This window comes from Diabrotica virgifera, chromosome 5 (genome assembly GCF_917563875.1).
Source record: "Diabrotica virgifera virgifera chromosome 5, PGI_DIABVI_V3a".
Classification (NCBI taxonomy): Eukaryota; Metazoa; Arthropoda; class Insecta; order Coleoptera; family Chrysomelidae; genus Diabrotica; species Diabrotica virgifera.
In genome coordinates, this window is record NC_065447.1 from 15,681,299 (window position 1) to 15,753,387 (window position 72,089).

The 72,089-nt window shown below is 32.3% G+C and overlaps 3 protein-coding genes across 4 annotated transcripts; 1 reads left to right on the plus strand and 2 right to left on the minus strand.

Annotated features, from left to right (window-relative positions):
- The first annotated feature begins 5,238 nt into the window (after positions 1-5,238).
- Positions 5,239-11,917, plus strand: LOC114326899 (uncharacterized). Its single transcript, XM_050651192.1, has 2 exons — positions 5,239-6,255; positions 11,903-11,917. Exons 1-2 carry the CDS (start codon positions 5,239-5,241, stop codon positions 11,915-11,917), a joined length of 1,032 nt encoding a protein of 343 aa, XP_050507149.1.
- LOC126885647 (zinc finger protein 271-like) lies at positions 11,447-41,543 on the minus strand. The gene is made up of 2 exons (XM_050652303.1): positions 40,938-41,543; positions 11,447-14,808 (listed from the first exon to the last, which is right to left on the minus strand). The coding sequence occupies exons 1-2, from the start codon at positions 41,161-41,163 to the stop codon at positions 13,070-13,072; spliced, it is 1,965 nt and encodes a 654-aa protein (XP_050508260.1). The 5' UTR covers positions 41,164-41,543; the 3' UTR covers positions 11,447-13,069.
- A 2,894-nt stretch (positions 41,544-44,437) lies between these two features.
- Positions 44,438-60,316, minus strand: LOC114333017 (gastrula zinc finger protein XlCGF57.1-like). 2 transcript variants are annotated; one of them, XR_007698413.1, is made up of 3 exons: positions 59,984-60,316; positions 47,348-49,085; positions 44,438-47,268 (listed from the first exon to the last, which is right to left on the minus strand). XR_007698413.1 is itself a non-coding variant. In XM_028282835.2 (2 exons), exons 1-2 carry the CDS (start codon positions 60,207-60,209, stop codon positions 47,611-47,613), a joined length of 1,701 nt encoding a protein of 566 aa, XP_028138636.2. In that variant the 5' UTR covers positions 60,210-60,316; the 3' UTR covers positions 44,438-47,610. The 2 variants fall into 2 exon arrangements, 1 of the variants encoding a protein (XP_028138636.2); XM_028282835.2 differs by having other exon boundaries at positions 44,438-49,085.
- Between the last annotated feature and the right edge of the window lie 11,773 nt (positions 60,317-72,089).

Here is a 72,089-nt window from a genome sequence, read left to right on the forward strand (position 1 = left end):
AGTTTAATTGGAACGTACACAAACATTTGGGGGGTTTAAAGGAACAAAAGCCCCATAAAATTTTTATGTAAACATATTAAAAAACAAGCCGGGTCTTGATAAAAAATGGCTTATCGAAAAAATAATAAGAGACAAAAAAGTTTTAAAAACGTCGTGTTCAACTAATGGTACCACAATAATGAATTAATTGGAACGTACACAAAAGTTTGGGGGGTTCAAGGGAACAAAACCCCCATAAAATTTTTATGGGGTGGACAAATTTCACTATAATTTTGTTTTAAGATATTCCTGTCATAAGAATACCACATGTCCATTTTCAATAAAAAATCTCTAATATTTTTCGATATATTGAAAAAAATCGATTTTCATTTTGTTATTTCAAAGGGCTGTAACTTTTTTTATGAGCACATTTGTACTAAGGTAAGATAGGTTCAATCGAACTATTTTTGACCCCAGAATGTGTGGTATAATTTATGACCAATCTTTTCGTGACACCCTGTATAATTATATTATGTTACATATTACAAAAGTAGCCTTCCACCTGATTTAAAAAGTTTTTGAACATCTGTCATACACTGATACTGCTTCTGAGATTGAATTTTCACCTGTCACAGAAACTCAGAACAGTAAAATCTAATTTACCTATATAATACTACACGAACATCCATAATTTGTTCTTCTTTAATGCTGTTTCTGGTCTAGTCCAGTTTTGACTTCTTGTATGTTGTTTAAAATCATAGGGTCAAATGACTTAAAAGAAATTATTCAGGTGTGCAATCACACACTTGTAATAGCCTAATAAAATAAAAAAAAGTCAAAATGTAAATTCGTACAGGTTAAAACAAATTTTATATCAAAGTTTAGGTGTGTACAAAAGATATTTTCAAGAAAGTATCCAAATCATACAAGGGGATCATTGTTTAAAAAATTAAAAAGGGGTAATTTTTGCAAAAAATATACTTTTTAAACTGCTGAGGTAATTCACTTATTAATGAAGGTCTATGGGATTTTTTTCTGCAAAGTTGAAGGGTAAATCTTTCACATAAGACTTATTAAAGTAAATTTGACCCCCTATTTATTTAAATAATTGTACATAAAACTTTAAAAGCAAATTTGCAAAAAATTATTTTTAGCGTTTTAAATAAGCACTGTAAAATATCTTAATTTACAGACTAAGTTGCGCTATGTTATCAGTATTAAGCAAAAAAAATTGGTCCAAAAATATTAAATATTTTTTGAGATATTGAATTTGTTTATTAAATGTTACTATATTTTAAATTGCAAAAAGGCGGTTGTTGCCAAAGAAATATTCACCTGCTTAAGATGTCATTATTTTTATTTTTATGTATATTTTCGATAAATGTATTGATTAATTCAAATTTCAATTAAACTCCCCCCTAAAATGGCATTTGAAAATTATTCAAATTTGTTTATAATTTGTTTTTTTAATAACGTCGCGGGGATTAAGTATTTTGAAATGTAGTTTCGATAATTAAGTTCCTGGGAATTTTTTACTAATTAACAAAAATTTTTTGTCGTTTTTTCTTCTTCTTTTTTTTTTCTTGGAGTTACATTACTACGGACCCTTTTATCGAATCTCTGAGTTGTAGATTCTAGACCAAAAATATTAAGATTTAACTAAAATCTCTTAAACAAAATGTGGCTACTTACTGAGTTACAGGGTGTTTTATTTAAAAATTTAAAAATTATTGTTACCAAGTACTTTAAAACTATTTGACGTATCCTTATCATACTTGGCAGAAAGTGTGGCTATTATACACCCTACTAAATTGTGATTAATAAACGTTTCTAGCTAGTGCCAGAGGCGTACGACAGGGGATAGTGAATGATTGACCCTTCCCAAATTCTACGCCACTGAGTGAATTACTATTTTAGCGAAATTTTTCGATTCTCCAATACTTTGTATGTCTTCTTCTTCTTCTTGTAATAGGACTATGTCCTGTTTCTTCTGTTACAGTCTTTGCTGCGATCCGGAGCTCCAACTCTCGTACCATCGTTTTTTGGGTCTTCCTATGGGTCGTTTAGTGTTGGGCTTCTGTGTTTTCGCCCAATGCGCCATACGTTCAGGGTCCATCCGATCTACGTGGTCTCTCCACATGCGTCGTCGCACTCTTGTCCATCTCACTACGTCTTGAACGCCTAGCTCTCTCAATGTGTCTTCGTTTCGTATTCTATCTCTGAGTGTGATACCTCTTATGGATCTTAGGGTTTTCATTTCTGTTGTTCTCATTATTTGTTTGGTCTTTGTTGTCTCGGCCCTTGTCTCAGCTGCGTATGTCAGTACGGGTCTAACACATGTCTTATAAATGCGGACTTTGCTTTCAGTGCTCATATATTTATTCCGCCAGATTATATCCCTCAGGAAACCAGATATTCTCTACTTTGTATGTAAATAACTTTATTGGTACTGATAAAGCCATCAGTTTGAGAGATATTGGAAGTTTAAAATGAATGAATCAAAATAACTATGCCGTTTCATTTTTAACGTCCAATATCTCGAAAACTAATGACTTAATCGTTACCAGTAAAGAGTATATTATTTACATAGAAAGTATTGGAGAATCGAAAAATTTCGCTAAAATAGTAATTCCCTCAGTGGCGTAGAATTTGGGAAGGGTCAACCATTAACTATCCCCTGTCGTACGCCTCTGGTAGTAGCTAGAAACTTTTATTTATCACAATTTAGTAGACTATATAGTACATACACTTTCTGCCAAGTATGATAAGGATACGTCAAATAGTTTGAAAGTAATTGGTAAAAATAATTTTTAAATTTTTAAATAAAACACCCTGTAACTCAGTAAGTAGCCACATTTTATTTAAGTGATTTTAGACCAATCTTAATATTTTTATGTCTAGAATCTACAACTTAAAGATTCGACATTCTTAATGAAACTTAACCCTAAAAGGGCCCGTAATAATATAACTCCAAGAAAAAAAAAGAAGAGGAAAAAAAGACAAAAAAATTTGTTAATTAGTGAAAAATTCCCAGGAACCCAATTATCGAAACGGTATTTCAAAATATTTAATCCCCGCGACGTTATTAAAAAAAAAAACAAATTATAAACAAATTTGAATAATTTTCAAATACCATTTTAGGGGGAAGTTTAATTGAAATTTGAATTTATCAATACATTTATCAAAAATATACATAATAATAAAAATAATAAGATTTAATAAAGGTGAATATTTCTTTGGCAACAACCGCGTTTTTGCAATAGAAAATAGAGTAACATTTAATAAACAAATTCAATATCTCAAAAAATATTAAATATTTTCGGACCAATTTTTTTTTTGCTTAATACTGATAACATAATTCAACTTAGTCTGTAAAATAGGATATTTTATAGTGCTTATTTAAAACGCTAAAAATAATTTTTTGAAAATTTGTTTTTAAAGATTTATATACAATTATTTAAATAAATAGGGGGTCAAATTTAATTTAGTAAGACTTATCTGAAAGACTTACCCTTCAACTTTGCAGAAAAAAATCCCATAGATCTTCATTAGTAATTGAATGACCTCAGCAGCTAAAAAAATAATTTTTTTGCAAAAATGACCCCTTTTTAATTATTTAAACAATGATCCCCTTGTATGATTTGGATACTTTCTTGAAAATATCTTTTGTACCCACCTAAACTATGATATAAAATTTGTTTCAACCTGTACGAATTTACATTTTGATTTACATGTAGTGTAATTTTATTTTACTAGACTATAAGGTTTTTCTTCAATGTGTGTTCTCAAATATCTTTTCAAATCACTAGCAGTACTACACTGTTTTAACCAGGCAGTGGTCGCTATATGAGAGTTTTTCTCACGGTTTCAGAAAAATGAGCACCACTTTTTTTCTCTATATTCTGTTTCACGGGTTAGTTGTAGATGGCCACTGAACATATAATTTTCAATGTTAAATATTGGCGGCATCAACAGTCACATTGTATATAAAGATAATAATAATAAAACAGAAGAACGTCGTGTCTTTTTAAAGAATTGGCTTTATCGTTGATGAAACCTCATATTATAAATCGTTCGACAATTCCAAACTTAACTTTAAGCCTTCGGAATTCTACTGCAAGAATTGCCAAAATAACATTACCGAACTCATCACAACATGAACCAACGGATATTCAGTTTTGTTCATTTTGTCCTCGTCGCAAAAATAGAAAAGTAAAAAAAATGTAATTCTTGTCATCAACAAATTTGTCCAGAGTATTCTTGTTATACTTGTGTTAAGTGCGGGGCCGTAAATTATGAAGATACTGAGATTGATTAATATTGGTTTAATTATGATCATTTCTTTTGTATCGTATCATATTATGTTCTTATTATTTAATAAAAAAAAGTTTAAAATCTGTTTTAAAATTTTTATTTTGTAAAGAAAGGTAAAAGTTGAATATGTGAGAGAAAATCTCACGCGCGACCACTCGCGTACAAACGTACAGTTACGATCACTGAATAGTTTACACCTTAAGTTTTATATTGTAATGCTCTACAATTGCAGTGTTGTACGGATTTGATACATGTCGAAGTCAAAAAATTTCAAAAAGTCAATGCTTGTCAAAAATTTCGCTAGTGTTGAAAAATAAAATAAAATTAAATAAAACGATATCAAACCTCTCCAAAATGGTTAGAATGCATTTGAGTGATATGCAAAAAACAAGAGCAAATGCCAAACTCAAAGAATGTTGTTCACTAAGGACAGTTGCTGCAGATTTGTACGTACGTGAGCCATATGTGCACATGAAAAATCAAAGAAAGATGGGATAATTATCACTCTATAGCAAGGTTGGGCGGTTCAAGAAAGCAGAAGATCTCCACAGATCAACAGGATGTGTTGTTAGTAGATTATTTGAGAGAATCTCCTTTTTGCCAGAGCTCAAAAAGATAACGAAGAGACAGCGTTTTCGGGCAGTATTTGCACTGCACGTAGAAGAATAACACAAATTTTTGTTTATTATTTAACATTGTTGATCATTATTTAATATAAAATAGATTTAAAATAAAATGGATATTTTAAAACCCTACTTCCATATTTTCGTTACCTATTAGAACCATGTAGTATAATTTAGTATTCTTTTGTCATTGTTTATTTTATTGATTAATTGTTTTGTCATTCAAATTAATTCTACTGTCAAGTTTTATGTGAATAAAAGCCTAATTTTGTAAAAGGCATTTTTACTACAATTTTATTCACATAAATATACCAAATATACAATGGAGAAGTACTTTAGACCTGATAAACTAGAGGCTGATCCAAACTCCCAAACTGCCGCCAAAGAATTTAAACACTGGTACGAAACATTTAAGAATTTTTTGGAAAGCAATAAATCTACAGAAAAATCGCTAGAAGATAAAGACAAGTACATGCTTTTAATCAATTTTGTCTCACATTCAGTATATGATTACATAAGCGAAGCAAAAACATACATTTCTGCTATCAAAATTTTGGAAGAATTGTATATTAAACCTACAAATGAGATTTACGCAAGACATATTCTAGCTACAAGAAAACAACAAATAAACGAATCTATAGATCAGTATGCTCAACAGTTAAAGCTTTTGGCTAAAAATTGTAATTTTAAAGCAGTTTCTTCAGAAGAAAATAAAAATGACTATATTCGTGATGCTTTTATTAATGGTCTCGTTCAATCTAATATACGTCAAAGATTACTAGAGTTTAGTTCTTTATCTTTGGACGAAGCATTATCTAAATCTAGATCTTTAGAAGATTCTCAAAAACAATCTGATACATATCATGCAGCATTAAATAATATAGCATCTTGTAGTCATCCAAATTCAGAACAAACTACTTTAGCTTCTGTTCAAACAAAACCTGGTCAGACTTGTTATTTTTGTGGACATCCAAGACATCCTCGATCTGTATGTCCAGCAAGGGCTGCGATTTGCCAAAACTGTCATAGAATTGGACATTGGTTTAAAATGTGCATGCAATCAAAGAAAAGTCAAACGAGATCAACTTATGCATCTACAATGGTAATCGCTTCTTCAATGGAAACACCTCAATCGCTTTCAAAATGTATAGCCAAAGTAACAGTTAACCAAATTGATGCCAACGCTTTAATAGACACTGGAAGCTCAGATACTTTTTTAGATCATGAATTCGCTATTGAAAATAAGCTTAAAATTTTTCCAATACAAGGGGTTAAAGTTTCTATGGCATCTATGTCATTCTCAGCTAATATTCAAGGCTATTGTTTAATAAACATTCAGGTTGATAAAGAAAAATATGATCAAACAAAAGTTTTAGTTTTATCCAATCTTTGTACAGATGTGATTTTGGGTCAAGATATTATGAAACAACATGAAAGCTTAGAAGTTAAATTTGGAGGACCAAGAAGACCTCTTAAGATATGCTGTCTTACTGAAGCTAAAATTAAGCCACCTTCGTTGTTTGCCAATTTAACAGAAAATTGTCACCCTATTGCTACTAAATCTCGCAGACATTCACAGGAAGATGAAGAATTTATTAAACAAGAAATAAAACGTCTCCTTAAAGAAGAAATTATTGAAGAAAGTAAATCACCTTGGAGGGCCCAAGTGTTGGTAACTAAAAACGAAAATCATAAACGTCGGATGGTAGTTGATTACTCTCAAACAATAAATAGATTCACATTACTTGATGCTTATCCGTTGCCGAATATTGATTCACTGGTGTCTAAGATAGCAAAATATAAAATTTTTAGCTCAATTGATTTAAAATACGCATATCATCAAATACCAATTTACGAATCTGACAAACCATTTACAGCTTTCGAGGCAAGTGGAGGCCTTTACCAATTCCGTCGTATTCCTTTTGGAGTTACCAATGGAGTATCATGTTTTCAGAGAGCCATTGATTCTATCATAAAAAAAGAAAATCTACAAGGTGTTTACGCTTATTTAGATGATGTAACAGTTGGTGGTGAGGATCAAGATAGACATGATTTAAATTTACAGAATTTTTTAAATGCTGTTAAAAAATATGGGTTAACTTTAAATCAAAATAAATGTCACTACAATCAAAAAATTATAAATATTTTGGGATATACAATAGAAAACTCTACAATGAAACCTGATCCAGACAGATTGAAGCCTCTACTAAATTTACCAGTTCCGAATGATTCTAAAAGTCTTCAGAGGGCACTTGGAATGTTTTCACATTACTCAAAATGGGTTAATAATTTTTCAGCAAAAATTAGAGGTCTTATAGATTGCAAGAAATTTCCATTAGGTCCTGACTTGGTATTTGCTTTTGAGGAGTTGAGAACTGATATAGCTAATGCACTTCTATGGACAATTGATGAAAATGAAATTCTCATTGTTGAAACTGATGCTTCTGAATTTGCTATTGCTGCCACTCTGAGTCAATCTGGAAGACCCGTTGCTTTTTTCTCACGTACCCTTACAGATTCTGAACGAAAACATTCTGCAATTGAAAAAGAAGCATATGCTTGCGTTGAAGCATTGAAAAAATGGAGACACTATCTTTTAGGAAGACAATTCAAACTAATCACAGATCAGAAATCAGTTTCGTTCATGTTTAATACAAACCATACAAGTAAAATCAAAAATGAAAAAATTTTGCGTTGGCGTTTGGAGCTTTCTTGTTTTAAATATGATATTATCTATCGTCCAGGAAAGGCTAATGATGCAGCTGATGCACTATCAAGAATATGCAATAATATAAATAATACAAGCAAGTTATATCAATTACATTCAGATTTATCGCATCCTGGGATTACTCGTATGCACCATTTTGTAAAAATTCGAAATTTACCTTATTCTTTAGATGAAATTAAACACGTAATTACCTCTTGTCCAATCTGTGCAGAAATTAAACCCAGATTTTATAAGAAAGAAGATGATACACATTTAATTAAATCAACAGCTCCGTTCGAAAGATTGAATATTGACTTTAAAGGTCCAATACCCGGTTCTTCTAGAAATTCTTATATGCTTACAATCATTGATGAATTTTCAAGATTTCCATGGGCTTTTCCATGCTCAGATACATCCAGTCAGACAGTAATTGAATGTTTGAATCAAATGTTTTGTTTATATGGAATGCCGGCATATATACATTCTGACAGGGGAACTAGCTTTACTTCTCAAGAATTTATTAATTATCTACACTCTAAAGGAATATCTTCAAGTAGAACAACACCATATAACCCTGGAGGAAATGGTCAAGTCGAGAGATACAATGGAATTATATGGAAAGCAGTGAATCTAGCATTGAAAACCAAAAATTTAGACATCACTAAATGGGAGACTGTTCTACCAGATGCTCTGCACTCTATAAGAAGTTTACTGTGTACAGCAACCAATTGTACACCTCATGAACGTTTGTTTACATATCAGCGAAGATCAACTAGCGGAACTTCTATTCCATCATGGCTTAAAGATTCAGACAAAGTATTACTAAGAAAATTTGTACAAAAAAGTAAGTTTGATCCTTTAGTTGAAGAGGTTGATCTTTTAGAAGCCAATTCAGATTACGCCTTAATACAGTATCCAAACGGAAAGAAAAGTACAGTTTCAACGAAGCATTTAGCTCCTAGAGGTGACCTGAAATTATTGAATCAAGATAATGATGAAGATGAAAATGAAAGTCCAAATAATACACTAGAGAATTCCACTACTGAATCAATACCAGAGGACATAGAAAATTTATCTATTCAAGAACCCAATCAAGTACCTGATGATAATCATGAACCAAGATTGGAAAATTCAGATTTTCATAATCATGAACCAAGATTGGAAAATTCAGATTTTCAATCTAGCCGTAAATCAGCTAGAACTAAAAATAAACCACGATATTTGCAAGATTTTGTTCAAAAATAGGGCCGGGTGAATGTAGTATAATTTAGTATTCTTTTGTCATTGTTTATTTTATTGATTAATTGTTTTGTCATTCAAATTAATTCTACTGTCAAGTTTTATGTGAATAAAAGCCTAATTTTGTAAAAGGCATTTTTACTACAAACCATAATCCATTTTATTCAAAAAAACTTCTTTCCATACTATCCATTTTGTTAAATTTTGTAAAATATATTTATATTATTTTGATTTTTGAAGATATTCTTCTTTAGCGGCGAATCGATTGAGGGTAAAATTTGATTGATCCGCGCGCATGCGCACACCGACAGTATGGTATTAGTCGTTATACGGGCTCTGATTGGGTGTTGAAATTTTGAAATGATTTGGCAATAATTGTTCAATATGGAGGTTATCGGTAAACAAAAATATTGTATAATATTAGTTTTTATTGATGTGTGGACAGAAATAAAATCAAATTTATAATTATAGTGACTTTTTAAATAGTTCTGAAAAGCCGCAGGTACGTAATTCTAAATGTTTCAGTTGGAAATACCTAATAGTTTCAATACCTATCTATTTGGAAAATGTAAACAAAATAATGTAGTTGCCTATTAGTAGGCAAAGCTTTAATTTACATAATCTGATTACGAACAAACTTTCTACAAATCTTCATCTCATATATCGTTTTCTTACTCTATATATATTTTGTTGTATTTTATTTCGACAAAAATCAAACTAATAATTTTATTAAATTCATATAAAGGGCCTAGCCGGGTAAGATGGTGAAAAGTGCCCCCAACCCAATCTAAATTTCATATAGGCCACTTTATAGCACATATAGAGGAATTCACTTTCTGAAATTTTTAGCCCCCTAGGTGGTCACGTGACCCCCCTAGAGCCTAATTAGGCTTTTTATGTTTTTATTTTTTATCTCAGCCGCATTAAGAGCTAGCCAAAAAGTTTATTTAAAAAAGTTATAAGTTTCAAAAAGATCTATATGAAAAAATTTTTTTTATTTTTTTGGCGGGAAATTCGAATTTTTAGAACAATTTTAAACTTTTAAATAAATCTGAAAAAAAAACTAAGACACTCGTTTTTACGAAAATTAGTTATAATGTGTATTTTTACACAATCTTTCACCCTCAATTTTTTCAGATTTTTAAAATTGGTGAAACGTACCTTTAAAAATAAAAAACCGCATTTTTTCGGTTTTTTTTTCGTTTTTTTGATACAATTTTATACATATTTTTCAAAAAATTTAACACCGTCACTAGAATAGGTAAAAAACTGAAAAATAATTAGGATTTGCTTCATAAAAATTTTTTGTAACGCCATCCATTTTCAAGATACAGGGCGTTGAAGAAAACAAAATTTTACATATTTTTTACGATTTTGCCGAAACTACTGGCAACATTGTAATAAAACTTGGCGGGTTTTAAGAGGTAGTTATTGTGCATGTTTTGACATACAACTAAGGATTTAATATTCATCATTGGCGCGCATAGGGGTAATGGTCTGAACTTTTCAAAGAAAAAAAGATAGTACGCCACTGACATATTTCAAATTAACAATCATTTTTGAATTCCTCGTTCAATTTGCAATAAAGAATCTATCTTCTCATTTTTTCATACGACGCGCTGTATTGCTGCAAAAAATAAAATATCTTAACGCTTCCAAAGTATTCGAATTAATTTTGATAATGGATGTATGAGTTTATTATGTATGTAGATGTAGATGTAGAAACTACTAGAAGTTCGAATACTTTGTAAGGGTTAAGATCTTTTATTTTTTGAATAAAAATGGCGCGTCGTATGAAAAAATAAGAAGATACATTTTTTGTCACAAATTGAACGAGAAATTAAAAAACGATTGTTAATTTGAAATATGTCAGTGGCGTACTATCTTTATTCTTTAAAAAGTTCAGACCATTACCCCTATGCGAGCCAATGATGAATATCAAATCATTAATTGTATGTCAAAATATGCACAATAACCAGCTCTTAAATCCCGCCAAGTTTTATTACAATGTTGCCAGTAGTTTCAGCAAAATCGTAAAAAATGTGTAAAATTTTATTTTCTTCAACGCCCTGTATTTTGAAAATGGATGGCTTTACAAAAAATTTTTATTAAGCAAACCCCAATTATTTTTCAGTTTTTTACCTATTCTAGTGATAGTGTTACCTTTTTTGAAAAATATGTATAAAATTGTTTCAAAATACGAAAAAAAAACTGAAAAAATGCGGTTTTTTATTTTTAAAGGTACGTTTCACCAATTTTAAAAATCTGAAAAAATTGAGAGTGAAAGATTGTGCAAAAATACACATTATAATTAATTTTCGTAAAAACGAGTGTCTTAGTTTTTTTTTCAGAGTCATTTAAAAGTTTAAAATTGTTCTAAAAATTCGAATTTCCCGCCAAAAATTAAAAAAAAAAAATTTTTCTTATAGATCTTTTTGGAACTTACAACTTTTTTTAATAAAGTTTTTGGCTAGCTCTTGATGCGCCTGAGATAAAAAATAAAAACATAAAAAGCCTAATTAGGCTCTAGGGGGGTCACGTGACCACCTAGGGGGCTAAAAATTTCAGAAATTGAGTTCCTCTATATGTGCTAAAAATTGGCCTATATGGAATTTAAATCGAGCTGGGGGCACTTTTCACCATCTTACCCGGCTAGGCCCTTTATGGTGTAAACGTTTAGTTTGTGTATATTCCCACATGACGTATAAGCGAATGTGGTGCAGTTTGAAATGCCGTCAACTTTCGTACGGCGCGGTAGACGTGAAGTGGGTTCAAGCCCCAAGCAAGTTATTATTTTTTTATTTTTTTTTATAGATTTTATGATTGTAAGTATATTATTATATAATTTTTGAAGATATTCTTCTTTTTTGAAAGTGGTAGATAAGAAAGTTAGTTTGATTTTTAAATAAAATAAGTACAAATAACCTTTTAAGTATATTTACTTCGTTTAAATTACCTATTATATAATAGAAGAATATCTTATTACGTGCGTACAAAGTACACACACATTCTTTTTTTAATTTTAATGAACCTATTGTAGATACACCACTGTTAACGTCACTGTGACGTAAAGGTGGGTTTAAACGAGGTAAAAATTAAAAAGTTGGCTCCTAGATACGTAAGCCTGTAAACTATTCAACAGTGGCGGCTCGTGATTTTTTCAATAGGGGAGGCTATACCTAACTGTAAATTATCTAGATAAATTTGCACTAGCAAAAAAAATCCGCCAAAAAAATCCAAAAAAATCTAATTTAAGGCCCCATTTTTTTGACCATTTTTTAATTACATTTTATAATATCATCATAATTCATAATTATTTCATAATATCATATCATTTTAAAAATAGTATAATTGTAAAAGTGTATTACCAAAGTTTGTGTCGTTTATTTGTTAACAATTCTATCTCTGTAAGTAGATATGCATATCAAAATAAATACAGATTTGAAGTTTTGCAGTCCATACAGATTGAAGGCTTCCATTGTTTAAGATACTCAACTGAATTTTTTTAATTCTCAAAGCGGCTTACTCTGCGAATGCAAAAACACGGTAAATTACCGATATTTTGCTTTGCATTACAGATATCGGAAAAAGTTATTTAAACAAGTTGTTCCTAATATTATTCTAATCCCACATACCAAACTTCATCACAAAATTCGCACTTTTAGTTTTTTCATTATTTGTAGTCAGGATCCTAAAATCCGCAGAGGCTGCTGGCCGAAAAATCTCACTTGCCCGATCTGCGGGCAGCGTGTGCGTTAAGCGTTGTGCAGCTCTAAGGAGACCGGGTCTCCTTAAACCATCCTTAAACGCTGCTGGGCTACGCGGAGCATTAGCAAGTGAGATTTTCCGGCCAGCAGCCTCCTCTGTGATTTTAGGATCCCGACTACAAATAATGAAAAAACTAAAAACGCGAATTTTGTGCTGAAATTTGGTATGTGTGGTTAGAATATTATTTGGAACAACTTGTTCAAATAACTTTTTGCGATATCTCTAACGCGAAGCAAAATAGCAAAGTAAACAAAACAGCGTAGCGTGTGCAAAAAATGTATGGGGAGGCTAAGCCTCCCTTGCCTCCTCTCACCAGCCGCCACTGCTATTCAATCATCGTAACTGCACCTAGCGACTAATGCCAGGTTAAGTATCTACTCTCAAATGTATTTTCAGCTTACTTGCTTCACTAAATTGCTTAAAACAAATCTCACACTTGTTAAGGTTTTTCTCCAGTGTGCACTCTCAAATGTGTTTTCAAACTACCTGCAGTAGTAAATTGCTTAAAACAAATATCACACTTGTAAGGTTTTTCCCCCGTGTGCACTCTCAAATGTTTTTTCAAACTACCTAATTCAGTAAATTCCTTAAAACAAATCTCACACTTGTAAGGTTTTTCCCCAGCGTGCACTCTCAAATGTTTTGTCAAAGCACTTGCAGTACTAAACTGTTTTACACAAATTTCACACTTGTGTGGTTTTTCTCCGTTGTGAACTGTCATGTGAGAGGTTAATTGAGATTTTTGAGCAAACCGATTACAGCAAATCTCACACTGATAAGGTTTTTCCCCCGTGTGCACTCTCAAATGTTTTTTCAAACTACCTAATTCAGTAAATTCCTTAAAACAAATATCACACTTGTAAGGTTTTTCCCCAGTGTGCACTCTCAAATGTTTTGTCAAAGCACTTGCAGTACTAAACTGTTTTAAACAAATTTCACACTTGTGTGGTCTTTCTCCGTTGTGAACTGTCATGTGAGTAGTTAATTGAGATTTTTGAGCAAACCGATTACAGCAAATCTCACACTGATAAGGTTTTTCTCCAGTGTGCACTGTAGAATGTCTTTTCAAAGCACCTGGAGTACTAAATTGCTTAAAACAAATCTCACACTTGGAAGGGTTTTCCCCAGTGTGCACTCTCAAATGATGTTTGAAATTACCTGCTGTAATAAATTGTTTAAAACAAATATTACACTTATAAGGTATTTCTCCCGTGTGGACTCTTAAATGTTGTTCAAAAGAACCTTTGTGATAAAACTGCTTAAAACAAATCTCACACTTATAAGGTTTTCCCCCAGTGTGCACTCTCAAATGTACTTTCAAATCACTTGTAATACTAAATTGTTTTAAACAAATCTCACACTTGTGAGGTTTTTCCCCAGTGTGCACTCTCAAATGTATTTTCAAACTATTTGCTTCACTAAATTGCTTAAAACAAAACTCACACTTGTGAGGTTTTTCCCCGGTGTGCACTCTCAAATGTCTTTTCAAATTGGCGGCTTCACTAAATTGCTTAAAACAAATCTCACACTTGTTAAGTTTTTCTCCTGTATGTGTTCTCAAATGTCTTTTCAAATCATTAGCAGAACCTAACGGTTTTAAACAAATTTCACACTTGTAAGGTTTTTCCCCAGTGTGCACTCTCAAATGTTTTTTCAAAGTACTTGAGTTACTAAATTGCTTAAAACAAATCTCACACTTGTGAGGTTTTTCTCCAGTGTGCACTCTCAAATGTACTTCCAAATTACTTGCTGAAACAAATTGTTTAAAACAAATCTCACATTTGGAAAGATTTTCCCCAGTGTGTACTCTAAAATGTCTTTTTAAATGACTTGATCCACTATATTGCTTAAAACAAATCTCACACTTGTGACGTTTTTCCCCAGTGTGCACTCTCAAATGTACTTTCAAATGACTTGCTTGAACAAATTGCTTAAAACAAATCTCACACTTGTAAGGTTTTTCCCCAGTGTGCACTTTCAAATGTCTTGTCAAATTACTAGCAGAACTACACTGTCTTAAACAAATTTCACATTTAAAAGGTCTTTTTCCAGTCACAACTTTTATAGTTTTATTTAATGTTGTTCCTTCGGTGTGTAGGCTCACATCTTTTCCTTTGTAAGATGAACCTTCAATGGGTTTTTCCATAATTTCCACTTTGGTTTCATCTTGAAGACAACCTAAAATATTAACCAACTATAATGTAATTGTTTGAGTAAAACGGAAAATGAATACAATAATCAAATTAACATGTTCGCTACCAAAGGGGTACTTACGTTTCTTCCTTATAGACCATGCTATTTAAATTGCTGGTATGTGCAATACGGCCCCCAGCTCAAGGGTAAAGCACTGGTCTATGAGAAAAATCAATGTGGCCCATATATTAGTCGTTTGGTAGTGAACGAGTTACGGCATAATAAAATTTAGTCTTGTTTTATAATTATTATTTAGAAACATAAGAAACATTTCGTCACCTTAGTACATACTACAACTAGGTAACTAAAAAAAGCATTCTTTATAAAACCAGCTTTAAAATTGTGTGTGTGTGTGTGTGTTTATGTTTTATTGGCACTGGTTTAAGCAACCAACTGGCCAGTCAATGTGTTTTGAATTCTCTCTTTTACAAAATATATCCTTAGTATCTAAATTTAAAACTATTACTACTACTAAGTTTTTTTCACTCTGTTTTTTTTATTTTTCAACGAAAACATTTCGTTTATAAATTCGCAAAAGTGTGTGTGTTATTGCCTTTAGAGTTGCACAAGTTTGACTTGAATGTTTGAACTTGACTTGAGTTTGACTTAATTTCAAGTCAAACTCAAGTCAATCCTTCTGACAAATATTTCAAGTCAAGTCAAACTGGTCAATCGTACAGGTTTGAAAATTCAAACTGTTTGTCAAACTAGTTTGAAAGAGTTTGAAGAATAATTTATTTAGTAGATATACTTTTTTGTCGAGATTGACATGTTAGTTGCCAATTAAGATAAGAAAATTAATAATACAATGCGTGCCACATAAAAGTAACTTAATACGGGAAGCGATTATAATCAAAATAGGGTCGTAAATTTAAATTTCTTGAAAATGATTCCTGAATGCTTAAACTGCTTGCTGGCAAGTTTCGTTTTATCCATATAACTTTTTTATATCTGAGTGTTACTAGATTAAAACAAAGAATTCGTTGGATAGTTTTTTTATCATACAAAGTGTAATTTAATCTACTTTGGGAGCGTTCAGGTTCAAGTATTACGTAACGCAAGTTGGGGGGGGGTCATGTAAAACGTTACGGCGCGTTACACGGGGAGGGGGTAGGATGGTTCGAACAGCGCATTACGTAATAGTGATGTAACAAATGTCATTTTTTGAACATTCGCGAATACGAATGCGAATGCGAATATCTAATAACGACATTCGCGAATGCGGATGCGAGTGCGAATGCTCAGTTTTTTTAATTTGTTTTTATTTTTGAAATGTTTTCTAAATTTGTAATGAGAAGTTAATTGATATTTAGTGTAAATCAATCTGAACCTTAAGCTTTATTACATTATGCCAAATAATAAAACAACGTGAAGGCTGATAATCTGATTATACGAGGTTAAGTTACCTTTTTTTAATAAAAAAGATAAGAAAGAGAATAGATTTTAATTTTATTAATCTAACTTTATTTTCAAATTATTATTTCTCTTCTCTGATATTCATATTCGCAAAACATTGGCACAAATTTTGCGAATGCGAACGCGAATGCGAATATGCAAAAAGATGCGGATATTCCCGAATGCGAATACGAATACGAATATTCGTTACATCACTATTACGTAACATTGTTTTTTTAACTTAAATAAAAAAAACTACCGAATCACAATCTTCCACCTTTTCAACTTTCGTTTATATTTTACATAGAACCCCTGGATTGTATTATATTGCCCCCTCACCTCCGCTCATGTTACAATAGGATAAAATAGTATTCAAGTGAAAAAATCTTAAAATTTGTATTTAGCAGTCAAGCACAGTAACATGTGTCTCAATGGACAGCTCAAAATAAAATGATTTGGAATTTTTATGACTTTCTTTTATTAAAAAAGGCATTTAAGGGCCAGTTAGAAAAACATCTGGTATATACCAATCTGCTAGTTCACTCGAAAATACAATACAAACGTATTGCTGTACATTTGTTGGTATTTCTTTAAAATTCAAAACTAACCATTGGGTTATTAGACCTGGATCCTGCGTACCAAAAAAAGTTGATTAATAGCAAGCCGAAAATTTGTTAATAGCTTAACGGTGCCTAGTTGGACAAACTTAGATGTACGGGAACACTGGAACGGTGGAAATTTTAATTGTGGAACAATTTAATAATTTGGAACATCAGATTACGAAAACGTCCCATGTATTTTGTCGGACATAACATCCAATTGATTTGTTACCCTTTCATTAAACTCTCATGCAAAAATCAGACTGCTATTACTAACCAACATGATTCCTGTCATTTGACATGTTCTTCATGTTCCACTCATTAAAATGCCCAGTTGATGATAAACACCAGTCTGATTTTTGCATGAGAGTTTAATGAAAGGGTAACAAATCAATTGGATGTTAATCAATCGGAAGTTCTATCCGACAAAATACATGGAACGTTTACGTAGTCTGTCGTTTCAAATTTTTAACCTGTTCCACAATTAAAACTTTCCCTGTTCCAGTGTTCCCATACATGAAAGTTTGTCTGACTAGACACCGTTAATCTGTTAACAAATTTTCAGCTTGCTATTAATCAACTTTTTTTTGGTACGCGGGATCCAGGTCTATATGGTTTTACCTACATTTATCTACAATTTAAATGTCTTCGGAGACAGGCTACAAATGTTGGGTTTAAATTTTTTAAAAATTAATGTATAAATATGCATTAATAGTATGGTATAACTTATAACTAGTCCCAAACCCAGACATCCAAAGTGAAAGGTATCCTCCAACACCAAATTGTTCTATATGGTCCACATAATGTTAAGAAAAAAGTCACACACACCATTTTCAGCGTCGGGTTTGGGGGGAGAGGGGGAAGAAATCGGTAAATTCGGAGATTTTTACGTTTTTCGTCAATATTTCTAAAACTATGCGGTTTCTAAAGGATTCTACATAAAATTTAAAACAAAAAGGTCCTATACATATTTGTTATAAAATCAGAGGTTCCAGAGTTACGGAGAGTGAAAAGTGGAAGTTTTCGATACTTTTTATATTTTTTGGGAAATTTATAATATTATTACTGATGAAAGAAATTTTCTTTAACAGGATTGTGTTTTGTAAATAAAATTTGCTATTTCAGTGGCATGTTAGTGATAAGCCCTCGAAGAAACGTCAACCTCACCACCCAAAATCATCATCAATTGCCCAAATTGGAAGTGTTGATTATATAACAATTATATATAGGACCTTTTTTGTTTTAAATTTTATGTAGAACAATTTTGTATAGAACATTGTTTACGCTAAAGTATAGTTTTAGAAATATTGACGAAAAACGTAAAAAAAATACTAATTTACCGATTTCTCCCCAATCTCCCCTCCAACCCGGACGCTCAAAATGGTGTAACTTTTTACTGCACAATATGTGGACCATATAGAACAATTTGGTGTTGGAGGAAGACTCTTTCTTTGGATGTTTGGGTTAGGCCTTTTTTTGACCAGTTATACTATACTACCTCCGTAACTTTGGAACCGTTCATTCTAGAAGGATTATGCAATAGGCCTTTTTTATTTCAAATTGAATGTAGAACATTTTTGTATAAAAGGTTGCTCATGCTAAATCGCATAGTTTTAAAAATATTGACGAAAAACGTAAAAAACTACGAATTTACCGATTTCTCCCCCTCTTCCCTTCAAACCCTACGCTCAAAATGGTGTGACTTTTTTCTGAACATTATGTGGACCATATAGAACATTTGGTGTTGGATGATAACTTTCACTTTGGATGTCTGGTTTATGCCATTATTTGGATCAATTGTATCATACTATAAAACGCTATAAGCTTTCTTAATAATTATTATCCTAACTGGCGCGCTTATTGGGATTTATTTGTCTGTCTGCGGTTTAAATATCATATCAGTCAATACATTTCTGTTTATTGAAATTTGTCAAAATTTTTTGGACCTTGTTGGGATTGAGGGATTTCCCCTATCCCTCCCCCACCCCATTACTCCCCCCCCCGTTGATCCGCCACTGAACAAATAAACACGTTGCGTAATATTCAAACTTTTCAAACTGTTTGAAGATGTTTGAATTCAAGTCAAACCTAAAGATATCGAAATCAAGTCAAGTCAAACTTTTTTATACAAAAAGTTTGATTTTCAAGTCAAGTCAAGTTTGTTGAGTAAAATCAAACTAGTTTGACTTGATGCATCTCTAATTGCGTTGCCGCTCCTGCAATACTCAGATCAGATTTATCGATGGATTCTTATGTAGTTTTTTCTTCTGAATCCAAATCTGAAAACGGCATTTCGATATTTCTAACCGTCTTCAAGATAATCGACCTCAAAGTTTAAAATGTGACGTCACAATCGTTTTATTTTCTGCCGACACACTACACGTCCAGCTGAAATCGTTGCTATTAAGTAGGCTAGTTTTTTAATCTCGATTTGTTAAGCAAAATTTTAAATTAAGTATTAATAAAACATCAATGACAGTTGATAGTGAATTTAATTATTATATAAAATAAATAAGATGTTCAAAAATACAATTTGAGTATAAGTATTTTAAAAGCAATAATTTATTAACAGCTTTAAAAAGGTTTATTCGAGTATACGGCCCCCCTTTATGATAAATGGACTGTTCCATTTGCTATGAAATTAAAATATAGTCGGTTCGCTAAACTCGACACAACTGACTAGTGATTTAGTAGGTCAGTTTTTTGTTTTTGCCGAACAGCCTAACCGACAGTATATGAAATAATATTGTTTGGTATAAAAAAATTATGGTCTGATATGTGCAGTTACATCCTTCTAATGGAAAAAAATATTTGAAGATTTTTCTCAAATTATGGATACCAACAACATTTTCATTTATAACTCTTTTATTTTTAATTTGACGAAGAAAAGTTATTCTTCATAAAAAGCTCTTCATGTTCTAAGATTTATGATGCAACCCATCATATGTAAAATTTTATTAATTTTATGCGAGGTATATAAAAAATATGAATTTCGATCAAGAGTAAACTACCTTTATAGTTCATAACATTTAAATTAGAATGATATAATTGCACATTAAAACATAATTATTAATTCTAAACTACTTTTCATAATAGTAATTTTCCATATTATGAATTAAAATACGTAAATAAACAAAGTTTTCGTTAAGATAATGCTCGCATTTTCAGCTTGTTTATTATATATTTTTTAACAATTTTTTTATTATATTTTTTATTGTTTTTTATTTAGTTTTTTTTTCTTTTGTTTTTTATGTATTTTTTACTTTATCGTACTACATACGCAGTATGAGTATAATAGATAAAGTTATAGGATCGTGCAAAAAATTTTTTTTCAGATTTCACTTTTTTTTGACGTTTTGAGTCCCCCTGAGTCTAAAAAGCAAATAAAAAAAACATGTCGGAAGTATGTACGTACGTATGTCGCCACCGCCCAGCAAAAACTACTGGACCGATTTCGATGAAATTCGGTATGAGTAAGTTTAAGAGAATTTTGTCGAGAAACTAAGCTTTTGAAAAAAACCTCTCAAAGGGCGGCCGAAATAGGGGGGTTATTTGGGGCCCATTTTTGCAAATTTTGACCGAAACGAATGAAATTTAACTTAAAGTTAGCTCATCGATAGGTAAATAGAAATACGGAATTTGACATTTCCAAATCCAAAATGGCGGCCAGCATGGCCGACCGCCCACCCGATACATTTCCCTACCAATCTAAAAACTTGTTTAAGATAAATTTAATTTGAAAAAACATTTATATAGCCTAAAGATGGGGCTATAACAAGAATATTATCGTTTTTCAGAAAAAGTTATGGATTGCCTATATTTAAGGGGTCAAAATTTGACATAAATTTGAACTAAATTTTCTCAAAAATGACTCCAAGGAATTTGTTTATTTTTTGATATATTTTTGATATCCTATCGGTAAATTGAATAACATTGGTCAAGTTTCTTAACTCCTCATAGGAAGGGAGTTATGAATTTTTTATAAAAAAATATTCGAGTGCCCGTAACTACCTGTGTAATAGAAACTAAAATTTTAAATTTGGCTGACATATATAGTACTTTGTTATCTATTAGCACAATAAATTTTACCCACAATATGGCTTCCGGTTTAACCGGAAATGAAAAAAAAATCTTAATTTTTTGCATACGCCCTATATATTTTTACATATTTTGAAAGAATGTAAAATTATCTTTCCAATGACATAAAACTCGTTGCTGTAACTCAAAAACTCGAAAAGTTACAGAAAATTGAAATTTTGCTAGAATCTTGTGTGTGTCCTCTCTCACGCGATCATAGCAGAGCATTATTATAGGGCAGTCAATGAGGGTATTTGGCTCCGAATTCCATCCTACTACATCGATGTACTTGATATTTTCACAGTAAGTAGGGAATAGCTCAAGAAACAAAATCTACCCTATATACTATGGCGCTTTTATCTTGGGGCAATTCCCACCCCTTCAAGGGGGTGGAAAATTTATTGGTCAAAATAAGCATGGAAGTGGCTAGAGAACCTATTTTTAAGCAAAAACTGATCTATACTTTTTTTGAGAACTCAATACTTTTTGAGTTATGCGTAGTTGAAAATTGGCCATTTTCATTTAAAAATGACACGTTTTCGGACGGTTTTTTGTGAATACCTTAAAAACTATGCATCAAACTAAAAACACTGTATAAAATTTTTTTTTAATTATAAATAACAAAGAGATTCGTTCCTTCGTAAATTTTCTATTTATAATACAAAAAGAGATATGGTAGGTAAAAAGAGTTTGTTTTTTGGTGCATGCTCAAAGTGCTCATGCTTTTGTAGTGTTTGAAAAGGCCTTTAAAACGAGCACCGTTAAATGTCGGTTACATTCAAACTAAGCGAGATATGGTGCAAAAAAATATATGACTAATGTACTTTAAGGAAAAATGAGAAGTACATACATTTAACCCCTCATTCACCAGAATTTAAATGCAATGTTTTTCTTTTGCAATACCTCTTAATATAGTGTTATTTCTACTTTCAAAAAGTTGGACGGGTGAAAAAAATAAGATCAAATTATAGAGCGCATTTTTAAATTTTCTTAAAATTCTTCCTTTTGCTCCATGCAATTCGAAAATAAAAATGTTCTATTCCCGAGAAGTGGTGAGAACCGCCCCCATGATAAAAGCGCCATAGTATATAGGATAGACTTTGAATTAGGAGATTGGGCTTTGGGCTACTCCTAAAATTTCATTACAATCCATGCAGTAAAATGCAAATATTGTAAACTATTAATTTCTCAGAAAAATGGACTAATTTGAAATGAAAGTATGACTAATATTCTATTGATTTATGCAATAATCTATAGTGTGTCCCCGAACATTTTCTCAAATGCGGGAATTAATGATGCGTAGAACCATAAAATAATATTTTCAAGTATACAAGGTGTTTCTAAAATATCAAAATAACGAGTAACTTTGTTATTTTTATAGAATGCCAGTATCTAGTACGATAACGATAATAGATCGGTACAATAAAGTTCTCGGGCGGCCCTTCCGTCCAGCGTTTTTTGTATATTTTTTTTACTACGCTAAGACCTATACCCGATTCAACCTCTCGGAGGTTTAGATCTTCTTAGTAACTTTTTATTTTATTTTATTATTATTTTTTTTATAATTTTTTTTATTCTTTTTTTTTCAGAGCTTTAATTTTAAACAATTAACATGGTTTTTTTTTTGAGTGAATTTGATGGCCTTGGCCGAGCCAATTAGCCAGACATTTTGTTATTTTAAAAACAAACAAATTTGATTTTTCAATCAGAGGAATTTTTTCTGTATTTCTAACTCTAAATACATAACAAACTAACATTATTATCTACAATTATTATCTAAATAATACTCTGTTTTGGTTGTTCATTTTTTTTTGTAAATTTTTATTTTTTTTTTGTATTTTTTTTGCATTTTTTTTATATTGTTAATTTGTTTTTTTTATTAATTTTTTATTGTTATTTTTTATAAATTGTTTTTTTACTACGCTAAGACGTAAACCCGATTCATCCTCGCGGAGGTTTACATCTTCTTAGTTTTTTTTTTGCATTTTTTATTTTTTTTGTTTTTTTTTGCATTTTTTATTTTTTTTTTGTTTTTTTTCTTTTCTTTTTCTCTTTTTTTTTTTCTTTTCTTTTTCTCTTTTTTTTTGTTCTTTTCTTTTTTCAATTTTAATATACAATAATTAAATCTACAGGATTTAAAACAAAATAACAACAAAACAAACATGTTTGTTTTGTTTTAACAAACATGCCTGCTTTGTTTTAACAAAATTTCTTAAATACAGGGTAAATTTTATTGCTACAATCTATATTTACAATTTTTGATATGTTCGTAAATTGTTTTTAATATATTAATCTCTTCAGAAAAAATCAAATTGTTCAGGTAGACGGGAAGTGGAATTTTTAATATATTAAGATTATCATAAAATTTGTTTATATTTACTGATTGATGTGAACATTCGAGGAGAATATGTAGTAGATTACCTTCTTTTCCACACTCACAGTTAGGTGACTCTGTGAGACCCAGACTGTACATATGAAGGGGGGTAAGAGCATGATTACATCTCAATCTATTTATAACTCTTATGAAATGGCGATTTGATACAGAATGAAACCATCTTTTAATGGGAATTTCAGGTCGCATTTGTTTGTAATTACTACCAGTTCTCGTGTTTCGATAATACCTTTCGATTATGTGTTTCGATAATGTAATTAACATGGTTGTATAAAATTTTATAAACATCTAGATTGTTTGATTGTAAAAGGTATATAAGATTAAAAGGAAATTGTACATTAACTTGAACTAGATTGGTATAGAAATTTGATATTTCAATAAAATGTAAAGGACATTCTAACAGCATATGTTGTAGATCAGCTAGCTTTAAAATTAGTGTTTCCTATCTGATAAATTATTGTATACAGTGGAACTTCGATTATCCATCAGGGCACAGGACCAAGGGTATGACGGATAATAATCGAAAAGACGGTTAACAGAACATTAAAAAGAAATGCACAACCAATGTTTGAATTTGAATCAAACTGAATTATGGTGACACAGATATTGACTGTAATAATTATTGTGCTGTGCGTTTTTATTTTCGGCTTGAGTTCTAAAAATAGAACTCTAAAAACACGGTATCATTTATCATTACCTATTTAAATTGAAATTTAATCCAGAGCCCTGAATAAGAACAAAAATTATTTACATAGAAAAATGCGATGGTGGAATAACTGCACGTGTACATTTCAACGAATTTCGTTTGGCTTATCGCAATGTTCAAACAAACTGAAATGATGACTAAATTTTTAATTATGTAGTCAATATAACTTATGTATGGACCCTGATGGTTAACAGAGGTGACGGTTAATAGAGAGACGGATAATCGAGGTTACACTGTATTATAATTATCAATGTGTTACTATAGCATCAGGAATGTAGTTCTGACCTGGGATAATATAAAATTTTAGCCGTGTTTTCAATTTTTTTTTTAAATAAACTAGATTGTGGCACTGGCTGAAAAATTGATTTAACGTAAGTTTTCTATATTTTAATTTGCATGAGTAACTTAAACTTTTATTCGCAACAAACTGTAAGAGTTGAAAAGTTAAGAAAATAAAAATACCTCATTCATCTTCAGAATTCCTGCTCTTAATTTTTTTTCGTGTTTCTCTGGTATGGCAAATTTTCATAAAATGACCGATATTCTAATGATACTGCTGGAGGGGATAATGCAAATAAGGAATTTAAATTGACATATTTTTTTGAAATAGTAATTACATAACTTTGAAGAATTGTATAACAGTTTTACTGTATGTGGGACACACTGTCGATCTCAAGAAAAATCAACTCATGAGATAGTAGAACAAAATTATAGACATAACCCCAAAATTTTCAAGCCGATAAATTGCTCTTGAATAATGCAAATTTTTCAGAGCAGTTTCCACCACTTTGTTCCTTTTGGAACCCATATCATAATTAACACTAAAATTATGTCCACAACATAACAGCTTAGTTCACGTGTTTACCTAACCTAACACAATAGTTGAACAAGTGGATAAATCGTCCTACTGAAGAGCCCTTGTGTGCACAACTAGATAACTCAACGTATACAGTTGTAGCATTCAGCATTGCATTACATACTCAGATATGTATCTACCTGTTGCAGTGACCCACTACGTCACAAATAATTGAGATGGAAGTTGTCGAGTTGTAGCATTCAACGCAGCAATCCATGAAGGTTTGTTTAAATGGAATAACTCAAAATCATATTATTTTGAGTTGCCTCGTTGTAGTACTAAGGTGACAATTTATATTTATTTTAAAGATCACACATAATTTTATATAAACATGTAAATTTTCTACATCTTTATAACATTTAACCCTTTCAATGCAGTTGCTGTACAAGTACAATTTTTATTTTCAGACACTGTACTTTATATCGCGGGTACCTATGATTAATGTGATTAATAATACATATCCAGTGAAAATAATAACTCTGATAAGTATTGGCGATACAATTTTTTTATATGCGTGTCCGCGAAGATTATAACTCCCAAAATATTTATAACGAAAAGATTTAGTTCATAATAGATTCCGACGAAAACAATTATGTCTGAGAATTTTTTAGTACTTATAATTTTCGTGGACCAACAAACAGAAATGATGTTTTTTGCTGTTACTCCTCAAAAATAAATTTTTTCGCTAACACTTTATTAGGGATTATAATTTTCACAATGATATAATCGAAAATAATATTCTTCGAGGCGTTCATTGAAAGTTCTACATTTAACGGCATTTTTCGGAGTTATACTTTTCGTATGCGGTGGCGATATAATAACTGATAAATTACCAGGGGTTAACATCAAAATAGTAACATAGCCAAAGTCGGAAGAGAGGGAGAACATAATAGGTAAGCATGAAGTTTCACGTGATAATGGCCAAAGAATAATAGACAGAAAGGCAAATGGTGATAAAAAGCACACAATTACGTCGAAAAAATATACAGGGTGTCCCAGACTAATTTAGCCAGGCTATATCTCTTAAACGAATAGAGATTTTCGAATGGGACTAAAAATGATCTATTCCATTTGTAATACACTGTAATATGGCGTAGAAAAAATCATCCCCTAAATATTCATCCCTTAGTTACAACCCCTAACTTTAATTTTTTTAATAGCACCCTGTACATTTTTTTATAGTTTTGGATGTGGTCTTCGATCGTCTATTCAACACATTTTTTTAAAATAAAATCGGTTCGTAAATAATCAAGAAAACATCAGTTTATTTTTGTTAATTATGTGTCCCAGACTAATTTATCCAGGCTATATTTCTTAAACGAATAAAGATTTTGTAATGGAACAAAAACTGATCTATTCCATTTGTAATACACTTTAATATGGTTTAGAAAAAAAAATCATCCCCTATATATTCATCCCTTAGTTACAGGGTGCTATTAAATAAAAATTAAAGTTAGGGGTTGTAACTAAGGGATGAATACTTAGGGGATGATTTTTTCTACGCCATATTAAAGTGTATTACAAATGGAATCGATTAGTTTTTGTCCCATTCGAAAATCTTTATTCGTTTAAGAAATATAGCCTGGATAAATTAGTCTGGGACACATAATTATCAAAAATAAACTGGTATTTTTCTTGATTACTTACTAACCGATTTTTATTTTTAAAACATGTGTTGAATAGACGATCGAAGACCACATCCAAAACTATAAAAAAATGTACAGGGTGCTATTAAAAAAATTAAAGTTAGGGGTTGAACTGAGGGATGAATATTTAGGGGATGATTTTTTCTACGCCATATTACAGTGTATTACAAATGGAATAGATCAGTTTTTGTCCCATTCGAAAATCTCTATTCGTTTAAGAGATATAGCCTGGCTAAATTAGTCTGGGACACCCTGTACATAAAGAAACATGGATTTTCCCTGATAAAAAGACGGTAAATCAGATAGATCATATTTTAATAGAGAAGAAACATGCAAACAATGTAATAAATGTAAAAAGCATCAGAGGAGCGGAATGTAACTCTGACCACTACTTGATGAGAGCAGAATACAGAATCGAGCATAACATAAAGAAAAACAATAAAACAAAACAATTCAACACAGACATATTAAAAGATAATAACACACAGAAGAAATATGAACAGGGAATAACCAACAGACTAATCAAAGAACAAGAAACATCAGACCAAGACAAACAATGGGGAAACATAAAAGAAGCAATCCTTAACACAACTAAAGTAATCCTAGCAAAAACCAAGAGAAAACACAAAACAAAAGATTGGTATGATCAAGAATGTCAAGAAGTAGCAGATGAAATAAGAAAGGCAAGGCTCAAAAATCTCGAAGACAAATAACGAAGATAGCAATAGAGAAGAATACATAGAATTGAGAAAAATCATGAAAAGAAAATGTAAAAGAAAAAAAAATAAAATACAATGAGAAAAAACTAAAAGAAATAGAAGAAAAATTCCAAGAAAAAAAGAAATAACATCATTCTACCAGGAAGCAAAAAAAAATGGAAAGAGGATATCAGAAAACCGGACACGCGCCAACTCGTAACTCTTAATGACAAACTTTTTTAAATCAAAATGTATACCGGCCAATTCGTAACTTTTTTACTACCTGACCAACTCGCAACTTTATACAGGTGAATTCGAAACCATTGTTTAATTCTAACACCACAGGTAGTTGTTCTAAAGGTAAGAAATAAATTTGAACAGTAACGGATTAAGCCTACACGGGGCATATAGAATAATATTATTATGTAAGCGAATGGTTCTTGGTTTGCTTAAAAACATGTTGTGTATTATATGTACCTATAAAAAAATAACAAAAATTGAAATCTCTTTTGATTGAAACAATATTATATGTATAGACCAGGGCGGATCTGTAAAAAAACGTCTATTTGTGGATGTACGAGGTGGCATTCGGATTTTTGCAGATAAAGTTAGGTGACAACTTCAATCATAATAATTGACTTATGCTCCTTCTCAAATATGCCCCGAACATTAATAAAAAAATTAAAATATTTAAAAATTTCGAAAAACATTTATTTTTTTCTACATTCTTTGCTTATAACTTTAAAACGATTCATTTTGGAGCAAGGTCGTAGGGAAATAAAATAAATATAATTGAATTTTTTATGATATACGACTAGTTAAAAATGTCTTAAATTATTACCCTTTCTGCAAAAAGCAATAAATACAAAATAAGGGGGCAAAATAAGCCTCTTTTTATTCAGTATTTTTCAACAACTTTGGATGCACTTAGAACCTTCGTAATTCGCATAGAAAATCCTTATAACATACTTAAATCTTCCACCAAATTTTATTCAAATCGACCTAATAGATTTTGCATAATATTTTTGCAATCTAAATTTTTTTAAAAAAGTTCAAATTTTTTAAAAACTTTCTGAATAGAAAGTAGACCATTTAGAAGTTTGCTAATTTTTTAACATATAAAGAGGCTCCCTACCTATCTAATACACTTTACAAAATTAAAATCGGAAATCTAAGCGGCCTCAGCACTGTTTTTAAAGTTATAAACAATTTTTTGGCTTATAAACAAATACAGTGAGAATTCATTTTCTTGAGAATGGGCATCTCTGGAGATAAATCCCGAAATAAGTCGATTTTTATTTTTAAATTCTAATTTTTCGGTATACATATCATACTACTGACGTCATCCATCTGGGTGTGATGACGCAATCGATGATTTTTTTAAATGAGAATAGGGGCCGTATGATAGCAGGCCGTATGATTCCATCGGTATAACAGGTTGCCTTGCAACCAGATGCAGAACAGTACCATAAATGTTTTCCACTTTTTAGCACTTTCTTTAATTGAAATTTAAAATTATTTACCACCAATAACTTACACCCACGTGCACTCATTACGAAATCTGTTATCTGTTACAAGAATTTCAGTCATTTTCACAAAATTTATTTGGATTTTCTCTAGTAACTCTTCCAAATGACAAGTCATAAATGATGAATACCTTTTACACCACCTTCAAAGAGAGTAATTTTTACAAGTACATACCTGGAATACCGATATTAAATTATCCACATTACTTAAAAATGAAAGTTACTAATTCACCGGAAGTTAGTATGTTATCGAAGAATTACCTGCGCGCCAGAGTTACGAGTTGGCCTGTAATTAGGATGGGGGATTAAAATAGTTACGAATTCACCGAGACCCCAGAAAACCAACCCATACATGAGAGACGAAAAGAGATACTGCTAAATAAGAGCAAAGTATGAAAGGAAACACACCATGAAATTGAAGAGGATCAGATAGTAATATAAATACCCACAGAGCAAGAAATAGAGAACGAAATAAAGAGACTGAAAAATAACAAAAGTCCAGGAATAACAGAAATATCTGCCGAAATGATGATCAATGACCGACTAAATATTTGCCTTAAAAGAAATACAGACTACCTGTTACGAACATAAACCAGTACTATATGCTTTGTTCATCGATTTTAAGCAGGCCTACGACACAGTAAACAGATGTACGAACTGATGAAAGAATTGGGAATACCAAGTAAAATTGTCAGGGTGGTAAAGATGACGATGGAAAACAACAAACGAAATAGCATGGAAACTTTATACAACCAAAAAGTTTGAAACCAAGGAAGGATTACGACAAGGAGATCCACTATCAACAACTGCATTTAATCAGGAAAAGCAGAATAAACATGCAAGAAACAATATTTAAAAACGGCCACCAATGCATAGCATTTGCAGATGATCTTACACTGCTAGCAACAAGCAAGAAAGAACTACAAAGATAAATGAAAAACATAAGAACAGAAGCCAAAAAATTGGGACTTATAAATGAAGAAAAGACAAAGTATATGATAATGAGAGAGATTTAAAAAGAAAAAGAAAATAACATCATAGTACAAATAGATGGAGAAAAAACTTACTCATTCAAAAGAGCCAAAGAAATTAATTAGCTGGGAGCCAAAATAGATAAAAATGGTCACGAGGAAGGGGAGATCAAGGCAAGAATAGCTAAAAGAAATAAAAAGTATGGAGCATTACGCACATTAATTAAATCCAAATACATATCAAGAAAATCAAAAATCAGAATTTATAAGACTGTTATCAGGCCCACAGTAACGTACGCATGCGAAATATGGTTGCTGAAAAAGTCAGAAACAGACCTATTAGAAAGATGGGAAAGAAAAATGCAAAGAGCAATATATGCAGGTGTGAAAATAGAAGGTCAGTGGAGAAGAAGAACCAATAATGATACGATATCTAACCGGCGAAATGTTTTTCTTGATTTAATTTTTTCTAGCATTCCTGATATATTTGTTTCTGTACCTCTGGATCCGTTGTTTGAGGAGGGATTTCATCATACACCTGTCAATTTTGACGTAATTGTTGATTTAAATGAATATGTTCTTAATTATGAAGAATACTTTTTTGACTTTAAAAATGGGGATTATGTTGCTTTAAATGATTATTTAGCAGAAGTTGACTGGAATTTATTATTTCTTAACAGAAGCATTAATGACATGGTTAAAGATTTTTATATTTTATTTTATTTAATCGAGTTGTTTATACCGCAAAAAAAATTTAAAACATCCACTTATCCCAAATGGTTTACATCAGAGTTAAAACATTTAATATATGAGAAGAAAAAAGCACATAAAAAATTTAAGCTGACTGGCGATGATGAGAGCTATCTTCTTTTTTCCAGTCTCAGGGAACAGTGTAAAGAGCTTAGCAAGTATTTACAAAGGCGTCATGTAATAGAAATTGAGGCTAACATTTTTCAAAATTATTGTTCTTTCTGGAAATACATCAATAATAAACGCAACTGCACCAATTAGTAGATTGACCCTGTATGGAAACAAGTTTAGTCATCTAATAGATCTGTTTGGTTCTTCAGTTTCCTCTATTAAACAAGAACTCGGGCGTCTTGAATTTTGAATTCAAAAAATTAATTAGATTTAACTGTTATAATGGATTCAGTTGTTTTCATCATTTAACAATATTTTATATTCTTTTATTTTTTATATTTGTGTTTTATACTTAGTTGTAGTTTTACATGTATCTAAATTTTATATTTTCATTATTAGGACGAAAGCTCTGCTTTATTGTATTTTGTATGTATTGGGTTTATCCCGTTAATTAATAAATAAATAAATAAAAACTCTCATGTTCTACCATCGAGTATGTGCTATGATAATGAAACTAGTGAAAATGGTTTAGATATTGTTAATTTATTTGCTGGGTTCTTTTCTGTCTGTCTATAACAAAGAAAAAATAAATCAGGTTCCTGATTTTAAGTACGAAAATAATGTTGATGTTAATACTTATTTAATTAGTATTAAGGATATTGTTGATAAGATACATCCGTTCAAACAGACTGCGGGTCCGGATGGCATACCAATGTATTTTATTAAAAAATGTTTATTCACTCTTGCAAAACCTATTCAGTTATTATTCAATATGTCATTAACTTCTTCTACATTTCCTGATTTTTGGAAAGTAAGTTTTTTAAAGCCCATTTTTAAATCTGGTAAAAATAATAATGTTGAAAATTACAGGGCGGTTTGTTTGCAGTCTGAACTACCAAAGTTGCTTGATTTTTTTGTTAACCAGATGTTAACCTACGACTGTAAAATTTTTATTGTCGGTCAACAACATGGTTTCTGTTAGAAGTCTACTTGTACAAATCTTATTTTGTATTCAAACTTCATCGTTGATTCTTTGGAATCGGGTAACCAAGTTGACTCCATATATGCTGATTTTGCCAAAGCATTTGACAGGGTGAATCATGAAATATTAATTGCTAAACTTCGTGGATATGGAATTGGAGATGATTTATTGGGTTGGATCAGGAGTTATTTAACAGATCGTTCACAAATAGTGAAATATGGTGATTTTGTTTCAGAAGCCATTAGTGTTACCTTGTGTGTTCCTCAAGGTTCTCACTTATGCCCACTTCTATTTAATCTTTTTGTGAATGATATAATCATCAGTAATTAATAATAGTGAATTTCTGTTGTTTGCTGATGACATAAAAATCTTTAAAGCGATTAAAAATACCTCGGATATGTATGCTCTTCAGTCTGACATAAATAATTTTTCTCGTTGGTGCGACATCAATAGACTATGTTTAGACAACTAAACATCATTTAGATAGAACATACATACTTAAGGGCATATCGGTTATGGAAGTTAATCAAATTAGAGACCTCGGAATTACATTTGATCAGAGACTAATGTTTGATAGGCATATTAATGATATTACGTTGCGGGCTTACAGGATGCTCGGCTTTGTTCAGAGGAACTCCCAGGAATTTTCAGTATTTACTTTTAAAATTTTGTATTGTTCTCTAGTTCGGTCCATTTTGGAATATTGTAATATTATTTGGTATCCTTATTATAATATGTACATTGATCAGTTAGAACGAGTTCAGAATAAATTCCTAAGAATTTGCAGGTATAAAATGGGTTTTAATAGAACTAACTGTGATTATAATTATATTCTTTGTCAACTTAATATGAATACTTTGGAAATAGAGAATCTAAGTGTGAATTTCGTTTTTTGCATAAAATTCTTAATGGTTTTGTTGATTGTCCGGAACTGCTAGAATTAATTGTTTTTAATGTAAATTCTAGAACATATTCTTCTGACCTATTTAGAATAAAGTTTCATCACACTAATTATGGTAAAAATGAGAAAATTACAAGGATGATGAAAACTGCCAATCATTTGCAAGATAGTGTTGATTTGTTTAATCCATCTGTGTCCACATTCAATAATACTTTAAAGAAATTGAGACATTGATGTTATTAATACCTACTTTTAATATATGTAATGTATGTCACAGTTTACTTGTTAATTATATGTATATATTGTAATTTTTTGTAAGGAAATAGGGTTCGTCCTGTTAAATAAATAAAATAAATAAATAAAGAATTGGAAGAACTATATAAAGAGCCAGCAATCCAAGTACAGAGAATACAATATTTGGGACACACCGAGTGAATGGGAAGTAAACGAATGTAAAAAATGGTACTCTCACAAAGACCAGTACAAAAGAGAAGGAAAGAAATATGTGTGCTTATCATAATCTTTTTCAATGTAATTTTATATTTAATAGCAGGGGTGTTATTCTGGATCTTATCCTGGCCCCAGAAGAGCTTGTCATTTCTGAAGCTGACGATGCTCTGGTTTCACCTGACTCTCATCATCCTCCTCTGTTAACATCATTGCAGCTTAATGTTTTTGATAGGTCAATTTCTGGTAACGAATATTATTATGATTTCCGTAATGCAAACTTTCCAGCAATTCACCAATGTCTAGAATATATAGAATGGGATAACCTGTTTCGTGGTAGAGATCTTTCCGACATGATCGCTATGTTTTATGACATTATTTACTCTCTCATTGAACATTTCACTCCAATTAAATATTTTAGTACTAAGAAATTTCCTTGTTGGTATTCTTCTGAGCTTAAGCAATTGTTAAAGGAAAAAATAAAAGCTCATAAAATTTATAAAACCTTAAAGACTCCTGAAAGCTATGCTGATTTTTGTCATCTGAGAACAAATTGTAAAAATCTATCTAAATGCTGTTATGACAATTACATACGTTTCACAGAATTTTTCTATACAAAATAACGCAAGGCATTTTTGGAAATTTGTAGGTAGCAAGCGTGAAAACAATTGTATACCTGACTCAATGTCCCTAAATGACTCTGTAGCTTCATGTGGCAATGATATTGCCAACTTATTTGCAGATCACTTTTCATCAGTTTATAGTGATATTACTTTAAATTGCAATGTTGACCATATTCAGTCTCAACTCAATATCTCATCATATCGTATCCAGATTTCCAAAATTTACGAAAAGCTTTCATCATTAAGTGTCAACAAGGGTCCTGGGCCTGATGGTATACCACCTAATTTTCTTAAGGAATTCAGTTTTGTACTATCGCGACCTTTGTTTCATATATTTAATAAATCTTTGGATGTAGGTCAGTTTCCAGACTTTTGGAAACTTTCATATGTCACACCAATTTATAAATCTGGTAATAAATCTAATATTAGTAATTACCGCCCTATATCTATTCTTAGTGTTATACCAAAGGTTTTTGAGAGTATTATAACTGATTTCCTCACCTTCGATAGCTCCGGGATCCTAAACTCTCAGCAATTTGGTTTTACTACAGGTAAGTCTGCTGAACTGAGTTTGTTGACCTATGTTGATTTTCTGTCTGAAGCCTTGGAGGAGGGACTTCAAGTTGATTCAATTTATACTGACTTTTCCAAGGCCTTTGACAGAGTAAATCATGAACTCCTGATTCAAAAGCTTAGCTCCTATGGCATAAGTGGACCTTTGTTGCAGTGGTTACAGAGTTATTTAACCGAAAGATTTCAACAAGTTCGAGTAAACCATTTTTACTCACAAACCTTTCCAGTTAAGTCAGGTGTACCACAGGGGTCCCATTTGGGTCCATTACTCTTTAATATATTTATTAATGATATTACCAACTGTTTTCACAATTGTAACGCCTTGCTATTTGCTGATGACTTGAAGTGCTTTAAAGTTATAAAAAATCATTATGATGCTGCAATATTGCAATCAGAACTGAATAACCTCTCTGCATGGTGTTCACTTAACGGTATGAACCTTAATTCAATCAAATGTCATGTAATTAACTTTAACCGTACTCACCACCCAATATTATCAAACTATTACATTGATGGCCAATTGCTCAACACTGTTAATAAAATCAAGGATTTGGGGATTACACTGGAAAACTCTCTTTGTTTCAATACTCACATCATCAATGTCATTCAAACATCTATGAAAATGCTGGGTTTTGTAAAAAGAACAACTCGTGATTTTACAAACATATCCAGTATTAGAGTTCTTTACTTCTCTTTGGTCAGGTCTCACCTCGAGTATTGTTCTTCAGTGTGGTCCCCACACTACTTGGTCTACATTAGGAAACTTGAACAAGTCCAAAATAGTTTCTTCCGTTACATTGCTTTTAAGCTTCATACCTATCAAGATTACGCTGTATGGCAGCATCAACTGCAGGTCCCTTCTCTTGCAAGCAGGAGAAAACAAAGGGACCTTTTGCTATTATTCAAGATCTTAAATGGTATATGCAGTTGTTCTCAACTACTCAATAAGATCGCACTGTTTGTACCACCTCACACCACTAGACAAGTGCGAACATTTTATGTACCATTCCACAGGTTTAATTATTCACTTTTTTCGTTCGTACCCAGAGTCTTGAATTTAGCAAACTCCCTTTACAATTTACAACTGTTCGACAACTCCATCAGTCGTTTTAAAAGAAATTTACATGGGATCAATATTTGAGTGAAGCGTCTGTAATTTGTTAACTTGGTTTTATGATATTATTTCATAGTACATATTTACTTCTAATATTATATTTATATTTCTATATGTCTGTTTTTTATATTATATTATGTTATTGTTTTTTTTCTGTACACTATGTATTTTTGTAGAATTGGGCTTGCCTGTAAAATAAAAATAAATAAAGACAGGCCAAGGAAAAGATGGAAGGACAGTTTGTACGAAGACCTGAAGAAAAGTAACATTGAGAGATGGAAAGAACTAGCATTGGACAGAGGACATGGAGGGAGGTGGTGAAGGGGTGTATAAAAAGTTATACGACTAAAATAAAATGTAATCAGAAATGTAAACATTTTAGCCCTAGGCCTACAAGGCCTGTTGAGCTTAATAAACAAATAGTACTACAGTAAAACCTCCATTAACTGAAACCTATTTAACCGAAACAGCTGACAGTTTCAATAATTTCGTCAACACCATCAACATTGCTTCCATACAACTAAAGAACGCAATTAAATATACAACATGTTACGAAATCACCTCATAGTATTTTTTTATACCAACTTTGACTAAGAATGCTATGTAATTTGATACAAGAAATATACAAAAACATTGTTATTTTTAACCAAAATTATTGTTATCCAAAACGGCCTCCCCCCACCCCAATTATTTTGGTTAACGGAGGTTTTACTGTATATATTATTTTTCATTTCATTATGAGCAGGCACTGTACTATTAAGCAAATTAATGTCCATCGTTTAGGCTCTGTTACTGGATATTTTCCAGTACAGTGGAACCTCGATAACTCGGATTAATCGGGACCGCGGCCGATCCGGGTTATCGAAAATCCGGGTTAGCCGGAGAAAATGGTAAAAATTAATAAAATACGGTATACTTACAGATAAACTCCGTTATAATTGAAATAACATGAAATATATATGCACAGTACACATTAACTTACATATAGTTGTATAGAGTATAGAGTATTGTTCATTTCTTGGTAATAAAAAAATCAGTCAGTTTCGGTTGCGTCAATTTCGTCTGCCGCTTGCGTGCTGTGCGATCCCGCAGTCTCTTTAACATCAGCAGTTCAGCCGGCGATGTTTCCGCTTGCCGCTCGAAATAAACCATTATTGCGTCTAATTGGGTCATTGCGTCTCCATGACTCATCACTGGCTGTTCAATGTCACCGTCTGCGTTCTCAGCGTCTGATTCACTAGCGTCAGGTAAACACAACGCGATCACTGCCTCGTCAGTAAGTGGCGCATAACCTCCGTTATTATCTGCCTCTAACCACAGATTAATGTCACTTTCATCGACTTCAGAGCAACCGTCAATATTTTGGAACATATTCAAAAGTTCTTGGGGCTGGACTTCGTCTGGCGAATCATTTTCCAGGTAACAGTTATCCACTGGTTGAATTGAATTTTCTGGCAAGTCGCATACACCCTTCCACAGTTTTTTCCAAGATTTTATCAAGCTGATTGTAGTCACTTGTTCCCAAGATTCTGCAATCATATAAATTACAGTTTTGACATTGAACGTTTTGAGAACTTCAACTACACCGTGTTGTCCTTCATCTTCTATGATTGTGCTTAACATCTGTCTTCTGTAAAACTTCTTAATTTTCTCTAGAACCCCCTGGTCCATGGGCTGTAATAGCGCTGTTACATTAGGCGGCAAAAACTTGACGGTAATGTCCCCACTGACCAGCACATCTGCTGAAGGATGTGAAGGCGCATTATCAATTATTAGGACAGCTTTATTTGGCAACCCACAGTCTTTTAAATATTTTGTTACACCTGGCACAAAACAATCAAAAAACCAGTTTTTAAAAGTGGTGCTGTCCATCCATGCATTCTTTTGAGACTGGTAAACAACTGGTAAAGAATCCCGATTTACATTTTTCAGTGCTCGCGGATTTTTTGATTTTCCTATTAAGACTAGGGGAAATTTATGCTTCCACGAAGCATTGCTGCAGGCCATTATTGTCAATCGGTCTTTGCTTTTTTTGTATCCTTTTGCGACTTCTTCCGTTTTTGAGGCCAAAGTTTTGCTTGGCAACATTCTGTAAAACAGGCCAGTTTCATCGGCGTTATATATTTGATCTGCCGTTAAATTTTCTTCTCTCACAAAATCCAAAAACTTGCTTTTATAGTCATGAGCAGCGTTGTTGTCCCCAGATAGACTTTCTCCAGTGATAGATAGTTGGCGTATTCCATGACGTTTTTTCCATCTATCCAGCCAACCTTGACTCGCAGTGAAATTTGGTTCACAATCAGGCAACATTTTATTCAGCTTGAGTGCTGTTTCTTGAATAATTGGTCCAGAAACTGGTAATCCACGTTCGCGTTCCACACAAAACCACACATACAAAGCGTCGTCAAGAGTCTCATTTTTAGCTTTATTAGTTTTGCACCGATTGTCCAAACTGTCTTTTGTTATCATTTTGAAACAGAATTCTTCGATTTTAGTTCTATTTTTCTTCCAATCCGATACTGTAGATGTACCGACACCATATGATGCTGCAACTGTTTTTAAAGATTCGCCTTTATCAATTCTACCTAAGGCTTCTAGTTTCTTTTCCATTGTCACTACAACATTTTTACGTTTCGCTGCCATTACGTAGACAAAAAAACACAAAATCTGAATAGATTTATGAACGATTACAGAAGGGAAGCGAATAATACGACTGTACTACACACAATACGGTTCTCAATCGCAACGATTTTATTATGTTATTTAATAACAGTGGAGAACTAAGACCATTGTTTCAAAAATAATTTTTTAATAGTCTTTTCAAACAATGCTGACAGTTTAAAATAAATAAAGGGTACAATACTACAGGTGCCTGTTGATTCCGATAACCCAAACAAAGAACGTTGTGTGCCATGAGTCATTTTTACTGTCGTAAAATATGTATTCAAATTACACTAATACCCATTATCTCTCAAATATTATATTACATGAAAGAATACCCACGAACGAACATATAAAACACGCTGTATTTTCCTGTCACCGTGTCACACAAAAAATTGGCAAGCTCAAGTACATATAATAATTATTATTACATGTACTTGAGCTGGGCAATTTTATTTGTGACAAGGTGAGAGGAAAATACAGCGTGTTTTATATATTCGTTCATGGGTATTCTTTCATTTTTCCGACTGTACATTTTTATTGTTGAAATGTTTGTCTGATAAAAATCGGTCCGGGTTAGCCGGATTTCCGGGTTACCGGGGGCCGACTTATCGGGGTTCTACTGTATTTGCATCTTTGGAGAACTATAATTATAATCGTACATTTTGCACTGTCCATTTTGCTCACTTGCACCATTCATGTTCCTGTTTTTTTTTGTACGAAAAGAAAAGTAACACATCGTAAATAATACAAGAAAAAAGCAATTCAACCACTTCGATAGAACAAATATAAACAACAGAGCGACTGGTTTGATCAGAGTACAAAATTTTTCTTGCACAATCAATACTCCACCCATTTTGAATGATTAATTAAATATACCTTTTATAAATGATTTTGATTGTTTTTTTTTAATTGTGAAAAAGTTATTCTTATTTATACTACATCTCTACCATTGATTGAAATATTATAAGGCATCAGCGGCGGCTCGTGGCCTAAAAAAGTGGTGAAGATGAGGAAAGTCTGCCGGACCCAAAAGAAATTTCGGTATACTTATACCTATGACGCGCCCAAATCTCATTAAAAATGCTTTAAAAAACGTTTAGAGTTTGGGCCCTAACAACTTGAAAACTTTTTTATGGCACTTATATTAGAGACGAGGATGAAGAGATACTTAAACAAAAAAGCAGTATGTATTAGATAGATTAATAAAACTGACTTAATTAATTTTTATAAATCAAGGTCTTTGATCGTTTATGGAAGCAAATCTATCAATGATATCTTCGTAGAAAGGATGCTTGTGCAAAGTTTATATAATACTTCTCTATGAGTGCGATAACAGTCAAACTAAAAGTTTTTAGTCTTTTTAAGCACGAAAAACTTCTCTTTCTACAGATACGGTATTCGATGGAATTGTCGGAATTAAACAAAACAAATTATAGGCTTCTGTAACAATGTCTTTAATTGGTTGTAATTTTATAACCATTTCTTGCAAATTACCATTTTTTAAATTTCCGTCAGCATAAAAAGGGCAGAGCTCTCTTTTAAGTCTTTGAATTTTAGTAAATATTTGCCAAAAACTCAAAATAAATTTTGAAAAGCGTCGGAAGGAATGATCAAACTGTATGACCCAAACTTTGTTGTATCTGCTAAGCTTATTCATCACAATCACAATTCACAAAGAATTTTAATTCATCACAATCCTGAAAATCTACGTCCATTTCCATTAAAATATATATATTAAATAGAAAAATTGGGTAGAATTTGCATTCGTGCTCATACCATCATCACACCTATAGATCTTTTCAAAGTATTAATAACGGTCATTGTGCTTGCTTTGTCAAAAACAGAATTAAAAAATTATTCGCTTCTTTTATCACATATTAATTGACGAGTCCTTTTTATCTAGTTTAAACAAAAATGAACATCTAGGGACGTTTTTTTTAAGAACGTCATATAAAATATCTGTTATAATATGAACAATGTCGATAAAAACTGCTAAAAATGTAAACTCAAAATCATTTAAATCTCATAAAAAGCCTTTAGCCAGCTGAACTGATTTGTGGTCTTCCATCTTCCAAAAAAAAAAATGAATACTGCCCCTCATAGCACGCATCCAACTAAAATTTTACTAAGGTGAATATGGCGGACTTATTTTTAAATTCATCTGCACTTGCTAATTTGGGTACTACCAGCCATGCCGATACGATGACGTCACGTTGCCATGACAACCGTTGACGCTTGTGCAGCCGAGAACCGAAATTTCATCTACGTCTTCATCTAACTCTGCTCTAGTCATAGAAGTCAAATGACACAGGTCAGTATCTGACCGTCAAGGACCTACAGTTTTAATTTTTGGATTACAGATTGAAATTCTTTTTTAATTTTTGGATTACATATTAAAATTCTTTTTTAATTTTTGGATTAATTAAAAAAATAGGTTTATAATTAATTTCAGTATTTAGATATAATAATGCTACTTATATTTTTTTATTTTTTTTTGTCTCAATTTGATTATATTTTTTGGTGAAGATCACCTTCACCTACTTCACCTGGCCGGCCGCCGCTGTAAGGCATAAGGGGTTGATATCCAATATATCAATCAACAATCTTATCATTATTCTCTTTGAATTATCCCTAAACGGCTCGGCTTCCCTAAATGTAATTCTCCACACAATTCTATCTTGGGTCATATCAAAATGAATCCCCTTTACCAACATGTCCTGCCTCCCCAGGTGTTCCTCTCCTACTGCTTCCAGGAATCTGCACTTCAGCTACTCTTCGTATTGGGTGATTAACGTCTCGACGTTGAACATGACCAAACCATCTTAACCTATGCTCTCTCATTTTGGCATCAATTGGTGCCACTCTAGACTTCCCCCCTAATAATCCAAATATACTCATTTTTAATGTGATAGTGTGACAAAAATTGAGGATATGGCAAGGGTCATACATGTCAAATTGGGTGCACAAGTGGCGGTAATGAGAATGCTTAGATGGATGAGTAAGTGGCAAAAATGGATAAAATTAAAAATGAGTATATATTAGGATTAGGACATGTTGTATCTTAGTACACCTATGTTACTAACCTGTTTCAGTTTCTTGGTTTTCTTCAAATGGATTGCCATGTTGTTCTATTTCAGTATTTATGGGGCATTTCTTGAAATCCAAAGATTCATATGTGTCGAGAGTACTTTCTCTACTAGACTCATCCTGAATTTCACATTTAAATTCATCCAAAACAGCATCATCCAAGTGATTATACTCTATTTCTATTTTACACGTTTCCTCACTAATTTCTTCTTTGACTTCCATTTGATTTTATGTACTCTAATATTAATAATTTTACACCATAGGGAAATATGGAAATAAAATTTTACACACAAAGCGTGAAATAATCCAGAAATAATCAAAATCTGGAAAATCTGCAACAAAGCAAAGCTACAAATGACAAATGAAGTATGACATGTGACATGATACTGACAGAAGGAGAAGTGGTTTCAGTGTTGCCAACCTTAAAGCCAGCTTTTTCCCTTAACTTACCAGCGTCATTTAGCGAAATGGTTTTTTCAAAGTCATTATTTTTACTTCTACTTTCTACTATAGCTAAAATAATTGCTCCTCATTTGCGGATAATTGCTCCATTCAAAATATCATTTGCGGATTTTCCGTTTTCGAGATATAAGCAAATAAAAAGTTGAGATTTCGGCGCAGCGCTAAAAATAAATTTCGATTTTCAGGTTATAAAATGCCGTAAAATCACTAAATAACCATATCACCTCATTGCTCATCGTTTGCGGATTATGAATAAACTGCTTTTAATAGAATATAATTAAAGTTGAAAATTTGATAAAGAAAAACTAATTAATGTTGGTTGCCTGCACTGTAGGGGCAAAGGAATGCCAGAACGGTGATTTTCACTTTTGGTAATGCTGTGTCTAGGTACACGCTAACGTGTACGCAAATAAAAAAGTTAAGTACACGCTTAAACGCAGGGGCGTAACAGAGGCCCCGCAGCATGAAGCTTGCGGGGGGCATTGCCCCCTGACCCTGAAAAAGACTGAAATTTACAAAAAATACATCAATTTTAATAATTACATCATATATAATGTATTGCATATATAATGCTTGCCCGCCTCCCCCAATCAAAATTTCAAATGACGCTCCTGCTGTGGTCTTCAATACACGCTGTACGCAGCCTAAGGCGTCTATTGGATACCACTGGCTATCTTATTACCGAGGGCCGAAAGTCCCTTAGAATAAATAATAAGTTTCATTTGAATGAGAGATTTTAAATTAAAAATCACACTCAATTTCCTTTTTTTTTTCACGCCTTTAACTTTCCTCTCTTTTTTTCACCCCTTTAACTTAATAAAATAAACATTATAGAAGTTTTCAGGAATTTTCGGCCCTCGGTAATAACGTAATCATTCATTCTGCGTTTAAATTTAAAAAAACACCTATTAGTTTTCTCAGGATTCATAAAAAAATAATGCATTTAAAATACATTGGAGCCGAAATTTGAGCCTATTCCTAAGTGTTGGCGAAAATTGCTTTATTAATTTCTTTTTAAGAAAATCTGGTAGTTTGATTAAAGATATCTACCCCACCGTTATCCAAGGTTTTATTTTTGCTATTTATTATTTAAGCGTTTTATCTCCCTAGTAGGGTAACCAAACGTCCCGTAAAAACGGAATTGTCCCGTTTATTAACGATCTGTCCCGGGGTCTCAAAAAAGTCTTTCGGTACGCCTAAATGTCCCGTATTTATGTTGGGTTGATTTTATTTATCTGACTATATTTTCCCTCTTTAATTCTTTTTCAATTTCGGCATTTGTTTTCATTCTTATTTCTCCCTCTCTTGTTACATTGTGGCCCAGTATTGTTCTCATTATTTTTCTTTCTTTCAGGCTACCTTCCTCTTTCTTGTTAATCGGCGTTGTTTCCATCTCATATGTAACGACAGGCCTTATTAAGGTCTTATATAAGTTCATCTTTGTTATCTTACTTAGAGTCTTGCTTCTCAGCAGATTTCTATTCATTCCATATTATGTTTTTTGCCATTCAGAATTCTTTCCTCTGTTCTCTCTTCCAGTTTTTTCCTGTTGTTACTCACAAGTTACTAAAGGTGCATACATTTTCAAATTTATGTTTCTGTATTATTAGATATTTCTGAGTTGTATTATTGTCCTTCCCTATCGTCATGTATTCTATTTTGTGCTGGTTTATCTCTAGTCCTATTCTCTTCGCATCCTTATCTTCTAATTTTCCTACTGCTTTTATAAGTATCATATTCGTCTTCGCTATGATGACTAAATCATTTGCATATGCTACTAGTTGAAGTAGTGTCTCTAAAAAATAAATGTTTGTTTTCAAAGTTTGTCCTCCATATTATTACTTCCAATATAACGTAAAATAGTATCGGAGAGATAGACCTTGTTTCACGCCTTTGTTTACATTGATTTTGGTACGCGGGATCCAGGCCTTAAATGTAGAACATTTTTGAGATTCATTATTTAGGTATAAAAACGGCTGGAGTAAAGTGATCAGTCATTTCAGTATGAAAAACGATAGGTTAATATTATTTTACTGTTTTAAATTAGCTTGATATTTTGTGTTAATTTATATTTAATGTATATTAAAAACGTTTGATATACTTACAATTTACAATGTGTTTTTATTGGGCGGCGGCCCGCATTCCAACTGGAACCAGGGCCCTCGGATCTATCAGTACGCTACTGAGTGGAGAATTAGATAGAGGTTGCTCAATACAGAGAAGAGTGGAGACATGTTGTTGAGTCGGATAAAACCCACGAAGGATTGTAACGCCACTGAGTAAGTAAGTTAACTTATTTCGACCTAAATAGCGCGATACGTTATCCGGTACTAGCGTAACATAGTAGAACCACTCTCCGAAAAATTTGGAAGTAAAATCTGTAGTCGCGCATGGCGACCGCGCAATGGTGGCAGTCGCTTTTGCCCCACTCTCGCATTGCTATTCGCATAGAAACGTACGGCTTTTAACAGGGAAAACCCGCATCCACCACTGGTGAATTACCAATTGCGTACTGCCGGTATTACTTCCTGAGATCAAAGCGCCGACAGAAGAGTGATTTTACTGTGGAAACTCTATATACTGTGGCGTAACATTACCTCTGCGCTTGCGTACATGTGCTACACTAAACTCTGCTTTGGAAAGAAAAGATTAACGAAGTTAGTATGAAATTTGAAATAAAGTAAAGAAAGCATAGAATATGAAAGGAGAAAGGAAGATGTATAGAATAGAGCACCGGCTAAGAAAGCTCGAGAAACAAGAGACAGGAAGAAGGTGGGATTCGAGAGCCAGAAAACGGAATAAAATTAAAACAGATTTTTTTCTGAAATAATTTGAGCGTGAAAGAATGAGAGCTGGAAGAATAAACAGAAAGCTAAATAAATAAAACCAGACAGACATCCTGAACACACCAAAATCTGGCCAGTTTTACTCTTCAGCAAATTAACGAAGTTGTGGGTTAACTAAATTAAATTTCCTCCTAAACCAATTACCATGTGTAGTGAAAGTCGAAAGAGATATGCAATAAGACAAAATGAACGTCAATAAATTATTTATTACACTTATAATACAATTTGCAAAAAAATGAAAGATTACAATGTTACAATAATCAGTCGTGTGATGGATGACCGAAGTTATCTTTAACGTTTGAGTTAAAGTTAAGATTACTCTCAGGTATAAAGATGCCCATAAACATTTAGGTAAAATTCGGTGTGATGTATTCTTCACAGTTATGAGATAGTTATTTTTTCAACGTTATATTAGAAATAACATTTGATGAATAAAGTTTGACGTAACAAAGAGAACCTTATGTAGAAATAGTACAAGTTGGAGTGGGCTCGAGAGATATTTCGGAACATGCTCCAGGATGGGTAGAGGACCGTAAAAGTAAATACCCATCGTCGATGACCGAACAGCAAACAGCTGTTCGGGTTCGGTGGTGTTTCAAACGATAGATAGAAACAGGGTTGCCAGATTGGTGTATTTTCCCACAATTTTGGAGTAATTTGAAAGCGTCTAGGGAAATCTTTCTAAGCAGAAATTGTAGTGTGATTTTTTGGGGGCGGAAAATTACGGAGGATTTTAAGGGGTCATGGTAAATTAAATTTGCGAATGTACACAGAACTGTATATTATACTCCCATATAATCAAAGACGATAGGAACTATTAATTATTTCCAGCTCCCTCGTTGATAAGTAGTATAATAATTGTGGTTTACTGTTCTCTTCATTTGACTACTAATTTATTAAAATGCGGCAAAAATTTAAATTTGGGAAATACATTCAATTTGAGGAAATTTCAGTTTCTAAGAGGGGGATTTATAAAATATCATCTGGCAACTCTGGATAGAAAGCTCAGTAGGCACTTAAAATAAAATTTCAACTTATATCTCTCGATTTGATTTTTGTATAATTTTTAAAATTGAATTACCCTTCTATTCTTCATTATTAAATTATTAGCTTCTAAATTCACTTGATTTCTGTCTAAAAACAAATCAAAAGATGAACCTAACCTTACATATCCTTACATAACTACAAAGTTATCTCATAACTTGAGGTTTAATGTCGCGTTATAAAGTGACAATTGATATATCAGATAATTCAAGAACTGTCAAGAAATAACGCAAATACATAGTTAAGTTAAATTTGATACATCACACCAATTCGAGGATTATAACTTAACTACAGGATAACTTTACGTTAAAGATACATCCATCCCATCAGATACAGGTCATCCATAACACGGCTGAATGTCATACTCGTACACACGGCTAAATAATTGAAAATAAAAAAGTCATAGTCAGATTTATTTGATGGTTTAAAAAAGTAGCATAACATTCCTTTTTGTGTGTTGTACTGTTTAATCCAAAGTTAAATAGACCCAAAAATAAAATATATGAATATTTTACCGCGCTTTGACTAGCAGCGATAAAAATCCGGGATAAAGTCTCGACTGAAAACTTTAATTGGCTGATAACCACATCAGCGATTACCACACCGTGGTAGAAACGAACTTCGAGGGAACGTGACCCATAAATTCATGTACGATAAGAGCAATCCATTCGATTTCCGGAAACATCTAACCATAGACCATTTATGGTAAAAAGGATGCAGAAATTGGATGCATTAAAAAAAAGAATGTGTGTGTACTTTGTACGCAGGTAAGAAGTTATACTTCTAAATATGATTTCAATGAAATAAATATACTTTCGGACAGTTTATTTGTATTTTATTTAAAGATTAAATTAATTTTTACTTACTACTTTACAAAACTTTTTATTGAAACAATACCAAAAATTAAAAAAAGATTAGAAAACACCAGGATTCGAACCGGGGTCCTCTTGATCTCCAGTCCAACGCTCTACCACTGAGCTATACCCTTTTGTTTATCCGGACTACAAGATTTCTCAGACATAGTGACAAACAGACGAAGTGAATTATAAAATACTTTAAATAGTATTACTTATTATCTTATTCCCGAGGTAGTTAGTAGTCCAAATACACAAAAATTATAATAATAGTTACCTATTTATGATATAAATGTTAAAGGTACAATTTTAAGGCACGTATGTGAAAGTTTCGTGTGAAAGATTCGCTTCGCTCATTCTGAAATTCACGTAAGTGCCTTAAAAATATACTTTTTAACACGTACCTATATCATACAATATTCTTTCTACAAACGTCTTATATATCAACAATTATAATTTATTCATTCTCAATTACAGGACAATACCTACAAAAACTTTTACTTGAACTTGATTGACATTCCATTTTTATATTTTTCTTGACATTACATCAAAACTGCCTATATTGTCAATACGTAAATCAGAATAACATCTTGTACTTTTATTTTTGTATATTCTAACTTTTAATAGTTTTTTTCTACAAACGTGTTAAAAATGCAATAATACAGTTTAAATGAAATTTTAAAAAACTTTTTAAACCACCTTTTTCAAATTGCGCAATTTGTATTATTAATATTAATGTTAATAAATGAAATATAAATATTTTGACGTTTCACAATTTGACAATTCACTTTTAACTGCAGTGCCTTAAAATGTTTAAAGCACTGGTGCTTTAAAGTAGCATTTTTAACGCTCCTATGGAGTGCTATAAATTGTATTTTTAACACGTTTTTAGAAAAATATATTTAAAAACACTAATATATTATTTCCACACCTTTTCTGGACTGATACATACATAAATTAAAACATTTAGTAACTAACTCCATACTGCCTGTGTGCGCAGATTAATAAAATTTCACCCTCAATGAAATCGCGCCTAAAGAAATATAACTTCAAAAAGTAGTTTTATGAGAACGTAATGTTACCATTTAGGGAAAATAACGGAAAGCCGAAAGCCAAAAAGCCTGAAACAATAAAATATTGTTTAGGATTTAGAAAAACTAGTGAAAATTTTTACCGGTATAAAAAATAAATCATAATTACCTTGTACAATGGATCTTCTAACAAACGACTGCTCGCCACAACAGCAAAATGAAGACAGATATCTAGATACCAGTGGTCTTTAGAAATAATCGAATTGCCACTTTTTATAGTAAGAGTGCTTGTTGCTTTTCGCGATTCAAAATAAACAAAACAGTTTAGGGTGTGTAAAAATTTTATAAGGAGGCTCAGCCTCCCTTGCCTCCCCTGACCAGCCGATACTGTTCAAATCATAGGCTGCATCAAATGACTTAAAGAGAAAATATTTATGAATGCAACATCAAATGGGATTTCAAGCTGCTGTTCTTACAAAACTGCTTAAAACAAATCTCACACTTATAAGGTTTTTCCCCTGTGTGCACTCTCAAATGTCTTTTCAACATACTTGCTGTAATAAACTGCTTAAAACAAGTTTGGCACTTGTAGGGTTTTTCCCCGGTGTGCACGCTAAAATGTACTTTCAAATGACTTGATCTATTAAACTGTTTAAAACAAATTTCACACTTGTGAGGTTTTTGTCCAGTGTGAACTGCCATGTGAGAAGTTAACTGAACTTTTTGAGCAAACCAGTTAAAACAAACCTCGCACTTGTAAGGCTTTTCTCCAGTGTGCACTCTCAAATGACTTTTCAAATTACCAGCAGTAGTAAATTGCTTAAAACACGTCTCACACGTGTAAGGTTTTTCCCCAGTGTGCACTTTCAAATGTTTTGTCAAATCACTTGCATTAATACAGTGTTTGAAACAAATTTCACACTTGTGAGGGTTTTCTTCATTGTGAACTGTCATGTGGGAGATTAATTGAACTTTTTGAGAAAACCGAATAAAACAAATCTCGCATTGATAAGGTGTTTCTCCGTCCTGCTTTTTCATATGTACTTTCAAATGACTTGCTGTAATAAACTGCTTAAAACACGTCTCACACTGATAAGGTGTTTCTCCAGTGTGCACTCTCAAATGTGTTTTCAAACTACTTGTTGAAGAAAAGTCTTTAAAACAAGTTTCACACGTGTAAGGTTTTTCCCCAGAGTGCACTCGCATATGTTTTCTCAAAGTACCTGCTTCACTAAATTGCTTACAACAAATCTCACACTTGTAATTCTTTTCTCCAGAGTGTATCCTCAAATGTACTTTCAAATTACCTTGAGTACTAAACTGCTTGAAACAAACTTCACACATGTAAGGTTTTTCCCCAGTGTGCACTCTCAAATGTCTTGTCAAATCGCCTGCACTAATACACGGTTTTAAACAAATGTCACACGTGTAAGGTCTTTCCCCAGTGTGCACTCTCAAATGTATCGTCAACTCACTTGCACTAATGCACTGCTTTAAACAAACCTCACACTTGTGACGTTTTTCTCCAGTGTGAACTGACATGTGATAAGTCAATTGACTTAGTTGAGCAAACCGATTATAACAAATCTCACACTGATAAGGTTTTTCTCCAGTATGAATCCTTAAATGTACTTTCAAATTATCTTTAAGAGAGAATTGTTTAAAACAAACTTCACACATGTAAGGTTTTTCACCAGTATGCACTCTCAAATGTCTTGTCAAACCACTAGCTAATCTAAATTGCTTGAGACAAAGGTCACATTTAAAAGGTCTTTTTCCACTCACACTTTTTATATTTTTAGTTAATGTTGTTGTTTCAGTGTGTCGACTAATACCATTTCCTTCGTAAGATGAAGCTTCAATGGGTTTCTCCAGGATTTCGACTTTGATTCCATCTGGCAGATAAACTAAAAAACAAATAAACTATAATATAATCATTTGAGTAAAAGGGTAAATGAATGCAATAATCAAATCGATGGCTGAAAGGTAAAAATTACCAAGCGCCATTTGGCAAACTTTAAGATACATTCCATGTCAAATCACTCAGACAAAAACTATTGGTGTTAAAAATCATATAACTTTCCGAGTTTGTGCCTCTATATATTGAAAATCCTCCATCAGATCGAGATCTGTCCATGAGAACTTTTCATCAGGATGCTTCCCAAAGTATGAACTAAATTCACTGGTACCTAATTTCCATAAGGTTTGTGCGGGGTATTTTATATATTTTATCATAAAGTATCAATGGAAAAATAATGTTTTATTAGAAGAGACTCAAAAATGTCATGTTATTTTGATTCAAAACAAGTTTTTGATCAAATCTTAGTAAAGAAAACGTTAAAATGCCATTTTTTACATTTTCCTTCATTCTCAAAATACATTATATTTAAGTTCGCTGAAAATTTAGTCAGTTCGCACATATAGTCAAAACACATGACTGTAAGTGGTTAAATGGATTTTTATAGGTTTACAATAAAAAAAGTTACACGCCATAATATCAGAGTCAAAAATATATTATAGTCCAATCGGGATAGCATTTGCATGCCTAGCTGCCCAAAATTTTATTTTTCTAATCTTTAGGGGGGGGGGGGGTAAATAGTATTGTAAATTTAAAACCGCGAATGAATTCCGCCGTTGCGCTGGCCGCCATATTGATTTTAAAGGAGAACCGTTTTTGCTCTGTAACTACTGAAATTGTTGGAAATTTGATTTATCTACTATAATTCTAAAAGGCTAGAAATGCATTCAATAATATGAACCATATATTATGTACTTAGTAGAAAGCTCAGCCTAAATCTTATAAAGCAAGTATTAAAGTTGTATGTATTTTCTGTTCTTTTGTATGGTGTGGAGACATGGACTCTTAATAAACATTGTTTCAATCGATTGGAAGCATTTGAAATGTGGACATATCGAAGAATGCTGAGAATCTCCTGGACAGACAGAATAGGGAGTTTTTGTGCACACAAATAGGTAAACGTAACGTATCTTTTTGACATATACGCATGCGCATTAATGATTGAACGAACTAAAGCATCGAGATACGTATTACCTAAGGTAACGCTCTGATACGACTATACGTATGTTAGGACTCATCCCTATCGAGACGAAAGTTACCGAATGCACAAAAGGATCGTTCCCGATTACCTTCTACCAAATAACCAAATCAACATTCATCAGCGGACCGCCCGTGTCCGTGTATAAACATTTGAGGTTTATTGGTTTAGTCTATTTGAGTAAAATTATTCTATGTTTGTTATTGGAAATTGCAACTTCATAATAGATTTAAAATTTGATTGTTTTTTAAGTTGTCTATTAATAAATCAAAACAAACAAATCTTGTATTTAACCTTCGGATGACCAAGCGGGGGAAAAAGTGACCCCAGCGTATGTTTTTCTTTAATAAATTCAAAAGTATTTTTAATTTTTAACCCATTATTTTTTATTTGACTTTAATATCATTCTAGATATCCTCATATTTTGAAATAAAAAAAGTTCCCTATATTTTACGAATAAAAAATATATTTTGAAGTTGATGTTTCGTAAAATAGCGTCTATTATGTGTAATTACAAGTAGTTTTGCTCTAATGACGTCGACTTTGCAAAGTAACAAGATACTTACTCAACATACACACTACACATGACACTAATACTCATGTTGTGACTGGCTGAATGACATAAAGTCCATCCAAAAAAAAAAAATTAAAATTAAAAAAAAAAACTTTCATTTTTTTGTTAATTGTCATTTTTGACATTTTTGACCTGGGGTCATTTCCCCCCCCCCTTTGGTCATCCGTGTAACAAAAAAAGGTTGGTCATCGGAAGGTTAAGAGATACAGCAGTGATCACCACAATAACTAGATAAACAAATAACCTAATTTCAGTAAAATTTTCAAATAAATATGAACAAACTATTTACATTATACTGGAATTCTGATGTAGGTACAATAATTTACAACTAAAAACTAGGTATAAACAAAAATAAAAAATTTAAAACTAAGGAAAAATAATATTTTTATATTTAAATAGAAGCGATTAAAACCATACAATTTCATAATTCACATTTACCTTTTTATACAATTGTATACAGGGTGTAACAAAAATACAGGTCATAAATTAAATCACATATTTTGGGACCAAAAATAGTTCGAATGAACCTAACTTACCTTAGTACAAATATGCACATAAAAAAAGTTACAGCCCTTTGAAGTTACAAAATGGAAATCTATTTTTTTGAATATATCGAAAACTATTAGAGATTCTTTATTGAAAATGGACATGTGCCATTCTTATTGTGAATTATAGTGAAATTTGTTGACCCCAAAAAAGTTTTATGGGGGTTTTGTTCCCTTAAACCCCCCAAACTTATGTGTACGTTTCAATTAAATTATTATTGTGGAACCATTAGTTAAATTCAATATTTTTAAAACTTTTTTAGCTCTTAGTATTTTTTCGATAAGGCAGTTTTTATCAAGTTGCGGCTTCTTTTATAATTCTTTTCAATAAATTTTATGGGGGCTTTGTTCTTTTAATCCCCCCAAATGTTTGTGTACGTTCCAATTAAACTATTACTGCGATACCATTAGTTAAACACAGTGTTTTTAAAACTTGTTTGCCTCTTTGTAATGCACTTTTTATCGAGATGTCGCTTCTTTTTTAATATGGTTCAAAATAGGTACATATACCTAAAAATGTAAATCATAAATAAATTTTCATATTATTACCAAGTCTCTATAATCGTACTTAACTATACAAATATGTGGTGGATTTGACATATATTCAAAATATCTCAATAAAAACTAGACTTTTCGAAAAAGTACTAAGAGGCAAAAAAGGTTTAAAACATTGTGTTTAACTAATGGTACTACAATAATATTTAAATTCGAATGTACACAAAAGTTTGGAGGGGTTTAAAGGAACAAAACCACCATAAAATTATTACGGGGTGTCTAAATTTCACTATAATTTTTTTTTTCAGATACTACTGCCATAAGAATGCCACATGTCCATTTTCAATAAAATATCTATAACAGATCGTCGGCTTAGGGACACACAAACCTAACTACATTTCGGGTAAGGCAAATTTCCTATGATATTATCATAGGAAGTTTGCCCTTACCTGAAATGTAGTTAGTTTTGTGTGTCCCTAAGCCGACGAGATTTCGATATATTGGAAAAAATCGATTTTTATTTTGTAACTTAAAAGGGCTGTAACTTTTTTTATGTGCACATTTGTACTAAGGTAAGTTAGGTTCAATCGAACTATTTTTGGTCCTAGAATATGTGATTAAATTTATGACCTGTATTTTTGTTACACCCTGTATATTAATTATAGTATTTTTACTATTTAGTATAGTAATATGTACTATATATACTGTGTGAACATTGTTTTATTTTTTAACGTCACCGGAATTTAAAAAATGACTACGTTACGTTAGGCAGTTACAAAAATTGCGTATTAACGTTAGGAAGATAAAAATGGTATTCTAAAAGAAAATAATAGATTATTGTTGCAAAGAATCAACTTTTTAGAAAAAAATGTATCTGGAAAAACCACTGATCAAAAAACTGTAAACAGTAATTATCACCAAAGTGAGAAAAAAAGTGAAAGTGAACCAACAACAAGTGAACCCACTTTGATGTCAACACAGAACATGCTGCCTACACAAACAGTAGATAAAACATACAGTCAGATGGTAGCAAGCAGTAGATCATTTGCACCAAAACAGCTGACAACGTCAACAACAAATCTAATAAAAATAAACCAAAACCATTCCTAACTATCTATTAAAATAATATATATACTCTTCAATAAATCTTTGCAAGAAGGGGTTTTCCCTGATTGCTGGAAACGTAGTTACGTAAAACCTATATTTAAATCTGGTTCAAAGTCAAATGTTGAAAACTACAGAGCAGTTTGTACTTTATCAGCAATTCCAAAATTATTAGATTATTTAGTTACTAAGCAGCTTACTTGTGAATTCAGTAGTATTCTGGTGAATGAACAACACGGTTTTGTACAGGGTAAATCTACAGTAACTAATTTACTTCTTTATCAGAGTGACATTGTTATTGCTTTGGAAAACAAGTTACAAGTAGATTCCATCTATACTGACTTTTCTAAAGCATTCGATAAGGTCAATCATAATATCTTACTTGCGAAACTTACAGCATATGGTATTTCTGGAAGTCTATTTGATTGGATGCAAAGTTACCTGACTAATCGAAGTTTAAGTGTAAAAATAGGATGTTTTCTTTCTAATGCTTTTACAGCTACATCTGGAGTACCGCAAGGTTCCCACTGTGGCCCCCTTCTATTTAATTTGTTCTTGAATGATGTTCACTCTATTTTTAAGGAAGTTAACTTTTTAATGTTTGCTGATGATGTTAAAATATATAAGACTGTCAATAATGAGGATAACATTTTTCAGCTTCAGTCACAAGTAAATAATTTTTATGAGTGGTGTGTTAGAAATGATATGGAACTTAATATTAATAAATGCTTTTTAATAACTTTTGCTAGATCCCATTCGCCTATTCACCATCAATATTTTATTAATAATACTCCTGTCACACATGTGAACGAAATTCGGGATTTAGGTATAATATTTGATTGTAAATTAACATTTTACTCTCACATTGATCATACTGTTTCGAAGGCATTTAAGATATTGGGTTTTGTATTACGTTCATCAAAAGATTTGTCAATTCACACAATAAAGATCTTATATTGCAGTATCGTGAGATCAATTATTGAATATGGTTCTATTGTCTGGTCACCTAGTTAGCATATCAAATCCTAAATATTGAAAAGGTTAAAAACAAATTTTTACGTTTTGCAGCTTTTAAGATGGGTTTAACAGTCGGAAATTATACTTATGACAATATATTAATGAGACTAAATTTACAAACTCTTGAACGCAGAAGAGTCATGTTGGATATTTGTTATCTTTGCAAAATTATCTCTGGTGTCATTAACTCCGAAGAATTGTTAAGTCTTATATACTTAAATATACCTGCTAGATTGACATGAAATCCACAAATATTCAAGGAACAACGGCATGCTACAAATTATGGTCAATATGAACCAATTAGTAGATTGACCCTGTATGGAAACAAGTTTAGTCATCTAATAGATCTGTTTGGTTCTTCAGTTTCCTCTATTAAACAAGAACTCGGGCGTCTTGAATTTTGAATTCAAAAAATTAATTAGATTTAACTGTTATAATGGATTCAGTTGTTTTCATCATTTAACAATATTTTATATTCTTTTATTTTTTATGTTTGTGTTTTATACTTAGTTGTAGTTTTACATGTATCTAAATTTTATATTTTCATTATTAAGACGAAAGCTCTGCTTTATTGTATTTTGTATGTATTGGGTTTATCCCGTTAATTAATAAATAAATAAATAAACAAAAGAAGGAAAAACGTTTAATTTGGAGAATAATGGAGTAAATGAGGAAGTGCAAAATGATAATGAGTCATGTGAAAATAGTGGATTTGTAGAAATGGTAAACAGACGAAGGGAAAAATGGAAAACAAAAAGAAATATTGGTACTGCAGAGATAAGTCTAGATGAAAATAACAGAGGTTTCCTGGGAGAACAGAGTAAGGTATGGTTATACTTGTACAGAATTAGAAGAACTTCCACAGAAGATGATATTTATAAATTCCTAAAGGAGAAACGGGGTATGGAAGAAACTATCATCACAGTAAAAGAATTGCCTAGCCAGGAACATATGTTAAAGCGTTTCGTAGTATCTGCTCCTTTTAACCACAAGGACAAGATGTATCAACCTGACTTCTGGCCAGCTGGTGTAGGGGTAAAAAGATTTCACATGAACAGGTATAAAGATTTATTTGACAATAGAGGTGGAAATTTTTAAAAGTAAAAGCAAACGAGTGTGATGAGGTCATAAAACCAAATGCTGTAGATGACCTTCCATTTAAAAAATATGCTGCATCCAAGTGTCAACAGCCTGATTGTGGTGCAAAACACAAGAATAAACTAAAGCTATTTCACATAAATATACATTCAATGAGGAATAAAACAAATGAATTTGAAATGTTTCTAGCTGACAAAAATTGTGACATTGTTTGTGTAACAGAGCATTGGCACACAAATGGAGAGATTGAAGCCTTACATATAACCGACTATAGATTGGCTGCAGCTAGTTGCCGAGCCAGCATAGGGGGAGGTTCAGCTATTTTTCTTAAATCCATGTATGATTTTAAATTAATAAATGAAGTAAATGCCATGACTGTTGTAAAATGCGTGGAAATATGTTGTATTTTTTTAAAAACATCTAAATTATATGTAATTTCAGTTTACAGGAAACCATCTGCTTCTTTGGATATTTTTCTGGAAATGATGGAGCAAGCATTGACTATAGTTCATGGTAAAGGTAATCTATTAGTTGTGGGGGACTTCAATGTGAATTTTCTGTCTGTTACTCGAGAATATGTTGAAGTATGTAGCTTGTTTTCCTCTTTTGGACTATCCCAGTTGGTCTTTGAACCTACAAGGGGGAATAATTGTCTGGACAATATATTTCTGAGTTTGGATCATCATGACTGTAATCTGGAGGTTGTTGAGACTGCACTCACTGATCATTGTGGCCAGCTTCTTGATTTCCTTGTGCCTACTAGTGGTAATGATCCAGCACTTGTTAGATCTGTTTTTAGACCAATTACACAAAAGGGTAAATGTTCTTTTTCTCATATGTTGAAGGTTTAAAATGGGAGTTTCTAAAAAATTCTGACCTGCCTGCTGAAGCTAAATTCTTTGCATTTCATAATGAATTAAGTAAGGCTTTCTTACACTCTTTTCCTGAAAAATCCTATAAAAAACGTAGAGATCAAAGTCGACTAATAAACTGGTTCAACGATGATTTGAAGTCCATGAGGGAAACACTGTACTTACTAAAGGAGCAGTATGATGAGTTTCCTACATTGGCTCAGAAAACTCTATTAGCAAATCACAAAAAAGATTACAAATTAGCAATAAAATCTGCTAAACAAAGGGACAATGATAACCTTATTTCAACTGCATCCAATCCAGTTAAGTGTATGTGGGATATCATCAATGAACACAGAAACAAGTCTAAAAGTAAGTTAGAAATAAAAATTACACCTAACGAATTTAATGACTTCTTCACTAATGTTGCCTGTAACTTGCAAACCCAGATTCAACCCTCCTTTTTCAATCCCTTGGATTTTAATGTCACCATGTTTGAGGAAGAATTTTTCTTCCAAGATGTTTCTTTCGTTGAAACCAGAGACATTTTAACAAATATGGTGAACAAGAAAAGTAGAGACTACTTTGGATTCTCGGTTAACATAATAAAAGGAGTGAAACATCTCATTGCTGGTCCATTAACAACACTTATAAATCACTGCTTTAAGGAAAGCATCTTTCCTGATCTGCTCAAAAAAGCAGTGGTGGTACCGATCTATAAGAAGGGTGACAATGATGACCCATCCAATTATAGGCCAATATCACTCCTTCCTATAATATCAAAGGTATTTGAGAAATATATGTCAGCAATGATTATTAAGTACTTTGAATCCAAAAATTTGTTCACAAATAGTCAGTTTGGTTTTAGGAGGGGTCTAAATACGACAAAAGCCATCATGGACTTAGTGATGAAGATTCAAGAGGCTTCTGAGCAGAGCTTCTATCTGTCGGCTACATTTTGTGACCTAAGCAAAGCTTTTGATTGTGTTTCACATGAACTGCTTCCCAGGAAATTGGAGAGATATGGGTTTGGAGATAGTAGCATTGCAATGATCTCCAGCTATCTCTCCGATAGAAAGCAGAGTGTGCAGGTGGGTAGAGTGAGGTCGGCAGAGGGAGCTATAAATATTGGATTACCTCAAGGCTCAATATTGGGACCACTTTTGTTTCTAATTTATATTAATGATCTTCCACAGATAGACCTTACCAGTTCATTTACTCTTTTTGCTGATGATACTAGTATTACCTGCAAAGATTGGGATTGTAAGGCAGCAATAGAGGCATCAAAGCAAGCACAAGATAAGGCAGAACAATGGTTTGCAGCAAATATGTTGCTTCTAAACATCAATAAAACCCAGTCTTTGATTTTTTCAACAAGACAGCTTCCATCCGGAGATGCAGACAAACAAATAAAATTTTTGGGAGTTTACTTGGATGCAGGATTATGTTGGAAGGCTCATACACAGTCCCTTGTTGCTAAGTTAGGAACTACAACTTTTCTGATTAGAAGACTTTCTGAGTGTGTATCTCAGTTCACTTTACAACAGGCCTATTTTGCACTGTGTCATTCACACATCAGCTATGCAATTTTGGCATGGGGTCACAGTGTTGGAGCCAAAGATGTCTTTCGTATTCAGAGAAGAATAGTAAGGATAATTGCTGGCCTGTCCTATCAGAAAGAATGTCGGCAAGCATTTGTTGCACTGCACATACTGACTCTGCCTTCGCTATTTATTCTGGATAGTCTTGTTCATGTGAAACAAAATACAGATTGTCATCAAAGACATGAGGATGTACACCAATATGAAACCAGAAATAAGCATGCCTTAATACTGCCCTACACCAGGCTCCAAAGAAGTAGAGATGGACCAAACTCATATGGTTTAACATTCTACAACAAGTTGCCTACTGAATTACCAACTTTACAATTTAGAAAACAACTAAAGAATTTTCTCATAAGCCAAGCATTTTACAGCAGTGATGAATTTTTAAATTTTAACTTTAATGTTTGGAACTGGGATGTGAATTGTTGAATTGTACTTTGTTTATTCTTAGGAACCCAGAAAGTGTTTGTCTTAAGGCTATGGGTACATAATTCGCAAATATTTTACGTGTATCTCTACTTTTTCTGTCTTTACACAGCAAATTACGTGTAGTAAAATTCACACTGGTATGGATATGTAAACATTACTAGAATGTCATTCTACTTGAAAATGTCATCATTAATTTAAAGAGATGGGTTTTGAATGTTCTTGGATAACTGTTATTTGTATAATTGGAAATTATTAATTCAGTTAATAAATGTGATAATTTTTTCACTAACTATGTATTCAGTGATTGTAATAATTTATTTGTACAACAAAGACTAATACTCAATCGAGAAAAGAGGAAAAGTGTTAAAGTGATTTTTTAATAATATATTGTTATGGAACGCTTAAATTTTGAACATCTTTAACAACAAAATACTTGGATCACAGAATATATTATCCTGATGTATTCTCTGCTTGGATCTTCCACAAATAATACACAATAAATAACTTTTTATTAAATTCACGTCTTAAATCAATTATTTATCAAATACACTATATTTCTATAATATTTAATCAATAACTCAACATATTCCCGATGCAATGTCAAATATTTAAAATTTAAAATTGTCACTGATTGTCAGTGTCTGACTGACAATATATGCTGACAATATTATATTCGGCTGAGTGCGTTGTAAGACAAAGATAGATTTGGAAAATTTTACCACAGCATTGCGTTTATTTTTTTCTTATCCTGAAAAAACCAATAAATATTTTTGAAAAATTTAAACGCAGAATGAAAGACTAAATTATTACCGAGGGCCGAAAGTCCCTTAGAATAAATAAAAAGTTTATTTTGAATGATATATTTGAAATTAAAAATCACACTAAATTTTCTCTTAGTTTTTCACCCCTGTAACTTATTAAAATAAACATTATAGAAGTTCTCAGGGACTTTCGGCCCTCGCTAATAACGTGATCTTTCATTCTGCGTTTAAATTTTTCAAAAATACTTATTAGTTTTCTCAGGATTCGAAAAAAATGAATCCTCATTTGAATAGCATTGCAGCCGAAAATACGTACCGATCCTCTTAATTGATGTATGTTTATTTCATATTATGCCTTGTGTTTTTATGCTTGTATTTTACATATATCTTGTGTTTTTATATTTGTATTTTATATCTGTGAACCAAAGTTGTATACTATTTTTCGACGTATGTAAGTACTTTTGTATATTGACATGAATAAATGACTTGACTTGACTTAACGTTCATCATGGTTATAGTATGTTAGTGCTTTACGTATAGGGAGATACGTTATGTTAGGCAGTTACAAAACCTCCCTAATAACCAATGAAGAAGTACTAAGAAGAATAGAGAACAGCAGGGAGATACTAAGTGGATTCCATCAAAATAAGAAAACTACAATATTTGGGGCATATAACATGTGGTGACAGATACGAAAGGTTGGCAATCATCATTGCTATTAACACTACAGTTAACCCCAATAAAATTTTTTTGTACAATTATCAGTAAGTGAAACAGAATTCATTGGTATAAATTTCATATCCGTAATCCGTCTACCCATAAAGGAAACTAGAACACCAATTTGTATAATCCAACTAATAAAATAAGTGGATTAAAGTAATTTGTTCAAAATAACACCATGGCAACATAGTGTAGTTTACCTCTGAGGTCCATGTTAAAAAATAAATGAATGCGCCACTTATGGATAAACAGTTGGTTTGCTGGAACTGTGGAGCTTATCGAACAAGTTCGACAGACATAATCAAGCTGATCCTGATTACTCCATAATTTTTGCACGCCAACAACAACGACAGTTTTCAACCCACACACTTACGTTTTGCGTCATTTTTGTTTGCTTGTTGAACAATAACGCAGTTTCTGGACCCCTTTAATGCCTACCTCAAGACAATCAAATCAACAAAAAATCGAATGACATTGTGATTGTGAAACAGTTATTCCAATTTATACTACCTCTACTTACTCTACTTACTACTAAATATTTTGTAGCTCACCTTTTTCAGTTTCTTGGATTTCTTCAAATGGATCTCTATGTTGTTCTATTTCAGTATTTATGGGGCATTTCTGCAAGTCTAAAGGATCATATGTGCCATGAGTACTTTTCTTATTAGACTCCTCTTGAAGTTCAGATTCAAAGGCATATAAAAGAGCATCATCCAAGCCATTATACTCTCTTTCTGTTTTACAGGTTTCCTCGTTAATTTCTTGTTTGACCTCCATTTAATTAAACTTGCTTTTATGTATTATAAATACACCAATAATAATTTTACATAAAAAAAAAAGTGAAAATGAAACCAGTAAAATCTGTGGTTATTATTGATTTCTGATTTGATTTGTCAATGTCAATGTCAGGAACAGAGTTGCCAGGGTTGCCAGATGAGATTTTCTAAATCCCCAACCAAAGAATATCTCCCATATGTGAGAGATATGTATTCTTTGCCCCAACCAGTGATATGGGAGAGAGCTGGCCCCAACTGAGAAACTGAAATTCCCCCAAATTTAAGATCAAATCCCCCAAACCACAGGTCAAACTTAAAATTTTGCCGCCTTTTAATAAATTGGGCACGCCAGGTTTCCCCAACACGACTCTACCTTATCGGTACGGCAGATCAAATGTAGAGAACAGTAAACCAAAATTATACTACTTATCAACAGAGGGCGCTATCAATAGAAAAGGAGCTCCACATAGTTGGTGGATACGTCGCGCGTCGGTGAACCGAGAACCGGTAAAAACCTCACTCGGCGCTCATCCTCTTCGATTCAACCGTTTTGGGTTTATGTATGGGTATGTAGGGGAGCTCCAGGGAGCTCATACCGTATCCATTCAAGCTGCTACACGGAACGCGGTTCACTCATTCACCCTTGTATGGATACGTACCTTAAGAGCAGAATATATGTAGTTCCAGTGGCGGATCTACGGGCAGAACCGCTTTATCCATTAGGGATTAGGCAATATAGGTAGTTGTAGTTGCCTAGGGCGGAAAATTATGAGAGTGCGACAAAATTCTGTACAAAAAATATTTGTATATAAAAAATGCAAGATACACTTCGCGTCATAAAAAACTGGTACGACTCTTATACCTAACCGAAAATAGCGTTTTTCAAGTTGTGTAATAGGGTGGATCGATTATCGCAATATTTTTAAAAAATTGACACATTGATTTGGTATACCCACCAAAAGTTTCCTTTTGTAACGACAATAAAAAAGTGTTATTACAACCTTTTGATAAAATTACATCTTCTGCCCTCTACCGGCCTTTGAAAAACGAAAAAAAATGGAGTAATAATCACAAAATAAAAAAAATTGACAAATTGAATTGGAATACCCACCAAAATTTACCTTTAGTAACGACAATAAGAAAATATTATTACGACTTTTGGATAAAATTACATCTTCTGCCCTCTACAGGCTTTTTAAAAACGAAAAAAACAATTTGTTGGCATTATTAACAGAAGCCCGCCAAAGTCCTGGCGGCCCTGGTTTGTTTAGTCTATTAGTCCCATCTTCGGGGTGAGGGGTGCTGCGACTTTGAACTTTCAAGAAACAAACTGAGAAGAGCAAGAGATCAATCAAGAAAAGGTTTTATGCAAAACTCTCCCGAAACTTTGAAGGCCATATATTTTGACGGTAGGAAAGATAAAACCTTCGTTATCGAAAATATTGAAGGCAAGCCCCACAGAAGAACGCACTCGAAGAGCACGTTACATTAGTTCAAGAACCAGGCTCCATATTTTTAAGTCACACAGTACCTACCCCTTTCTGGATCGGCTCTAAGCATTGATCAAAGTATTGGGAACTTTTTAGAGAGTTATAGGTATAATATATAATATAGAAGAACTAGTGGTAGTAGGATATGACGGAACTGTGGTAAATGCGGGAAGAAAAAATGGTATAATTTTTCAACTAGAGTTAAAGTTGGGCCGTCCTTTACAAAGATTTATCTGTCAGCTTCACGCTAATGAATTGCCTTTACGGCATCTTTTCCAAAAGCTTGACGGTCAAACTTAAAGTCCAAGAGCTTTTGCAGGGACTATAGGAAATCAAATAGTGCATTGCGAAAATATGCCGGTTGTAAACTGTGACATTATTGACTGTGAAGACTGTGACTGTGACCAGAAGTAGATTTAATTGCCTTAAGTGCCGATCAGAAATATTTGTTTCAAATTTGTGTCGCAATTTCTAGAGGGGAATGTTAAAGCCCTGGAAAGTTGAGTCATTCTCGATGGCTAACGTTGGCGAATCGCATTATACGTGTTTATGTTAGCACTGAAAATCCAACATCAGAATTAAAGGAACTGACCAAACTTATTGTCATGGTTTATGCTCCTTTTTGGTTTCAGATCAAATGCAATTCATCATGTGTGAATGGTGCAAAGCATGTTTTACAAACAATTAAGCGTAGTCGATATTTAGAGCAAAATTTGAAAAAGTTTTATAGACTACGTAATTAAAAGAAATGCTTATTTTGTACATCCGCAAAATCTTCCGCTATGCCTGCTGCATGACACCCGCCCGTATATAAGAGAGCTCACTTCGTCGCATTCTCAATGCAAAAACTAAGGCCAATAATGATTCATCTAGCATCCGACCTTTTATTATTCCACAAATTAATTTTGACGCAGATGACTATATTGATCTTATTGATTGACAAAACAATAAAATAACTTGCACTCCATTGCTTCAAGGTTTGAAAGTAGAGTATTTGAAAAATATTATTTCCGGATCTCCTGAGAAAATCATTGACATCGCTATATTTCCCTGCCACACCCAATCTGTAGAGAGAATCGTGAAGCTCGTAACTGAAGCATCTTCATCGGTTATTGGGTCACAAAAAAGAGACAATTTTATCAAGGAAAAAATTGATTCGCACAAAGATATGCCAAAATTTGAGTCCAAAAAAAGACTACAAATAATAGATAATCAAAATTAAGGGGGAGGGTAGGGAGTGGGTAGAAGAATAAATATGACATATTTCAAAAATATTTCAATTGGATATCATTTTTATAATAATAACATGTACTTATTACTTAACTTTTCAATTTAAATCATAAGTAAGTATTTTTTATTTTTTTATCTTTTCAACCCCCGGTAGAGGGCAGAAGATAAATTTTTTTTGAAAAATCGCAAATAAAGATTAGGTTTGTAATACCAATTGGCAACTTTTGCGCACTATTCCAAAACAGTTTTCGAAACTTCGATTTTTCGATCCACCCTAATGCATAGTTTTCGAGATAAACGCGGTGGAACTTTCAAAAAATCGAAAAATTGCAATTTTTGAACGCGAATAACGTTTGATTAAAAAATAAAATAGCAATTCTGCTGACAGCATTTGAAAGTTTAAGTCAAATTATACCGGTTTTAATTATTTGCATTGCTAAAAATTTATTTTTTTATTATTAAACAAAGCTATTTGTTTATAAGCCAAAACATTGTTTATAAATTTAAAACATTGCTGAGGCCCCTTAAATAATCCGATTTTAATTCTGTAAAGAGTATTAGATAGGTAGAGCACCTCTTTATATGTAAAAAAATTAGCCAACTTCTAAATGGTCTTCTTTTTGTTCAGAAAGATTTTAAAATATTTGAACTTTTTTAAAAGCATTTAGATTGCAAATTTATTATGCAACATTTATTAGGTCGATTTTAATGAAGTTTGGTACACGATTTAAGTATATTACAAAGAATTTCCTAAGCGAATTACTAAAGCAAGAAACCCATTATGAACAGCCAGCACGGCACAGCCCGGCACGGCACAGGACAGTCCAAATTCATTTGTATAGTTTTAAATGCAACGTAACCCATTATGAGCAGCCAGCCCGGCCCGGCACAGGCCAGCACGCAAACGGAACGGCCGAAATTCTCCGAGTAGAATAAAATCCGTTGGAGTCGAACGGCCTCAACGGCCAGTCGGCGCCAGTGTGTCATAATTGTTATAAAATATTATATTGTTGATTTTTTAATTGAAAGCGCGTTGTTTCTTTTGAAATAATATGGACGAACTTTTAATTGAGAGTGTCAGAGAATACCCATTTTTGTATGATGCATCGGACCCAGGTTATCACGATAGCAAGAAAAAGGACAATGCATGGGTACAAATATCCGAACATTTTGATCAATGGACAGGTACGTACATTATCTTTTAACCATGAATTCGTTTTTTTAACATGATGCATATTCATTAAAATTGTGTAGTTTATGTCTTTTAAAAACTTTTATTTTACGATAGTTTTTAAAATATATCATAGATGACATGATGCGTTTTTAAAATAAAATTAAAACAATACATAACATTTTTCTCCTATATAGAGATGGGTTAAATTATGGAATAAATTCATTTTCTCTAAAATGGACGGCTTTGGAGAAAAATCCCGAAACACGTCGATTTTTATTTTTAAATTACAATTTTTTGGCATATATTTCATACTAGTGACGTTATCCATCTGAGCGTGATGACGTAATCTATGATTATTTTAAATGGGAATATGGGTCGTGTGGCATCTCATTTGTGGCCAAAAAATACTTTTTTAATTAAATTAATTGACGAAAAAAAAAGAATGTATGCAATTTATTTAACTCAAAATACTTTCTAATGATGTCAGAAAATAGAAAAAAATGTTTATTTGGCAAAAAAACATTGCATTTCGCTTAAATTAAATGTTCAAACTGTCAAGAGGTAGGTGGGAGGTTGTTTGTGATTTAATTTAAGTGAAACGAAATGTTTATTTGTGAAATAAACATTTTTTTCTATTTACTGACAGCAGTACAATGTATTTTGAGTTAAATAAATTACATACATTCTTCTTTTTGCGTCAATTAATGTAATTTAAAAATTATTCTTTTGGCCACCCTGTATAAATAATGATATTATTGTTTATATTACTGAATAGAGGATTGAACACCCTTTCAAATGAGATGCCACACAACCCCTATTCCCATTTAAAAAAATTATCGATTACATCATTAAGCTCAAATGAATGACGTCTCTAGTATGAAATACAGTGGAACCTCGATTATCCGTCAGGGCACCGGACCAAGGGTATGACGGATAATCGAGAAGACGGTTAACAGAACATTAAAAAAATAAAAATCATACTGTTATGGTGACACACAGATATTAACTAATAATTTGTGTGATGTACATTTTTATTTTCGGCTTGCGATTCTAAAAATAGAACTCTAAAAGTATGGTATCATTTATCATTACCTATTTAAATTGAAATTTAATCCAGAGCCCTGAATAAGAACAAAAATGATTTACATAAAAAATGCGGTGATGGCATAACTGCACGTGTACATTTCAATGAATTTCGTTTGGCTTATCGCAATGCTCAAACAAAATGAATTGATGACTCAATTTTTACTTGTGTATACAATATAACTTAATGGACCCTGACGGTTAACAGAGGTGACGGATAATCGAGGTTCCACTGTATATGCCAAAAAATTGTAATTTAAAAGTAAAAATCGACCTGTTTTGGTATTTTCTTCCAAAGCCGTCCATTTTAGAGAAAATGAATTTATTCGATAATTTAGCCCCTCTCTGTATATATTTTATTAATAAAAATACATTATCATTTATGGCAAATGATCATTTTTCCGGTGCCGTGCCGCGCTGGCCGTTACAAATGGGTTTTTGGACGGGCCGGCCTGTGCTGTGCCGTGCCGGGCTGTGCCGTGCTGGCCGTTCATAATGGGTTTCTTGCTTAAGGTTCTAAGTGCCACCAAAGTGGTTAAAAAATATTGAATAACAACAGACTTATTTTGCCCCCTTATTTTGTATTTATTGCTATATTGCAGAAAAGGTAATACCTTAACACATTTTTTACCAGTCGTATATCATACAAAATTCAATTATCTTTATTCTATTTCTCTACGACTTTGTTCCAAAACGAATCGTTTTAAAGTTATAAGCAAAGAAAGCAGAAAAAAATCGATGTTTTTCGAAATTTTTAAATATTTTAATTTTTTTATTAATGTTCCGGGCATATTTGAGAAAGAGCATAAGTCAATTATTATTACTGAAGGTGTCACCTAACTTTATCTGCAAAAATCCGAATGCCACCTCTCACATCCAAAAATAGACGTTTTTTGGCAGATCTTTACTGGTCTATAATGCAACATTGTCAGTTCAACGAAAATATTAAAAGCACACTGGAAAAATTAAAAATTTAATTTGAAATGAATACAAAATGAATAACTTTTACACTGAACAAGTGTGGAACACTAGCTAGGAAAATTAATAGTCTGGGCAGATATCGGAGAATAGGTCATTTTTGGGAAAAGTTATTTACCAGCAATTTTACTGCTGGAATCGAATCTTATGATTCTATATATTAATAATATAGGTATGTAAAGTCCGCAGACAGTGTGCTATTTTTTTATAAACAAAATGGCGCCCGAAAATGGTGTTTTTTCAATTTTTGCTCTATAACTCCAAAGATTTTAACTTTACACCAAAAACATCCAAATAAAAATTTACCGTAATTAAATTCTCCATTGAGAAATGTTTTTCCCGATTTACTTCGACGAAAATTTTCCTCTAAAAATGCGGATTTTTCCAACAAAATCTTTAATTTTCAACTAAAATTTTAGGTTAATAATTATTTATCAATAATTAAATAACTTGGTGATATAAAAGCTCTTTTGGTATATATTATAATTCCTGAAATCGATCAAAATTAAATGAACATTTTAGGAACAATTAAATTTTTAATTGAAAATTTACGGAAGCTATAATAACCGCAATAATTATGATGCATAAGAATAACTATGATTTTTGTATAAAAAATCACCATACATACCTATCTAATGTACTTTACGAAATTGAAATTGGACTATTTAAGCGCCCTCAGGAATATTTTAAAATTATAAACAATTTTTTGGCTTATAAACAAATAGAATATCTCGGGAAATTATTAACAAATTAAATTATGAAAACGATGTTGGAAAGAACCCAACAGGACGCTTCTTTTAAAAGAAAAAACGTTTGCTTGTGATGAGTGATTCCTCAGATACAACCGGTCAAACTTGACCGGCATCTACGGCAAAGATATAAACAATATAATGGTAATTTTTAAACTACATATCACCTTTTTATTTCGGTCCTCTTTCTCCGCACACATTTTTTCATATCTTTAAAACACTGATAACTGATAACATATATTATAATAATAAAAACTATCGGTATTACGAGCGAAAACGTCAAAAATACGAAAATTTCAATCAAAAATCAGGTTGGAGAAAATGGAATCTTAAAGTTCAAAATCGGTATACGTTAAAAAATGCATTTTTTCGGCTTCCCATAGAGCAATTTTCTTCATCTTTTTTTTTTGTTCTTAAGTAACTCGAGTAGAGCCATCTAACTAACGCATTATTGAAGGTCAAAGTTGCTTTTGTTTTGTTTTGTTTGCTTTTGTTTGGAAAAATACTCAGAATAATTTTCGGAGCTCACCACATTACCACAAACCAATATCGAATTAAAAGCATTCTACAATGACGCCGATATTGTCCAAGAAATCAAAGCACAGCGACTAAGATGGGCAGGCCACGTGTAAAGACTTCATAACGAGAGGCTTGTAAAGAAATTATGAGAGTAGATTCCTACAGGCAAAAGACAACTCGGACGTCCCAGAATGCGGTGAAGAGGTAGCATCTAAGCAGATCTCCCGAAAATTAACATTCCATTTGAACCTAGTTTGATGACAAGAACGATTGATGATTGACAACAAGAACAAATTGGAAAAAAGTTGTACAGTCAGTCAAGACACCCAGCGTTATACCGCTACGTGCTACGTGATGATGAGTGGTTCATCGTAGGAATAAAATTTTGCATTTGGACCCATGACAGTAGTTATATCGTTGGTTGTCGTCTATAACTATCGGATATAACCACCGGGGGGTAGATTGTGGATATTGGATATAACCTTCATCTTTTATCTATGATAACCTTGTATGTGTAGTCTTGTTATTGCTATCTGCTGGGAGAGTTAACATGGAAGGGATAAAACAAAAAACAAAAACAAAAATCATGATTGTCAGTAAGAACAAGATTGAAGCCGAAACAATCTACCTTAAAGTAAAAGCTCTAGAGTGCTCTAGAGAAAGTACCCAGATACAATTATTTGGGATGTGAGCTAAATGAATAGTGAGATCGCAGCCTTGAAATAAAACGACGCAATCAATAAGATGAAAACAGTATTATGCAATGGAAAGCACTGAGAATAGAAATTAGAACTAGAGTATTGAGATGTTACGTATTCTTTGTTCTTTTATATGGAGTTGAAATCTGGACAATTACGGACGTAACTCGTCAAACAAAAACGGAAACATTTAGAAAGATGAAAAAAAAACAAATACTCAACACTACGAAGGAAAGAAAAATGGGCTACTTTGGTCCCATAAGTATTAAAACAAATGAAAAATATTAGTAGTAACTCGTCAAACAAAAACGGAAACATTTAGAAAGATGAAAAAAAAAAACAAATACTCAACACTACGAAGGAAAGAAAAATGGGCTAATTTGGTCCCATAAGTATTAAAACAAATGAAAAATATTAGTTGATCCGATTGGTTAAACGAGGGAAAGTGGAAAGGAAAAGAGGGACGGGGAGACGACACATGTCCTGGATGAAAAATTTAAAGCGCAGTAGAGTGGAAAAACAACATAGCGCTCTTCAAACAGAGTAAAATGGGCCTTGATGATCGCGAATGTTCTTAAAGGATGAGGCACACGAAGAAGAAGATTATATACTAAAATATCTTCGAAAACAAGACATCCGGTATTGTATCGTCAATCGTCTTCATTTAAAAATATCTGTTCCTTCCGGTTTTTGTTGATTTCTGTATTGATAATTCGATTGTAATCTTGATAAGGTAAAAGTATTCGACAATTCGACGCTGATAACAAATGAAGAAATGTAGGCACCAAACTAATGTAATCCTTATCTGTGAAATATTATTGTAAAATTGAATAAAGCAAGGTACTATGCTGAAGTCACGAAAATAATGGCCACGTTGAGTGGTAAGTACAATGGGGCCTAAATGTCGGTTCCGGTAATTTCGATAATACCAGCAGAGACAACAAGCCATCAAGCACTTGACTTTTGCAAACAAGTGCTAAAAAGCAGCGGGGGATGAGGCGCCTAGTAAATCTCGTCTCTAGTATATGGCACCCTGTTAGTCTGGAGGCTAATAGTCCATTCACTCACGGTCTTCTTCTTCAGGTACCGTGTCCGTATTCAGACGTTGGCCGTCATCATATTTACAAGTTCCTGAAACCTCCTCTATGACTGCTGCACGAAATAATTCTTCTACTGTGCAGCCACACCATTGTCTAATATTACGCAACCATGAAAGTTTCTTTCGACCAATCCATCTCTTTCCTTCCAGTTTTCCCTGTATTATAAGGCGAAGTAGATGGTATTTAGGTCCTCTAATTATATGGCCGAACTATTCTGTTTTTCTCCTCTTTATGATGTTTATGAGCAGACGTTCTGAATTCATCATTTGGAGAACATATTCATTGGAAGTGTGCGAAACCCACGATATTTTTAAAATTCGTCGATAGCACTACAATTCGAATGCGTCTAATTAATTTAGCATTGTGGTTCTTAACGTCCATGTCTCACAACCATACAACATACAATAATATAGACCACACGTGTCTAACATTTTAACACCTTCTTGCGAATATTCATCGACAGTCTTCAGTTACATAAAACTGGTTTCCAGCTCATAAAAGCCTTACGTAATATTTTAATTCTGGTTATTATCTCTTCATCACAGTCGCAATTTACATTTAACCAACTGATAAGTGCTTTCTCCACCAAGAGAAAGCACAACTTGATCTACATTTATCTTTCCAACTGCCATCCACTTTGTATTTGAAATATTGATTTTTAGGCCTTTCAGATAACTTGCTTAACTGACTAGATTTAAACTAAAAAGGGAAGTTCCCTAGGTTGGCTGTATACCATATAGTTAAAAAAAACTCTAACATGAAGTAAAAACCACTTCTATGTAATTGGTATATTTATTAAAATTTAAAAGTCCCAATGGATTGAATAAAATGTGTCCAATTCAGAACGTTTTCGGACCTATCAGTCCATCATCAGTGAATCTACAATAAAATAAGTAATCCCAGTATTAAAATTGAAAGATGGTTGAAATTTTGAAAGTTAAAAAATGTGGTTATGATTACTTACTTGAATACTTGCTAAATAGCCCCAGAACCAAACAATGGTTGAATTTATAATTCGATCTACATTATGTCAAAGTAATATTGAACAGGCTAAACGCCGATGTTAACCCTTAACTACAGACATCCGGTATTTTTTACCGGCGGGCATTCCCAAAATGTGGATTTCGTGGTAACCTCACAACTTACAAGTTCATGTGTCTCTGTACCTCTCGGGCAGTTTGTATAACAATGCTAGTCAAAGCGTGTATTGTGTATTGTCAATATTTTCTTTTCTGGTACACATCAAAAATCTTAACCGGTAAAAATTACCGGATGTCTGTGTTAAGGGAGTATTTTTATATGAGTACTATATGTGTAAATCTGAAATGTTTACATTATTTTTTTGTGTTTTTGGGGAAAAAGTAAAGAAATGGACTGTGGAAGACATCCTGGACCTTCAATGAAGGTTAAATTTGAAGATAAAAATTTTGAGGCCACTTTGCAAAAATGGAATTGCCATTTAATTTTATTACAATTTTACCCCTTGCAGATTTTTTTTCATGGATGTAAAAATTTTCGTGGATGCTATTTTATATTTCCTTTGTGATTCTATGTTACGTTTATTTGTTAAAAAAAAGTTTAAATTTTTGTCCATAGCATTTATGGCCGTTTGTTTCAATAGACCAAAAATGTTACCAAAATTCTGGTTTAATAGATTATTCTTCAAAAATCTTGTCATTATATTATTAAAATCACTCATTTTACCATTTTTCCCATATCTAGAGACTCCATAAAAACACATAATGCAAAAAGTTTTTGTTTTTTATTATTAACTTTATATTTTGACTCTATTTTATAATGACCGGTAAAAAATACCGGGAGTCTGTAGTTACGTGATAATATTGGGATGTCTGTAGTTAAGGGTTAAAAGATATAACCTCCAGGAACATGGTGAAACCCTACCAGGAAACTTAAACAACCATCTTAGGCCAACGTTGACTACCAGGTGTCAAAAGTTTGTAAGGAACTGTTTGGAGTGACATTGACAGTAGAGAAAAAGGTAGTCGATTTTCAAAGGTTTTTAACAAAAGGTCATGATCCAATACATTGATAATATGATAAAGATTTTAGTATCTGAAAATGTCTAACATTTAAATCTATTGTTATGTATTGTGAATATAAAATTATTTTAATTTGACTGCACACTATAAAATTAAACTGATCAAATTTATTAAAAAGGAAGTATGTATGAGCTGCTATTAATAATGATAAATAAAAATATAAAAACAGATGATGGTGAGAGAGGAGAAAGAATAAATTTTAAATTGGAATATTATTATACAAAGGAATTAACAGGTTGGCAAAATTATTTATATCTATATTGTATTGGTGGCTGTGGTGGTTTTTTTTTGACTAGATTTACTAATGTCTCGAAATCTTCTAAATTTTCTGCAAGAATGGCTGTGTCGTCAGCGTATCTGATATTGTTGATTACTTCTCCGCCCAGTCTTACTCCCTCTTGTCTGTCGACTAAAGCCTCCCTAAATAGTTCTTCAGAGTATAGATTAAAGAGACTGGGTGACAAAACACAACCTTGTCGCACTCCATGTTTGATGGGTAGTTTTCAGAGGCGGATTTATTCATTAGTGGGCCCGGTGCTAATTCTTGTAGAGGGCCCTACCCAACTCTTTTTTGACAAGGCACTTTAAAAATTAAAACAATATTAAAACAGAAGATACAAGGCTAAGACAAGGTAACGCTTTTTTTCTTTGTTTATTTTCAACAAATGCTTTTATGACACTTTCAAAATCAATTTTCCCCAATACGTCATTCTCAATAGAGCAGACTTAATAGGCAATTTACTTAATCCTTTTATTCTTTAAATATACCAATCAAATAAAATTTCAATACATGTAAAACA

What these genes read in the sequence shown, in the direction of transcription:
- LOC114326899 (XM_050651192.1), top strand. Translation starts at nt 5,239, where the DNA reads ATGGAGAAGTACTTTAGACCTGATAAACTAGAGGCTGATCCAAACTCC.
- LOC114333017 (XM_028282835.2), bottom strand. Translation starts at nt 60,209, where the DNA reads ATGGAGGTCAAACAAGAAATTAACGAGGAAACCTGTAAAACAGAAAGA. An exon ending in AATCCAAGAAACTGAAAAAG is followed by an intron (nt 49,086 to 59,983) that starts GTGAGCTACAAA and finishes TTTGTTTTTTAG; the next exon opens with TTTATCTGCCAGATGGAATC.
- LOC126885647 (XM_050652303.1), bottom strand. Translation starts at nt 41,163, where the DNA reads ATGGAAGTCAAAGAAGAAATTAGTGAGGAAACGTGTAAAATAGAAATA. An exon ending in AAACCAAGAAACTGAAACAG is followed by an intron (nt 14,809 to 40,937) that starts GTTAGTAACATA and finishes TTAATATTTTAG; the next exon opens with GTTGTCTTCAAGATGAAACC.